Here is a 72089-nt window from a genome sequence, read left to right on the forward strand (position 1 = left end):
TGTGTCAGGATTGCAACTCACTGATGATCCGGTAGAGAACACTCATAGCCTCTTTAGTGTTAGCACTGGAGGGCACATACACTGCAGTGTTGCTAACAACAGTAAACTCCCTGGGCAGGTAGAATTGTCTTCAGTTAACAGTCAGAAGCTCGATGTCCGGGGAGCAGTAACTGGTGACAGTCATGGCATTTTTACACCAGTTGTTGTTGATGTAAATACACAGCCCCCCTCCTCGGGTTTTACCGCTGAGAGCGCTGCTCCTGTCTGCGCGGAATGTAGCGAGCCCCTCCAGGCTAACAACGTTGTCCGATATGGACGAGTTGAGCCATGTCTCCGTCAGAATGAGAGCGCAGCAGTTCCTCAACTCTCTCTTTGAAGACAGTTCTAGTTGCAGATGGTCTATTTTGTTGTCCAGAGAGTGGACGTTGGAGAGGAAGATGGATGGAAGCAGCGATCTGTGGTGGTTAGCGTTTAGCTTAGCTGTTAGTCCACTTCCACAGCCGCGCTTCGGTTTCTCCTCCTCCGACTAGTGCTGCTACGCGAATTCGCTGCGCTGTGGGCCGCTGGGTCTTGCTTCCGTAGCACTCCGAGATCACGTAAACACTCCAGAGTAGTCGTATTTATGAGTCTAAAATCACTTGATGATCGTAATTCCAGCAGACGCTGCCGATCATATGCTAACTTACTGAGTGGATGCAAAGTTTGTAGTGTTTTAGGCGGCGTATTTTGCTCAAATACTCGCAAGTTGTTGAGAGCCCATGCAGCCGCAGTTCATCCTCTGATGGATCCTCTTCATCATCAGCAGATACTGGAGAAGACACAGGAGATTTATTTTTATATCTGGTAGGTATTTCTTCCTCAGGAACAGATTAGTACCCACGTGGCAATAAATGGTCTCGATGCAAAATTTCTCTTAGTGGTTTGTTCTGGCCTTCTGGTGTGACTGTGTACACAGGAAGATTGCTGGCTTTCTTCACAACAATATACACAGATGACTCCCACTTATCTGCAAACTTGTGTTTCCCTCTTATTCGCACATTCCTCACCAAAACTCTTTCTCCAATGTTCAGTTCTGATGCATTAACTTTTCGGTCGAATTGGGTCTTGTTACGTAGCATCACCTTAGCTGAGTTCCTCTGGCCAGTTTGTAATTTTTAACTTCTGCACATTTTAACCTCTGCACATATTGTGTGTGGGAGGTATATCCATCCTTACTTAATGGTAGTCCAAAGGCTAAGTCCACTGGTAGGTGAGTTTGGCGTCCAAACATCAGCTCATATGGTGAGTATCCTGTAACATCATTTTTTGTGCAATTGTAGGCATGCACTAGTGGTTTTACAAAGTCTCTCCAATTAATTTTTTTCGACAACGTTAACTTTTCAGTTAACATTCCCAGCATGTCCAGCAGTGTTTGATTAAAGCGTTCGGCGGGATTTCCTCTTGAATGGTATGGAGTGGTTCTTATTTTTTGGATGTTGGCCATTTTGCAGAACTCTCAAATGGTTTGTGATGCAAAATCTGAACCCTGATCACTGTGCAACTTTTCCGGAATGCCACAAGGAAATTGTTACACAAACACTTTGCAACAGTCCTGGCTTTTTGGTTTGAAGTAGGCACAGCAATGGCATAGTTTGTGAAGTGGTCTTTTATGACAAGAATGTCTTTGACTCTGCGATCCGGTTCTACAGAGAGGAAATCTATACACACCAACTCCAAAGGATGAGTGGATTTAATGTTGACCAAAGGTGCAGCTCACTTAGGTAATGATTTGCATCTCGCACACCTTTCACAGGTTCTGACTTTGTTGACAACATCGATGAACATTCTATGTCAGTAGAAACGGGAACGGACTAAGTCGAGAGTTCTTTCAATTTCCATATGGCCCATTTGGTTATGCAGTTGATGCAGCACAACAACTTCAACATTCTCAGGTAATACTACAGTAGTTGGTATGTTGGTTCACTTCCCACTCATCTCCTCTTAACGAGAAGATTGTTTTGGAGCTCCATTTTGTTTACTTCTCACAGTAGAAGGGGCAGTTCAGGAAGTTCTTCCCTCACCGATGGTGAGGATGACTCTCCTCATTCAAGCTGAGCTGTGACATGACAGATAACCGGGTCGTCATGCTGCCCTGCTGCGATGTCATCTGCTGAGAATTGAGGAAGAAAAGAGGAGCTGAACTGTTCGTCAGTAAAACTGTCAGGTAGACTGTTGACATGGGCAGACATAGACAACACCAGAGTATGGTCAAGATGTACACCTGCCCTGTACACCATGTGACGAGCACAAACTGCTGCGATGGTGTGCTGGTCGATGGAGACATTTTAATAACGTAAAAGTAGACATCTGTAACTCGTAGCGTCGAGTTTTGCTGAGGACAACAGGTAAGTTAGTGGATTGCTGTCTGTGACAAAAGTGAACTGAGCACCGTAGAGATAATCATTATATTTCTTCGTCACTGCCCATTTTAGAGCGAGAAACTAATTCATGAGCAGGGTATTTGGACTCACTTCGCGAGAGACCTCTGCTGGCATATGCCACAACTCTGTTTCCGCCCTGCTCCTGGAGACCGGTGGAACTGGCGTCGGTGTGCAGTGTGTAGGGCTTTTGTAGATCAGCAAATGACAGTACAGGAGCAGAAGTTAGTTTCTCAATGATGGTTTCAAAGGCCTGCTGGCACACTGGTGTCCACCATCCTCCAAATGGTGCTTTGGGGTTCAGGTAATTCTCTGGTTTTACAGTTGATCTCAGTTTCTTCTGGGATGGCAGATAACCAGCAGTCAGGTCATGCAGTGGCTTAACTATGGCTGAATATCCTTGGACAAAACGGAGGTAATATCCAGAGAAACCAAGGAAAGATCTCAATTCTTTCAGGTTCTTGGGCACTGGCCAGGAGGCAAGTGCTTTGATCTTATCGGGATCTGTCTCAACACTATTCTGGGACACCACATGCCCAAGATATTTCACAGATGTTTGGAAAAATACACATTTCTCAACTGACAATTTTAACCCAAAGTCTAAGTTTATTGAGAACTTTCATCAGGTGTTCTTCATATTCCTCCAAGGTAGGTGCAAAAATGATCAAATCATCACTGAAAACCAAAACTTCTTTTAGATATAATTCTCCCATGCATCTTTCCATCAACCGTTGGAATGTGCTTGGTGACCCCTTGTGTCATGTGGTTAAATTCCCAAAACCCCAATAGACCGACAAAGGCAATCTTGGACATACCCTTTTCCTCCATCTCAATCTGGTAATAACCCAACTTGAGGTCTAACACAGTGAACCACTTTGATCCAGAAAGGGCAGAAAATGTGTCTTTGAGCTTTGGTAGAGCATAGGCGTCCTTTATTGTTTGGAGATTTAGTTTTCTGTAGTCAATACAGAGGTGTACACTGAAATTCTTCTTGCGTACAACCACAATTGGAGAAGAAAATGGCAAATCACTCTCGTATGACTCCTGAATCAGAAAGTTCTTGCAAGTGCTTTCTTTCAGTGTTGACATTCTGAGGGTGGATTTTTCTTGGCCTTTGTTTAAAAGGAGTGGGATCAGACAACTTGATTTGATGTTTAACTTTGTCTGTCCGGCCAAAGTCCAGGTCGTGCTTTGCAAATACCTCAGGAATACTGTTGAGTTTCTGGATGATTCGCTGCTTCCATTCTGGAGATCCAAACTCTGAGTGCAGTGGTGCTGGAGGATCTTGTACACTGCTATATAACCAGAGATTATGGGTTGAAATGACTGGTCAGGATGTGTATCAAAATGTTTGCTGTAAGCAACATCTAGGGTGTTGGTGCCAATGAGAATCAGATGTTGAGATGGTTTAATATCAGGCACTACAAGAGCAAGTGTGTCGACCTCAACAGGTAAACCAAAAAATTCAGGTGGGAAAGTTATGTTGACCTCTACATATCCCAGGTAAGGCACAATTTGTAAATTTGCTCCTTCTATTTCCAATAGGTTGTTTATTGGTTCATGATCCGTGAGGTAAGTATTGTAGAAAAAGTAGGGGATAGTAGTAACTTGTGAGCCGGAATCAGGGAGGCAGTTGAACTGGTCTCCTTTTATTTGAACTTGACCTGTGCTCTTTGTGTCAACAAGACTTCGTGGCAGTGTTCTTATCTTGCGTTATTTGGGACTGTCCATATACACAGCTTCTGTGTCCCACAACAGAAGCCGTGTCTAGTTTAATGATTTTGAATTCTTGGCATCCCATGCTTGCTGCTTTTGGTGTAACAGTTTTGTTTTCTGCCCAACAAAACTGGGGTTTACTTGATTTGTGCAGGAGGAGGAAAGATGGCCATCTTCTCCACAATTAAAACAGTACCAAAGCTTGGGCTTAGTTTTTAACTGAGGTGAAGGAGACTACGATTTGTTCTGTCTTGACGTGGACTTGAATTCAGCTGAACTCTTCCTGGACAGAAGTTGAGACATTTGCTGCTGAAGTTGTTTTTTAATTTCTTTCAGCTCTTCATTGGATGTAGAATGTTCACAAGGGCAGGCACTTAGGGACTGGATGTGAACTTTCTGTTTTGATGTGCATAAGTGATTCTTTAGCATGTTGTCTGTCTTCTTCTGTCTTCAGTAGCAACAACATATCAGAAAAAGATGGTGGGTTATCTTTCTTTTGTTCCAGCTGTAACTTGGTTATGACAATGTTGTCCCAACACCCACGACAAAATTTTTTCAGTAAATGTTTATTAATGTCAGCAGGTGAAAATCCTCCTTGCTTCACAACAGTGTTGAGAGTGAGCAGAAGCCTTGTGGAAGGTAAGTGGACGGTCGTTTTCCTGGATTCTGGAGAATGTTTAAGTATTGGGCATACAATTCTTTGCCATCCTGCACTGGTCCAAAGGCAGAATCCAGTATATTTAGCAAAACTTTTGGTAATGTGTTGGGGCTCAAACCTTTGACCAAATCAGCTGCAGGTGATGACAGGCTCTCTGTGATTCATCTGGTGACATGAAGCACTGGAAGGTTGGGGTCAGCAAGCAGAGAAATCTGGAAATGCCAAGACTCAAAATCAGCTTCATTACTCGGCTTAGGAAGCCTTCCAGAAAAAGTACGGAGACAAAGCGAGGTTGAACCAGTCAAATCAGTATTTCTGACTACATGTTCAATAACAACCCGTTCCATTTGAGGTGGATTGAGGTCATTGGTGGACATTGACAGCCTTGGAGCTGGTCCCATTTGCCTTCAACAGGGTTGTGCTCCCTGGTACGTGAAAGAATGAACAGGAGAAAGTGAGGATAATGACCCTGATTTCTGCCCTGTTTGCACTGGCTGTGCAGCAGTGAATTCCTCTTTTACCTTTATTCCATTCTCCTCCTCATCATCGTTATCATCACCTCCAAAATTTTCATCTGCTCCAGCTGCATGCAAATGTTGGCCTATCTGGCTCATTACTGTCTTCAGGACATCTTCAAAATTATGGCCGCTTTGATCGGCAGTTTTCTTAAGTTCAGCAATGTAGTTGAGCTGATGGCTGCTGCTGCTGCTATCCTCTGTGGCTGCGTACTCGAGTGCCAAAGCAGTGACAGGGAATACAAGGTCAGTATTAGTTTGAGAGTAGTAAGTATAAGGTAGAAGCGGTTGTAACTCCGAAAAAGCAGTTAAATTCACAAACTCAATGATCAGGTTTTGTTTTTTTAAATGCTTGAGGAATAAGTTGCATACAAAGTGCGATAAGTTTACCATAGCTATTCAAGCAATCAAGTATTTCTTCATCGGCCTTGGTGCTACTGACTGTGATACATTCATGCCAGATTGCGCAGCAAAATCCATCTTTGATTGTTTTATTTATTTTGAATATTTTACTCAAGATGTTCTTCCCCAAGACTGAAATAAATATTCAAAATGTAAATAAGTAACAAAGAAAATATTCACACCCACAGGCTCCTGGCTAGCTTGCCAGGCTAGGCGCCTGACTACAGCCAAATATGGTAATAGGCAGTCAGAAAGGTTCAGCTGAGGAGACCGTGTGTGTGAATAAAACACCGACAGGTAGTAAGTTTAAGTTATTGTATTTGTAATGTCTTAATAAACAGAGGAGGCTCAGACTATATTTGTATCTCTTTATTGTTGTGCTATCCTACTGGAAACTACAGAGAGAGAGCTTGCACGTCACAGAATACAAGAACTGTACCAACTCGGGTAAATACACCACATCATCCCCCTTTTAGATGAAAATAACAATTTCATCTACATTAACTAAAATAAGCTAAAGGTCACTCATTCCAGCTTAAGTGCATTTTCATGTAGAACCAAACAATGACCCAAATGTATATTTACTTGATACTCAAGACATTTTTCCTTTCCGTTTACCTCTGCATCTAATTCAGATATAACCCTTAATGCAACATGAATAATAACAGAACATAACATGCATAACTGTTATGCCTAGATAAACACAAGGCTATTCAAAATATTGTTAAGGTGTCTTCCGTGGTCGTGTGGAATGCCTCACAACCACTGAAGGATCTGGGGAAACAGGAGGGTGCACCCCAGACTCCAGAGCACTTTGTTCTGGTGTAATGTTTACATCATTTTGCTCTTGTGTTGGTGTTTCAATGTCCTCAATATCTGGTTCAGCTACAGCTTGGGTACGAAGCTGATCCCCTTGTCCTCTGTGCACAGTCTTCGAGTACCGCTCTTTTACTTCATAAGAGACTGGACCAGTTTGTCTTACAACCTGTCCACGTATCCACTTGTGAACTCCTTCCCCTGTGTTGTGAAGATAGACATCATCATCAACAGAAAAGGAACGGTCCACGGCTGTGAAGTCATGTTGAGCCTTTTGTTGATACTGCTTCCTGCGAACAGTCTCCTTGGTGTTAGGTTTGATGAAATCTAGTCTGGTGTGGATGTGTCTGTGCAAGAACAATTCAGCTGGAGACTGGCCTGTCATGCAGTTTGGCGTAACGGCACTGTAGCAAAAACAATGAAAGTTGGTCCTCAATGCTGCCTGATCAGCTGGCAAGCTTTTTCATGCCTACTTTAAATGTCTGCACATATCTTTCAGCCAAACCGTATGTGGGAGGGTGTCCTGGTGCACTTGTGTGCAAAATGCCATTTTGCACAAACGTTTGGAACTCTGCAGATATAAAAGTGGTGGCATTGTCTGTGAATATTTGTTCAGGGAGTCCATAAGAAGAACAGTCTCTTCAACTTTTTAATCGTGGCTTGTGATGTGATGTGTGGCATACGAAATACCTCCAACCACTTCGAATATGGATCAACCACAATCATGAACATGCTTTCGAGGAAAGGTCCAGCAAAGTCGATATGCAGTCTCTTCCAGGATTCACCAGGGAACTCCCAGGGATGCAATGGAACATGCTGCGGCATCTTCTGTTCCAGCTGACATGTTTCACATGTTTTGCAAACCTGTTCCAGGTCATGATCCAGATTTGGCCACCAGACATATTTGCGAGCTAAGGCCTTGGATTTTACGATGCCTTGGTGACCAGAGTGAATCTCATTTAACACAGCCGTTCTCATTTTAGAGGGTATAATCACTCTGGTTCCCCACAAAACACAACCCCTCTCAGTTGAAAGCTCATTTCCTCTTGTTGTGATAAGCCTTTAAACTCTCATCTGTAACAGTAGGCCAACTTTCCGTGACATACTGGTAAACCTTTGACAAGTCCCTGTCTGTGCGTGTGGCCCGAGCGACCTGGGTTGCATTTAGTGGAGCTTCTTCCATATGCGCAATTAACAGTGAGTGTACTGCTGCTGAACTCAATGCTGTTCCAGTGTCGCTTGTTTCCGGCAGAGGACAGCGAGAGAGCCCATCTGCATTGCTGTGTTCTGCTGATTTTTTTAATACAATGTGGTAATCATATGCTGACAATATGATAGCCCACCTTTGAATGCATGCTGCAGCTAGGGTAGGTAGGTTCTTGTGCTCACCAAAAAGAATCAACAGGGGGCAATGGTCTGTTGCTAAGGTGAAATGCCTGCCCCAAAGGCACTGGTGAAACTTTTTTACTCCATAAATCAGACCAAGAGCCTCTTTTTCTATTTAAGAGTACTTTTTTCTGCTGGGGACAGTGTTCGGGAAGCGTATGCTGTTGGTCGCTCCTCCCCACTTGGCATTGTGTGCTGTATTACCGCACCGATGCCATATGCAGAAGCATCATATGCTAAAGTGAGGGGCAGGTTGGAGTCATAATGCGCTAGCAGCCGATCACTTGTCAGCAGACCTTTGCACCTATCAAACGCTGCCTGCTCTGGGTCGGTCCATCTCCAAGTCACACTGTCTTTTAGTAACATGTAAAGTGGAGCCAGGGCCATGCTTTGCATTGGCACAAATCTCCCATAATAGTTAACAAGTCCCAGGAACACTTGAAGTTCTTTCACATTAGTAGGAGCAGGAGCATCCTGTATTGCCCTCACCTTTTCTTCTGAAGGGTGGACTCCGTGTTCATACAGGACGTGTCCCAGATATTCAACTTGTGGCTTGTTAAACTCACACTTGGGATGTTTTACTCACAGACCATTCTCCTGAAGAAATTGCAGGACCTTCTCCAGGTTGCTCAGATGTTCTGCTTTTGAGCATCCAGTGATGAGCAAGTCATCTAGGTAGACCACCACTGGTAACTCTTTCATTATGTTTTCCAAAATGCGCTGAAAAATCGATGGAGCTGTGCTGATTCCAAAAGGGAGCCTGTTGTAAACGAACAGTCCTTTATGAGTATTGATAGTTGTGTACTTCTTGGAATCCTCATTCAACAGTACTTGTTGATAGGCTGCTGCCAGATCTATCTTTGAGAAATACTTCCCCCCTGAGTGTTGCCAATAGTTCCTCCAAACGTGGTAGAGGGTACGCATCTGCTTCAAGGGCTTGGTTCACTGACACTTTGTAATCCCCACATAAGCGAATAGAAGCGTCGCTCTTTAGCACCGGCACTATAGGTGCTGCCCACTCGCTGTGTCTCACAGGTGTAATAATGTTACACTTTTCCAGTCTTTCGAGTTCTTTTTCCACCTTTTCCTTCATTGCGAATGGAAGAGGCCTGTGTTTATTAAATTTGGGCAGCATCTCAGGTTTGACCATGATGGTAGCTTTAATGTCTTTCAATGTGCCTAACTCCTCCTTGAATACATCACCGTAAGTATCCAAAAGCTCATTGAGTGATAGTTGTTTTGGCTCACCCACGTACTTAATCTGCTGCCAGTTAAGCCAAAGTTTTGTCAACCAGTTCCTTCCACACAGTGATGCACCATGTCCCTTAACAACCAACAGTGGCAAATCCGCAGCTTGGTCTTCATACACCACTTTTGCTACAAGCTGTCCCAAAACACAAATGCATCCTCCATTGTAAGCTTTGAGCTTCACTTTAGCTGGCTGCAAAGGTAGGTGAGAAAACTTTTTCAAGTATGCAGGATGTGAAATGACACTTTGTGCTGCGCCTGTGTCAATTTCCATTTCCAAAGCAACATTGTCTATTGCAAATGTTGCTTTATATCGTTCATCATCCTCACCATTAACAGTCAAAATGGCTAACTCCTCTTCTGGGTCTTCCTCAGCTGTCACATGCTGCCCCTGCTTGGCACATTCTTTTCATGACCCTTTGGCACTTTAGTTCAACGTGCTTTTCTAATGTCTCCAATCTTCCCACAATTATGGCATTTAGTCTCTTTGAAATGACATTAATTTGCATTGTGATTTTTTCCTTTGCATCTGTAGTACATATTTGTTTTTACTGGCCTCACCTTGTGAATGTTTGCCTCACTAGTCCCTCCGTGCCTCTAAGCTGTCGAGTGTCTCTGTCTGCAGTCTCCATATTGAGAGCAATCTCAAAAGCTTTGGCGAAAGTCAGTCAGTCCTCTGAAAGTAACCTCCTCTGGCACGCATCGTTTTTAATTCCGCTTACAAAGCGGTACGTCAGTGCAGAATCCAGCGACGCACTAAAATCACAGTTAGCTTCTTGTTGTTTTATCTCTGCGACATACTGGGCAACAGTCTGACTCGTCTTTTGGTTGGATCTATTAACACGGAAACGTTCAGCAACTAATATGAGCTTGGGTTCATAATCTTTCAAAATGTCCACAATCTCACCAAATGTCTTGTCTTTAGGTTTTTCAGCCTATACTAAGTTTCATAAAAGTCTGTATGCTTTAGCACCCATTGCACTTAGCAACACTGAAACGTGCTTTTCTTCGTCAATGTCGTTAGCTTCCAGGTACTGCTCCAGACGCTCGATATAAGCTGTCCATGGCTCAACCTCTGGTCTGAAGTCATCTATTTTGCCAACCTGAGCCATTGTACTCACTAGTACTGATACCTGACGTCTTCTCTCCTCCGAAAAGTATCCTCATCGCCAGTGGTAATGTCTTAATAAACGGAGGAGGCTCAGACTATATTCATATCTCTTTATTGTCGTGCTATCCTACTGGTAACTACAGAGAGAGAGCTTGCACGTCACAGAATACAAGGACTGTACCAACTCAGGTAATCACAGGGGTAAATACACCACAGTATTCAAACTTATACTTTTGCATATATTTAGGGAGGTATTCAATAATAATAATATTTTCCTATAAGTATAAACAATAAACACAACAGGAAGACAACAATAACAAAAATAAATAAATAAATAAACCCTGATAACACCCAAGAGTTTTTTTTTCCTCTTAATCAAGTCTGTTCTTTTGTTTGCAGGGTGATTAATGGTCCATCAATCAATAATCCGACTGTTTTTAGTCTATTATCCAAGGCAATAGGTTCAAAAAATGAAGTAGTTTGGTTCAATTAAGTCCTACTGTAAAGCTGCAGTGATCCTGTAGCTCGCCATCCTGGGTTGAAACAGGGGGTGGAAAAAAAACCTCACCTAAACAAGGCCATAAATAAAAACAAAAATTTGCTTTTAAACAGGGTTAAACTGCTATCCAAAACAACTAAACATTCATAAAAAATAGCTACATTTCATAAAGTATTTGTCAGGAATAATTAAAATGAATTTTAAGTTAAAGATCACATAAATGTTACAAATCCAAGGAAAGTCACAGATCAAAGTAAAGTGCACTTTCAAGCTATATCTAAGTTTACTTGACACTAAAGTCAATTAAACTTAATTGACTTGCATATTGTTTCAATAAACAATAAATTGGTTTTTTGTTTTGTTTTGTTGCGCAACTCCAAAGAAATGAACCAATTCCAGAGTTCTATAGGCCGTCAACAAAATCAATAAAAAGTAACTAAAAGTATCCTTAAAGGACAAATTTAGAAAAATCAAAGGGCTTATTTCATACTTTAAGGATCTTCTATTCGGCCACAAAATCAACAAACAGAAAATGATCTTTTAAGCTAGAAGACCATTTTTAAGACGCCAATACATAGACTTTAAGTGGGCATGTTGCCACAGCATTTCTAGTATAAAAAAAACAAAAGACGTAAAATAAACGACTCACCGTCGAGTGGTTGCCAGAAAACACCCAATGTAATCCTTCGTCTATGTTAATTAGGCTTGACTCAACAATATTCTTCAGCGATTTTGAAAAACGCCAACACAAGCAGCTAGCCACAGCGACAGCAGCAACAACAATGGAGGAGATCAGCGTTCACCTCTGACCAGGAACTTAAAGTGTGCTGTCAGTTTGACCCGCCAAAATAAAATACGGGTTGATTATGTTGTGCAGGTTACGTTATTGGGGCCTGCCATGCAAAGCAATGGCAGGAACCTATTGCTATTCTCCCAACAAAGTGTCTCTTTTTAATATTCTTTATTTTTCTTCCGTAACCGTTAATGCGGCTCATACCGCTGGGTGCACACCTACAAATGAGGTATCAAAACGTGCAGAAAATTCACGCCATTGTTGCTATTACTTTTGGTGGGATTTGGGCTTAACGTGGCGACATAATTCGCAAAAAACTACGAAAAAAACCCCATTATAAGTCAATGGGAAAAATCCTAGAAATACCCTATTTTTGAGGATTTGCTGTGTCGTCACAAATTCACCTAGAAATGCCATTCAAATTTCATTTTGTAGATACGTCTGTGATCTCTTCGAAAGTGAAGACGGCTCGTCGATACCAGTTACGGTTTTTCCACAATTTGCCTCTAAGCGACCCAAAGTTTCTCATTTTTCCTCAAATTAGAGTGAGTGCCGACCTCGGTTCAGATCTGGGCACAACATTTCTTTCTCTCATCGCTGTAAATGCTCTGAGTGAGGTACAGATATGAATCTCGGGACTATCGCAGAAGACCCATAGGCCTCTCATACACTCCAAACGCTTTTCGAATATGTATTACGGTTCCCGAACAGGAAGGATTTGTTTCCAATGCTGTTTTTCAGTAAAACGTGTTTGCTCAAACACACAATTGTGTGTTTGAGAGCTCAGAGCTCAGAGCTCACACCCTGCTGAGACCATTATTTACCATAGCAACGGAACTCAAGAGGCTATTGGCTGCTGATTAGGACTACAAATACGCATCGCTGTAGTTCTATCTATCCTCAGTTGAAACAGATCAGGACTGAACTGGCCTTTAGAACTAATTGCTGCTATGGGCTGTATATAACTGATTTATATTTTTAAATCAGATATTTGCTCTGTTGGGCATTATATAACTGATTTAACCCAACGACTGTTATACATGGGATTAGTTTGGCCCTTTGAAATGAAGTTTAACAAAAATTCCAAAATTAAAGCCTTGAATATTTTTACATCAATTACTTGCGTTTTCAGCATTATATAACTATTTTAACCCAATGACTATTACACATGGGATTAGTTTGGCCCTTTGAAATGAAGTTTAACAAACATTTCAAATTAAAAGCCTTGAATATTTTTACATCAACTACTTGTGTTGTGAGCATTATATAACTGATTTTATCCAATGACTGTTATTCATGGGATTAGGTTAGCCCTTTCAAATGAAGTTTAACAAAAATTCCAAAATAAAAGCCTTGAATATTTTTACATCAACTACTTGCGTTTTCAGCATTATATAACTGATTTAACCCAATGACTATTACACATGGGATTAGTTTGGCCCTTTGAAATGAAGCTTAACATTTCAAAATAAAAGCCTTGAATATTTTTACATCAACTACTTGTGTTTTGCGCATTATATAACTATTTTAACCCAATGACTATTACGCATGGGATTAGTTTGGCCCTTTCAAATGAAGTTTAACAAACATTTCAAATTAAAAGCCTTGAATATTTTTACATCAACTACTTGTGTTTTGCGCATTATATAACTATTTTAACCCAATGACTATTACGCAGGGGATTAGTTTGGCCCTTTGAAATTAAGTTTAACAAACATCTCAAATTAAAAGCCTTTAATATTTTTATATCAACTACTTGCGTTTTCAGCATTATATAACTGATTTAACCCAATGACTGTTATACATGGGATTAGTTCGGAACTTTAAAATGAAGCATACTGAAAATTTCAAAATAAAAGCCTTGAATATTTTTAAATCAGATAATTGCTCTGTTGAGCATTATATAACTGATTTAACCCAACGACTGTTATACATGGGATTAGTTTGGCCCTTTGAAATGAAGTTTAACAAACATTTCAAATTAAAAGCCTTTAATATTTTTACATCAACTACTTGTGTTTTCAGCATTGTATAACTGATTTAACCCAATGACTATTAAACATGGGATTAGTTTGGCCCTTTGAAATGAAGCTTAACATTTCAAAATAAAAGCCTTGAATATTTTTACATCAACTACTTGTGTTTTGCGCATTATATAACTATTTTAACCCAATGACTATTACGCAGGGGATTAGTTTGGCCCTTTGAAATGAAGTTTAACAAAACTTCCAAAATAAAAGCCTTGACAACATTTTAAATCATACTGAATGGTGCACGTCCGCCTCACTTAACGTTCTTGCGGTTCTCCGCGTGCCACTGATTACGTTGCGGCGTTCTTTAGCGTCGTTGCCAATTTGTAGCGTGACGACGCCGGGCCCAAACCGACGGGCGCGCCTTGGCAGGCCCCGGCTAAATTTCTTCCGAAATTTTCTAGTTCACAAATTTGTTCTTTTCTCAATAATCCTTGATAAATTAAAAACTGTGCAGTCAATTCTTTTTTTGAATAATAACTTTGTATATCCTGCCTGGAATTACAAGCTTTAATTTAGATTTCTACAATACAAAGGACAGCTACGTATATTATAAAGGAAAATGTGCATTTGACTTCTAATGTATATTTTTCTATTCCATTCACAATATTTATCCAGTTAGAAATGTGGAATAGTTCTGTATTTGGTATTTTGTTTCACAATATTCTAGTCTTACATTAATAAACAGGCCATTTGTGTCTTGGTTACTTTATATTCATTTTAATCAGTAGATAAATTATTTTTGTTAAATACACCTTATAGTTTGCATACTAATAATATTAGAAGCATTCTGTTATGTCATGCAGTTGCTAAATATGCTGTGCCCACCCGCTGGGTGTATGATGAGGGGAAAAATTAAAGCACATATTCTCCTTCTACCACACATTAATTGGCTGTCCTCATTTCCACTCTCTCAGAGGTAACAATTCTTGTAGCCTCTGTCTTCAAGTTTCCAGATACTAATAGGCTTAGAAGCTACTAGCAGTGGATTTAGAGAAGGAAGAGAGGCGAGTCACCTTGCTGTGTTCTGTTCTCGTTTTTCTCTTGAATAAAGGGAGGCACAGGCTTCATCTGTGGCTTGGCTGGAAGGGGACATGGGCTCCTTGGCTGTTCATTTGAAGAAGGTGACATGCAGTGATCTAGTTCATCTTCTCAAGTCTGTCTAATTACAGGCTTGATCATCAGACTGACCTTTTACATTCAGGCTGGACAGAAAACAGTGCCAGAGCTTGATAACAAGAGTGCGGTGGCTGGGGGCGATGTGAGCCACATAGAAAAATGGAGATGGGGACAAAAAGAGAGGTGATGTGTTTTTTTAAAAATTTCTTTTTATGCATTCTCTTTATTTTCCCCATTTTTCTCACAATCCAATTATTAATACCCCATACCACCTAGATCACACATAGTTACAGACAGATAAACATGTCTTGAAGATTGAAAGAGTTGAATGATGACTCAGATGTGGAAATGAAGTTTAGAGCGTGTACCTGTTGGTCTTTATCTAAGGTAACATGGTTTCTGACAATGTTTCCAGAACAAATTGTGCAGCTGTAAATAAAAACATAAAAAAGAACATATTATATTGTATAATTATTCTGCATTATACCATGTTAACTAAGGTGTACATGGATGAATGAAGCTAAAACGTTAATTAAAAAAATGTACTCAAAAATAAAATTAGGACACAAAATATACATCAGCCCTGAATGCATAAGGCCTAGTTCACAGGGCATGATTTTTGTCCTGATTGTCCTCTTCTGATTATCTTAAAATGCTTCATGTTCTAAGATTATCATTTCAGTTAATCGTAACCGATATTCCTGGCATATGTGATGTGTTAAGACTGATCTTGTTCAGTTGGTAGAACGCCGGACCGCTCCAATCTAAAATCAGGGACATGTTGCATAGTCTTGACCTGATATCGCAGCATGTGTTTGTGATTTCCCCCAACAAGGAACAAAAATGCAGCCTGTTGAATGTGACAGGTATCATAAAAACGTAGCGACGTAAGCACTGAGTGGAATCCCAAACAAAGAATAGCTAACATGATGCAACCAAGAGTCCAGTGGACATCAGACATGGAGGACTGTTTAGTGGAAATGTGGAAAGAATGAGAATATTTATGTAACGTTTGTCAAATAAATATAACAAGAATTACAAGGAGAGGAGTTGGAGCAAAATTGCTACAGCAATTGATGTACCCAGTAACTTCTCAGCTACCCATCATTAATTGACATAAGTTGTTTATAACAGTAAGTTTACTCATTCAGCCAGGGGGTAACACTGTCAGAATTTACTGGTTCACGTGACAAGATTTTAAAATTGGTAAATTTATCAAATTTATAAATGTATTTATTCTGTATATCAACTGAATTTTCTTTCTAGATGCAAGCTTCTAAAACTGAAACTCAGTGCAAGTAGGGAAAAAACGCTCACGGGCAAACAACAATGGCTCATGAAGTCATTGTTGTTTCTTTGGAAACATGTCACACAATGTGCTACAGAAAGCAGTGTTTGTAGCTCTGATTGTTAATTGCCCCTCAGTAATTCAGTTTTATATTAACTAAATCATTCATATAATTTTTGAGCTATTATTGATCCTTTGGATGTGACATCACACTCTTCAGAACTCTGCCATGATGAACGTCTAAACAACCAATGCGCTCCTGTAAAGCCTGTCAAAAAACTGACATCTGGCAGCCTAACATGGCTTGATTTAATTGATTTCACCTTAAAAATAGTCATGGGATGTTCTGCGGTCGGCTGCATAGACTGAATACCAAACTTGTCATTTTATTGTATAACTTTTAAAGAGGACCGCTTCTGCAGTAAGTGCATCTTTAATTGATTGTTGCAGCTATTGACCCTTTGCAGCTACATCACTTAATCATTTGAGGCACACATGATGCATAAATGTGCATCAATTATTTTTATATAATGTTGATATCTATTCAACCTACAACATTTATTACTAATACCTGTTAACCCATAAGGAACAAGAACATAAATGTTTTTATTAAATTGTTTATATCCTCAACTGAATAATAAACTCAGATTTATTTATCCAAAGAGACCCATGTCAGACCTGTTCATTGTCAGTTTCCTGTGTATGTTTCACAATTTTAATACAGACAGGTAAAAAACTATAATATTCACCGAACTATACATTCATCAATGAAGAAAAAAAAGAAATGATGTGAAAATGTAGTTGTCTGCCCAGGGAACCTTGCTAGTAGATGTAACACAGTAACTCTTCAGCTTACCTCTCTCTTGGTTAGCTGTTGCATGGTCTTCCAGGTTAAAGAGGGAGCATGTCTCCCAGACCATCCCTTCTCCATGTCCCCCCCACAACCTTCTGGTCACTGTCTTCTGAATCCATCAGAGCTGACATGTATGTGTCAGATCGGATCTCACACAAATAATTATTTAAACATATACTAGCTACGGTAACCTTTTGTTCCTTCTGCATTAAACATTATGATGGCGAGGAATACACTGCACCTATTGGCAAGTATTCTAAATCCATTTTGCACCACTCATCATCCTTGAAAAAGCCTGTAATTGAACACTCTCTGCTCATAGTTCATCTGACAAAAGGAGTATGGCTTCATAAGATCTGTGTGCAAAGGATAAACATCGCCACCACCGGTGAGTGTTTGTTCGATCATGTAAGGGGTTTTTCTGAAGGTACTTTCAGAAAGCCCCCATCTACTTCTTGCCTGAAATCTGATTCAGTGAACACACCAGCTCTACCCTGTGCCCCAAGCCTGACACACAGAAACTGAAACTCGGCATCAACAAGAGCCATCATCAGCACAGAAAACCACCCCTTTTAATTTCAGAAGATACTACCACTGTGAGCTCAGGGTAGAATGTTAATGTGCTTTCCGTCTACAGCATCAAGAACTGCTACTTCTGATGTAAATCTTGTGCAATTTATAGCCACTCCTCTGTAATTTGGGGTCTGACATGACATTTCATACATAAGTGCAAATACACAGCCTGGCCCAAAAAAAAGTCGCCACCTAGATTTAACTAAGCAAATAGGTACAAGCCTCCTATTGGATAAGTACTGCATAGGCGATTATCTTTCAGCTGGCAACAAGTTATTTAACCCCAGCTGATGCAATGAGTAACTCCTCATTTCTTAAACAACCATAGCAAAAGACACATTCTGTGGTCGTGGAAAAGACTTTAGTCTGTTTAAGAAGGGTCAAATCATTGGCATGCATCAAGCAGAGAAAACATCTAAGGAGATTGCAGAAACTACTAGAATTGGGTTAAGAACTGTCCAACGCATCATTAAAAACTGGAAGGATGGTGGGGAACCATCGTCTTCCAGGAAGAAATGTGGTCAGAAAAAAATCCTGAATGATCGTGATCGGCGATTACTTAAACATTTGGTCAAATCAAATCGAAGAAAAACAACAGCAGAACTCAGGAGTATGTTTAATTGTGAACGCAAAAGCATTTCCACACGCACAATGTGAAGGGAACTCAAGGGGTTGGGATTGAACAGCTGTGTAGCCGTAAGAAAACCTCTAATCAGTAAGGCTAACCAGAAAAAAAGGCTTCAGTTTGCTAGGGAGCATAAAGATTGGACTCTGGAGGAATGGAAGAGGGTCATGTGGTCTGATGAGTCCAGATTTACCCTGTTCCAGAGTGATGGGCACATCAGGGTAAGAAGAGAGGCAGGTGAAGTGATGCACCCATCATGCCTAGTACCTACTGTACAAGCCTGTGGGGGCAGTGCTATGATCTGGGGTTACTGCAGTTGGTCAGGTCTAGGTTCAGCAACATTGTGTGCCCAAAGAATGAGGTCAGCTGACTACCTGAATATACTGAATGACCAGGTTATTCCATCAATGGATTTTGTCTTCCCAAATGGAACGGGCATATTCCAAGATGATAATGCCAGGATTCATCGGGCTCACATTGTGAAAGAGTGGTTCAGGGAGCATGAGACATCTTTTTCACACATGGATTGGCCACCACAGAGTCCAGACCTTAACCCCATTGAGAATCTTTGGGATGTGCTGGAGAAGGCTTTGCGCAGTGGTCAGACTCTCCCATCATCAATACAAGATCTTGGTGAAAGATTAATGCAACACTGGATGGAAATAAATCTTGTGACACTGCAGAAGCTTATTGAAACAATGCCACAGTGAATGCGGGCTGTAATCACAGCTAAAGGCGGGCCAACAAAATATTAGAGAGTGTGACCAGTTTTTGGTGGCGACTTTTTTTTGGCCAGGCAGTGTATCTTAACTGAACTTCCAGTTTAAAGGACAACTTAATTTGTTGTAACATGAAGGATTTGTTAAATATAAATTTAAGATTGCATTGCATTTTATTACAATTCTTCACAAAGAAGACATATAGCAAAAAATAGACTGCATGCATGTATGAAGCAGTTAATTACATTTATTAAACAAGAAATACTTTACACCTGCTATAATTAACCCACTCAGAACACTGAATGTTAAACTATAGATACCAATGGTTGTGATTAGGACATTGTGGGTGGATATTGACAAAAGATATATTTATGGAATCTGTGATATTTCCACTTCCAGCAGACATGCTGATCATGTTGCCGTGGTGTTCAGCTGAGATTTGAGGCGATGTGATTTTGTGACATTTGATTGCTTTCTAATTCAACTGCTTGGATTTTTATCTAAATTTGGTATTGGATGGAAATGCGGTTTATCAGCTTTAATCCAAGATTCTGATGTTTATGTGAATAGCAAATGTTTATCTTTCTCTAAGTGCAACTACCATAATTAATGTAAAGGGAAGTGATCTGGTAAGGTCGGATTACAGGAGGATTTATTTTAGACACTTTTTGGAGGGACTACTGCATGAGCAGATACATGTTGTTATTGTTTTAACATTTTGGGGTGTGTATTTTGCATTGGCAGTGTGTGTGTGCTACCACAATATCCACACATACTAGTAACAAGAAAAAGCCTCCCAAGACTATTTGCTTTCTTTAATAACAGGTTCAAATGTAAGTGCTGTGATTCCTTTGTAGCTTTTCAGAAAATCCCTTTGAAAGTCATACTTGTGTTTCTGGAAATTTGGATGCAGATAAAGAGAAGACATCGAAATGGGAAGATGGGGAAGAAACCAGTTTGAGCAGGTTAAGTTGTCGTTTAATAGGCGAAACTCTCTGTGTTTGCCTATTAAATAAATAAACCCCCTTAATAACACCACCAGCTCCACCCTGAGCCATTGATAAAAGGCAGGATGGGTCCAGGTTTAAGAAATGACAAATCCACTGCCCTTTCTAAACCATGGAGTTTCCTCTGCCTTAAGGTACAAAGGATAGGATTGCTCAAAGTTTTCATGCAAATAAAAAATGATTGAATATGTCAGTTTTATTAAAGAGATGGAAAGCTAACCCATGAATGCTGCAAACAAATTATCTTTGTCTCAGTATTCAATTCAACATTTTTCTTAAATATGGCAGTTATATCTAATATCAGATGAAGCGATGTTAACTGAATTGCTCCTTATGTGAATGATAATGAGTTTCCTACTTAAATCCAATTTTAAGAGCCTCTAATGGCTCCGTAATGTTGGCTCACTCGGCAAATTAACAGTCACACAAGGCACTGTGGTGCAAATAGAGACACTTTTCTCACTAAACTTGATGATTTTCTTCTCTCAAGAAATATTAAAAGCCAAAGGGTTTGAAGATAATGGAAAATGGAGCAAAAATACTACAGAAAAGTGCTATTATGGTTCCTATTTTTCCACATGCTTTTAGGTTTACTACAACTGGCAATAGATATTTGTCACACCCTTAGGAGTGGTGTCGGGTATAAATCATTACTACCAGACCGGCTCTATACTACTCAGGGATTTAAAAATTTCTTGCAGTTTCCATTTACTTTAATCTATTGCATTTCTTAACATGGCCAGCACACTGAGACCTTGTAATAATTCACTATCTTTAGCGATGCTGCATGATATGTCTAAAGAAAAAAAACACTAATGGCAATACAGAACTGATGGAGGTGGCATATTGGTTACCACTAACAGTCCAATATAATGAGATGAATTGGGTGAAGCAAGAAGGCTAGCTAATTAGATATTCATGCTCAGACAAAATGAATGAGCTCCTTTGTAATGAGACAGCAGGAGGAGTGTGTTGGTGTGTAATGGAACAGAGGTAATGGTGGGATGAGGAATGGAACTAAGTATGGAATTTTAAGAGAAAAACCCTGTATAACCTTTTGGGTTCCCAGGAATAAATATGTGTAGTTATTTTCAAAAATAACAAATTAAATGTATGGGAGTTATTGCTATGCAAATAGGAGGTAATAATTTGCAATTTCTTTTGGGAAGAATTTAATTGAATTAAAGCTGCAAGCAGCATTGCAGACCCATCGTTACACATCAGATTGTTGATAATGTTTCATTGATTATCTCTCAAGAACAACTCTTAACAGGTGGATTTTAGTCTAGATTTAAAGGAAGTCAGTGTTTCAGCTGTTGTTCGCGTTTCTGGAAGTTTATTACAGATTTGTGGTGCATAGAAGCTGAAAGCTGCTTCTCCATGTTTGGTTCCGGTTCTGTTGATGCAGAGCAGAACCAGAACTAAAAGACCTGAAAGTTCCAGAAGGTTGATACAACAGTAACAGATCTTTAATATATAGTGGTGCGAAGCTGTTCAGTGATTTATAAACTAACAGATATTTTAAAATCTATTCACAATTTCAAATAGGATGTGTGTTTATTTAATTTGGTATTCCAAATTATTACGTTATCAATGCAGATACATTAAGAATCTATTTTCAAAGAGTTTTGGATTCTTTTTTAGTCAGAATTTAATAAACTTCCCAAACATAATTTCTAGATTTTTAATTAGAACATACACAACAGACCATTGTCGTGGAAAAAAATACTATTTCCAAGCACTGTTCAGGTGAAATCACTCAATCTGGTTTATTCATATATTGTGCACAATAAAGAGAGCTTGTAGGACAATCAGTAATGAAGCAGGTCTGGATGAAAAGCTCTGTCAGGCAGAGACAACACATGAGTTTTATACCAAAGATAAAGAATTAACAACAAAGGGTGAGACAGTCTGGTTCTGATGCAGCTGTAGAAAACAACTTCCAATCTTCTACATGTAACCCAAATAGTTCTTTTGGTGAGAGTTCACAATCATTCATATAACATGACTAGCAGATGTGACCTTAATGTAATTTTTCCATCACACCATCACAAAGCAAAACTAAATTACTATGGTCATTATTTTGTAACCTGCACTAGAATAATATTGTTTGGCTTAGTGATTTTGATCTAAGCTGCTAGTTTTATTACTGATCTTTTATGCATAAGCTGTATAACTTTGCTTTCACTAGTTCTAATTTTGAGAAGGAATGCTCCACAGTATCACATATACATTTTTATTAATACTGTCATGAAGTTTTGTCTGGAATTTTTCTTGGCCAACAATTTTGTAACAGGCAAAGTTTTTGGGGGAATTGACCTAATTATCGGGGACAGAAAGGCAGTAAAGGACATTTGAAATGTCCCTTGTAGCATTATCTCTTCTCTAAATATGCTTGTAGAAATCATGTCATGGAGCCTAGAAAAATATACTGTACTGTAGCATGGCAGAACTCCTGCAAGGTGTGGAAAACAGTCATTTCTGTACTGAAAGCTTAAACCTTTGCTGGCACTTTCCTCTTCTGTGATTTCTGATGAGGGTTTCAACTACACAGATGCAGCCTTCTCTGTTGCTTTCCTATATTTTTTTTTGTGATCTGCAGTGGACCAGCTTTTGTAAATTTCTGTCACAAATGTGGCAAGTAATATTTTTTTCTACTGCCATGCATCTGAAGCAACAGCAATTACTTGAAAGATGGGGCAAGTAACTTCCAGACAAAAAGAATTCAGAATTAATGTTCTTCAGAAGGATGGCTGCATCACTAGCTGAGAGGTCGGGGGGACTTTACTGGGTCATATCCCCCAAAAGCGTCATGACAACTATAAGAACTTTATTGAGAGACTTGAAAGCAGTTTCTCTGCAGGCCCATTGAGCTTTTGCAGCTCAACTGGGTGCAGGTGGTTTCTGGTTTCTGTCTTAGTTTCCTTTGATAGAATTTTTTTTACTTAATTTTTAAATTACATTAATTAATTACTGTACTGATTGATAAGTAGGATAAATTATAACGTATGTGATTTGTTAGAGATTTTTTGGTATTATCATTAAATTTTCTTACTCTAGTTCACCTTAAGTCTATAGATCTTTGTGAGTTTCTGTTTAAAGTGTTCTCTTCTTTAAATGACCTGGAGGTCACTACTGTCTGTTCAACTTTACGAGAAATAGATAACACTGAGTTTCTCAGACTTTAAACCCTTTTGCAAGAACACCTCCTAATTTAGTAACTACCTGTGAACAGTCGTATTTTGTTTTCTTGACAGTACTGACCGAGATTTGAACCGGGCTCAGACCTTTGATCAGATATCACATCTGGACCTGGGTTGTTAGATGTTTGGGTTAGAAGCTTTACGACCTCTGCTGTTTTTCCTGACTGCCCCCTTGCCTGTCCTTCTTTGACAATAAAAACAGGAGCCGTTGTGACGGCAGTCCAGAATGCTCTGTGGATTCCTCGGAGGAAGGGTTCTCAGAGCCTTCTCCCAGGAGTTCTCAAAGCCTTCTCCTTTTGCAAAAGCTCCACGTAAAATTCATATACGTTGTCTGTGGTTCTTTCTTTTATTTAGGTTCGAAAGGAAAATACCTATCATTATTTGGTGCCGAAACCCGGGATCTCTCACCTCCCCCGCTGTCAGGCAGAGGAAGACGCGCTGAATCCGTGCACGGCCAGAGTCAATTGGACCTGGAAAGGAAAACCCAGGAAGCAAATTCTTCGCTGGGCCAGCGACGTATCCGACTTTGTCTGCTAATGGTGGAGTGACGAGATCCGACTGGACAACCCGAAAACTACAGAAACGTAGGTGAATTTTAAGTAATATAGGTTTGAGTCCTTGTCAAATATTAATTTGACTAAAGAAATACAGGTTTGAGTCCTTGTCAAATATTAATTTGACTAAAGAAATACAGGTTTGAGTCCTTGTCAAATATTAATTTGACTAAAGAAATACAGGTTTGAGTCCTTGTCAAATATTAATTTGACTAAAGAAATATAGGTTTGAGTCCTTGTCAAATATTAACATTTTAATTTGACTAAAGAATAATGAAGGGTTAGAGTCCCAGTTGACAGAGAGTTTCAACTAAAGGCAAAAGGATAGGCTCTTAGAGCTTCCTTAATTAGAGGACGCCTCTTAAGGGAAAGTCCTCACTTAGATAGAAAGTTTGTTATTTGCTGTGCTGATATTGGTTTTGTTTGCTGTTTTGTTGCTGTGTGTGCATGAAGGAGTGAATGGTGTTTCTCTCTCTGGGAGTAAAACTCTCTGCCTTCGGAATTAGAATCCAAAGTGAAGAACCGCTTGGAGCTCGGCTCCAAGTAGAAGCCTGTTCTTCAGGAGGCACTGAGCACTGACTTACAGCACTTTCTCTGAGAGAGCACGCGATACTAGTATTTTTAAGCAAGAGATTTAAACAATGGGAAACACAAATTCCTGTAATTCCTCACTTATTGAGGGCCCCGAAGGGGATGAAAAGTACATGATGTCCAGATTTCCTGGCAGCATTGTACATATAAAAAAATGGAAAAAGAAATATAAAATAGATGGGAAGCTAAAAATTGATCAATGGCAAGCAATTGTGGGAATTTTGGAGAGTAGTGTAGCAAAAAAAAAAAAAAGAACAAATTAAAAAGGTTAAAGACAAAAGGCTCGTAGAATCAAATAACTTATTTGTAAGACCAGCAGATATTGACAGGCGGAATGCCTCGGTGGGACGGGGGGAGCAGGTACGGCCGACTGCTCCTCCCCCAACCGCTGCGGCAGTTTTGTCTGCCCTTGTCTCAGTATCACCAAGCTCGGTGGATAGGCAGCCGAGTGCACCTTTTAACACCAGTGAGGAAGCCACTATTTTGTTTGTAAGACCAAAAAGTGTATGTCAGCAACAGCTAAAAACAAAAACAAACAAACAAAAAAAAAACGCTTTAATGTCAAGTTTCCGCCCTGAAATTGAGGGCTGGATTAAAAAACACCTAGTTGAATATGATGCTGCCTCAGTCCCACAGCTGATGACATGGGCACGTCATGCAGAAAAAGTAGTTAAAAAACCAAAAACAGGATCAGATGTTTTTCATCTGGAGGATTTTGGAGAAGTAGACACTTCTGTCTTTTTCCGCGGCTCCTCAAGAGGCCGAGGGAAAAACAGCAGCAGAGGAGGTCGCTATGAGCAGCCACCCCGAAACTATACCCCTCAAAAACCACAACGTCCAGATGGATGTTGGACTTGTGGTCATCCTGGCCACTGGGCAAGACATTGCCCAGAAAACAAAATAAATCACCGGAAGGGTGGCAGATGGAAAAAAAAAACAAACAAAAAAAAACAAAAGTATAACTCCTCAGCATGACTAGACTTTTCCACAACCAAACAAAACTTAACACCAGATCAAATTGATGAAATAGTGGATGTATGTGTAGCTTGGGATATGTTAAATGCATTAAAAGAAAAACCTTATATCACACTGATTGTTTGCGGGAAAAAAGTTGAATTTTTATGTGACACCGGCGCATGCAAAACAGTTTTAAAAACTAAAATAGAAGGTGTAAACCCCACAATGAGTCCATTTGGGTGAAATCTGCCGATGGACAAACACATAGAGAACATATGTCAAAAGGCACATCTTTTAAAGATCCTGAGACAGGAATTAAAATAAAAGCTTCTGTTGTAATGTCACTTAAATGTCCGACAAATCTATTAGGTAGAGACCTAATGACAAAATTAGGGATAGCAGTAGTCCCTGTACAAGATGGCATGAGAGCTGTCAGACTAAAACATTCTGATCTGTACACAGTTCACAAGGATGAAAAAAATCTACTGTTCATATGATCTAAAGCCAGCTGACAATCCTCATGTCCCAGGAAAGCTTCTTAGAGAAGCTCGAGGACAGCTGGACTCATCTGAAACAGAAATGAACTATAATCAGTTGCATGTAAAAATGAACATCCTAAATGATCCACAGGATGATTATGTGCAAACGTTTTTAGAAACAAATCCTGTGACACTTGCTGTGACTGAAATGTTCACAGACCGGAGGTCTTATGCAGCTGTGACTGTGCTCCTTCCGACTAGTCAAACAAAGCTGTATAAGTTACCTGCAAACCCATACATTCCACTTTATAAGCCGCATAATATTACATGGGCAGATGTGGGTAACAGAACCAAAATGGCTGTTGAAGCCACTGATTTCAAAGAAGGGGAAGATGGCTGGAGCTACAGTCCTAGCTGTGATGTCTGGAAACAATCACTTTGTGAAGTTGTTACAGGGACAGCTCAAGTTCATGCATTTGAGTGACACATGAACATATTTCTGACAGAAAAAGAAGAAGCTGAATTAGCTAAGCTTCCAGAACACATGTGGACAAAAGGTCCCTCTGATGTTGGGTTACTTGGTTCAATTCCTCCAGTGCAAATTAAAGCAAAATCTAGTTGGAGACCTAGAGTAAGACAGTACCCTATAAAGACGGAAGCACTGGATGGGATTGAACCAGTAATCGAAGGTTTGTTAAAAGGAGGAATCATTAAAAAGTGTTCAGATTCTCCTTGTAACACACCTATTTTTCCTGTTCAAAAGGCAAACAAAAAAGACTGGCGCATGATTCAAGATTTACGATCAGTCAATGAAGCAGTACAAACAAGAGCACCAAATGTTCCAGACCCACACACGTTGTTAAACTCGCTAAGACCAAGCAATAAATTCTTCACAGTAATTGACCTCAGCAATGCTTTTTTCTCTGTACCCATTCATCCAGACTCCCAGTTTTGGTTCGCATTTACCTACAGAGGTCAGGGGTATACTTATACTAGATTACCCCAAGGTTTTGCGGACAGTCCAAGCATATTTTGCGAAGCAATTATGGCCTGCTTGTCTGATTTTCAAATATCGGAAAAAAGTCAACTTTTGATTTATGTTGATGACCTGTTAATAGCATCTGAAAGCGAGGAAGCATGCAGAGCAGATTCACTCGCTCTGCTGCACCATCTCTGTCAGACAGGGAACAAAGTAAACAAGGATAAACTACAGTGGGTCAGAGCAGAAGTAAATTATTTGGGACACACACTTTCTGCTGAGGGGAAGCAGATACAAAAAGCGAGAAAAGAGACAGTTTCTGAAGCTCCTAAACCAGTAATTAAGAAGCAAATGATGTCATTTCTCGGACTTTGCAATTACTGCAGAGCCTGGATTCCACACAATGCTGAAAAAACACAGGCTTTACAGGATTTGATTCATGGCACCCCAATGGCCATGACTGACAAAATAACTTGGAATCCTGAAGCTGAAAAAAGATTTGCTGAACTTAAACAAGCATTAATGCAGGCAACAACTTTGATTCTTCCAAATTATAAAAAAACTTTTGTTCAAACTGTAGACTGCAGGAATGGATTTATGACTTCCGTGTTACTACAGAATCATGGTGATAAGCTAAAACCATTGGCTTTCTACTCAAAAAGGCTGGATCCAGTAGCACAGTCTCTGCCAGGCTGTGTGCAAGCTATTTGTGCTGCAGCGTTAGCTGTAAACATGTCGGCTGACATAGTTTTGTTTCACAAAATGGAGCTGTTAGTTCCACATGCTGTAGATGTTCTACTTTTGCAGAGCAAAATGAATTTGCTCTCACCAGCACGACACCTTTTGTACACGGCGACACTTTTGTCACAACCACACATTGTAATAAAACGGTGTACGATCCTGAATCCAGCTATTTTGCTTCCATTACCATGTGATGGAACACCGCACAGCTGCCTAGAAGCTACAGAGCATTTGCAGCTTCCTAGGCCAGACCTACAGGACACCCCATTAGCAATAGGAGAAGTCTGGTTTGTTGATGGGTCATGTTCAAAGGACCCTACGGGTAAAAACCAGACAGGTTATTCTGTTGTTGCTTTGCCAAACAAAATAATAGAAGCAGAGAGAATTTCTAACACTCATTCTGCACAAGCAGCAGAATTGATTGCTTTGACTAGGGCATGCGAACTGGCTAAGGACAAGCACCTGACAGTGTACACAGATAGCCAGTATGTTTTCTCTACACTGTTTTATTTTGCGAAACAATGGGAGCGTAGAGGAATGACAACCTCTACTGGGAGACCAATAACACATGCATCTTTGCTTAAAGATCTTTTACAAGCAATACAACTCCCAACTAAACTAGCTGTATGTAAATGCGCAGCTCATACAAAAAGCAAAGATGAAGTTTCAAATGGAAACAGACTAGCTGATAAAATCGCTAAAGAAGCTGCAGCAGGGAAGCATGGGAAAGGTATTTTCTCAGCACAGACTGAAGGGGAACAACAAATGATAGACAAAACAGTACTAAAAGACATGCAGGACAATGCACCACAGGCTGAGAAAAGGCTGTGAATAACTAAAGGTGCAAAAATGAATGTCGGGAACATTTTTGAGGTTAATGACAAACCAGTGCTTCCTAAGTCTTTATTTAAAGCAGCAGCAATTGTGTCACATGGGCGTTGCCATGTGTCAACTGGGGGGATGGAATCCATAATAAAACAGCATTTCACAACGTATGGTTTAAATTCTTACTTAAAATCTTTTTGTACTGCATGTCCAGTCTGTGTGAAATACAATCCTAAGGGAAACATAAGGCCAAAATGAGGCAGGTTCCCAAAATCATCTTATCCCTTTCAAACTATGCACATGGATTTTATTGAACTTTCACAAAGTGGGCCATATAAATATTGTCTGGTGATGATTGATGCTTTTTCTAAATGGGTTGAAATAGTTCCAGCAAAGCATGCAGATGCTTTGACAGTAGCTAAGGCTATTTGTAAAACTATCATCCCAACACATGGCATCCCACAGACTGTTTATAGTGACAATGGACCACATTTTGTAAACCGAGTGATACAAAACATGGCTACACACTTGGGAATGACATTAAAAAATCACTGTGCCTATCGGCCACAGAGTGCAGGGCTGGTGGAAAGAACAAATGCTACTGTGAAAAGTAGATTAAGAAAGTGCATGGCAGACACTGGCCGATCCTGGCCAGAATGTTTAGACTTGGTGAAGCTCTATATGAGAATCACAGCAACAGCTGATGGTCTAACACCTTTTGAAATAATTCATGGGAGAGCTTACAGATTGCCTCTGTTTGCTCCAGACATACAAAAAGCTGATGAAGAACAGACATTAGCAGATTATATGATCAGGACTCTTAAACTGAAGGAAGTGTCCAGTGCGAATTTACTGCCTTCTGATTCTCCTCCTATACAGGAAGCCATTCCACTTGAGCCAGGTGACTGGGTCTACATAAAAGTCATCAAACAAAAGAACTGGACGAGTCCACGGTGGGAAGGACCGTTCCAAGTGCTGATGACCACACCAACAGCTGTAAAGATCGCTGAAAGACCCAGCTGGATACATCTTAGTCACTGTAAGCGGCAGAGAGTGTTGGACCCCTAATTCGGAGTAGAGAGGAAGGTGGGCTTTTAGCCTCTGGGCTACACAGGCATTCTAATTTTTAGTATTATTTTGTCTCAAACCCAGCGAAGAACTGCTAAGATTCTAACTCTTTTAGTTTGGGGGTTCTGACATCTCTGCACGCCGAGCAGTAATGGGGACTCCATATGCAAGATGGATCTTCTACTGTGCTGTGACTGCTGTATGTTTGATGTTTGGAGAAGGAAGTGAGCCTGAGTTCCACCCACACGACTACAGCACCAACCTGTGGTGGAAACTGATGAATAGAACTGCTTATGAAGGACATGCTGTGACGTGTGTGCGCAGCTGCCGGTTTCCATACACAACTCAGGTCTCCGACCAGGTAACATTACAGACGACAAACAGATGTGTCTCTATGTTCTAAGCACCAGACCACGGCGCGTCCCGCCCCTAAGGGGAGACAGACCACGTGAGAAGGATTATTCAGCTGACCTCCGGATGGGTGAGGCTGTGCAAGGACTGTTTCAATTTTTGAATTGTTCACTTGCAGATGATGTACTTCCTTTTTCGTCATCTCAACAAACTGTATGGAAAATACCAGATATCATTTCGTTAGCAGGAGCTAAACCAGGATCTCTGGGGAACTGTGTTTATAATAATGGAAATGTTTTTCTAGGGACATTGCCCTGGAACTTGTGTAACAGAGTTTACACCTACTGCGAACCGACACAGGATTACATCACCTGCGTAGCCTGCAGGGGTCAAAGGATGGCTCCACACTGCAAAGGCTGGAAGGAAAACCCAGACTGTGACAACTTGCTTCAGGAGAGGAGTTTCAACATCACGCATAAGATAAAGAGGAGACAGGAGACAACACTGTGCAGCGCCATAGTGCCAGGAGATTATGGCTCAAGGATGTTAACAGATTGGTACTTTCTTTGCGGGAATGAAGCGTACATGTTCTTGCCGAAAAATTGGGGAGGACTGTGTGCTGTGGTTCCTTTGATCAACCCGATTGCATTCATCAGGAAAGCACAGGATGATTCACACACCCGCTCCAAACGAACAGTTATGTCAGAGGTCAAAAGATGGGGAGGCCTCACAACACATACTGGAGTTCCATGGGAATTCAGGATTTGGAACGGCGGAGAAAAATTTATGCAAAGCCTGTTTCCATGGGTTGGAATAGGTGAGATTCGGGACCACGTTGAGATAAACAGGTACGGAATACTGCGATTAATCAACATCACATACCAGCTGGCCAATGGCACCATGGAAAAACTGACTGAACTGAGAAACATGGTTATGCAAAATCGTGTTGTCCTGGATTTCCTCACGGCCCCTCAGGGAGGGGTCTGTAAAATCATTGGCCCAACGTGCTGTACTTTTGTACCTGATGAAACAGGTACTGGAGGAACTATTTCTGATGCTCTATATGAGCTGGAAGATCTAAAACAATATGTAGAAAGTGGAACACGCGGCTCAACTTCTTTTGATTTGTTTTCATGGCTTACATCTGGACCATGGTGGAATTTGCCGTTAAAGCTCGTGACACCTATTCTGGTTGTTTTAGTTCTGTTCTGCCTTTTTACGGGTTGCATTATTCCTTGTCTACGAAAAATGATGTTTAAAACAATTAACACAACTGTTATCAACTATCAGTTGGCAAAGGCATCATATGAGACAACTGAAGATGACTTGTTTCAAGTTTCTGACGATTTTCTGACCAATGATGAAGTCCTGTAATAAATAAACAGAAAAATTCATTTGCTGAATGATTCCTACACTAAAAATGTTAAACAAGTGGTGTTAAGGATGAGAAAACTGCTTTTGATTTTTTGCTGTTTCTTTTATTTTATATTCCAATTATTCATTGTGTATTTTCTGTGTTTAGCTTAGAAAAAAAAATAAAAAATTCTTGCATTTATTGGTTCTTTTCTTTTCTTTTCTATGCTTAGCTTTTGCATAAGGTTTAAGCGTATAATGAAATGATAAAAAGGGGGAATATTAGAGATTTTTTGGTATTATCATTAAATTTTCTTACTCTAGTTCACCTTAAGTCTATAGATCTTTGTGAGTTTCTGTTTAAAGTGTTCTCTTCTTTAAATGACCTGGAGGTCACTACTGTCTGTTCAACTTTACGAGAAATAGGTAACACTGAGTTTCTCAGACTTTAAACCCTTTTGCAAGAACACCTCCTAATTTAGTAACCACCTGTGAACAGTCGTATTTTGTTTTATTGACAGTATTGACCGAGATTTGAACCGGGCTCAGACCTTTAATCAGATATCACATCTGGACCTGGGTTGTTAGATGTTTGGGTTAGAAGCTTTACGACCTCTGCTGTTTTTCCTGACTGCCCCCTTGCCTGTCCTTCTTTGACAATAAAAACAGGAGCCGTTGTGACGGCAGTCCAGAATGCTGTCATGATGGGTGCGTTTTTCAAGCCCACATGCAGAACACCACACCGGAGAGCAATGTGAAATAAAAGATACATTTATTGAAAAAACACTGCTGGCAGGAATAGTTGTCTCGGGTTGGGTCCAGGGAGAGAGGCTGGTTCAGGGAATCAAAACAGTTCACTAGAGAAGCAGAGGGAGGTGATGAGTTCAGGTTTGTAGGAAATGACAACGTTAAAGTGAAGGGGCTGATCTTACTTGTGATCGGCAGGTTAGAGAAGTGGGAGGGTAACTGCAGCGTCCGGGGGTTTGTTCTCAGAGGTTCCAGGTGGTAGTCTTGTCTGACAGCGGGGATCCAGGAGGCAACGGGAGTACGTCGGAGGGCGGACAGGTAGGCTCAGGATCAGCGGAAGAAGAGGAGCCAGGAGGAAAACACCTGGAGGCAGGAGAAGCAACGAAGAAAAACTTTCACTAAGAGTGGGTCAACAAGGCAAAAACAGAAGCAAGCTTCTAGGGGCTCAGAGGTACCGTGACTGGCTAACACTCAGGCGCCGAAGGACTGGCAGTCAGCTCCTCTTGAACCTCACACTGATGAGCCAAACCCGCATCAGGTGTGGGATGACGTCATCCACGCCCGCCGACGGATGGTAAAGGCGCCATCTAGTGGTGGAGAAAAAGGAGTGCAGGCACAAAACTCCACAAAGGAGCTAAAAGACCCCGGAACATGACAAATGCTCTGTGGATTCCTCGGAGGAAGGGTTCTCAGAGCCTTCTCCTTTTGCAAAAGCTCCACGTAAAATTCATATACGTTGTCTGTGGTTCTTTCTTTTATTTAGGTTCGAAAGGAAAATACCTATCAGATTGTATAGAAATGATTTTTGTGAAGTGTTCTGAGACAACATTTGCTTTGAAACATTAAAACAATGTCATAATCAACTGTGTTATTTTCTCTCACTTCATTGTCCTGACCACAGCCCCTTGATCTCCTCTCAGCTACTCAGCCCGCCCATAAATGTGGAGCTTAACTCCAAGAATAATGAGACTGCCACTGCTACAGCATAATTGGTCAAAAGCAGAAAACAATATAATCTAAATGTCAAACAACAAGGGATCATGACAGTATCTGGAGTTTTAACATGAATATGTGTTTTGTTGCACCCCTAAAGTCCATTTCCAGTGTGCATTTCCACTGTGGGCTCCACACAGCTTCACTGGTCGGTCTTGCCTTGTCTCAGTAGAGTAACTCAAAGGGTTTGTGTGGAGGAACACTCTTCTTAAACCGATCAGGTGTGGACGAGATTATTTTATGAAATAAATGTTTTAAATGGACCCGGCTACAAGTGAACAAGGCCTTAGACCACAGGTGTCAAACTCCAGTCCTCCAGGGCCGCTGTCCTGCAGTTTTTAGATGTGCCACAGGTACAAAACACTGGAATGAAATGGCTTAATCACCTCCTCCTTGTGTAGATCAGTTCTCCAGAGTCTTAATGACCTAATTATTCTATCCAGGTGTGGTGCAGCAGAGGCACATCTAAAAGTTGCCGGACACCGGCCCTTGAGGACTGGAGTTCAACACCTCTGCCTTAGACTCTCTGGAACTGTAGCCCTGTTCCATTTTAGTTCCCTAGAGGGCCTTTCATCATACTGCTGGACGCAGACAGAAAGGACAAGAAGAAAAGAGGACTTACAGTTACCATAAGACAGCCAGAGGTTAGCTTTTTTAAGGCTGTATAATGGCCTACAGCTGAGGTCAAAGGTGAGACTGTGGAGCTGTAGCTGCTCTAAGGTCATGGTGGGTATGCTGAGCCTTGAAGCAAACACCATTCTGCCATTTTGCTCTATCCACTCTTCAATCAGTCTGACTCTTGCGGTTCCTAACAGGAAATTGAAGTTTAAAAATATGTATAATGGATTGTTTAAAGAAAACTGTCAGCAACCCTGAAAGACATTTTAAAAAGAGCAATGTCAAATTGTTTTCAAAATGTTCCAACAGTCCTACGAAGGTTATTCAAATAACAAAGCTTATGAAAGCTAAAGCAAATCAGTGCCAGTATACTGGGGTATTTTCTTCTTTTTTGTAGTTTCTGAAACGCCTGCCATCTCTCCAGGTTCATTTTTATTAACTTCATGTCTTGTTGATAATCTTGCAAGTTTTTACTGACAATATGGATTACTTTCTGTGCTTATAGCAAGTATGTTACTGTATACAGTGCTATTCAAAATAATGGAAGTAGTTTTTGTTTCATGAAAGTTTAATGTTTCAAATCATACAGATAGTTGAGTAAAAATAAAAGCACTTCTAAAATTATTCATTTATTAAGGGAACAACACTGTGCCAACCAACCTGGGTCTTTGTAAAAACATTACTTCCCCTAAATCTAGTTGCCATCTATATTAAGCATGAAAACAGCACTAAACAGATGAGATGGTCTACGGTTACCATCAGTAAGTTACCATTAGTTACCATCAGTAAGTATGTCAACTTTGATCAGTGTCTCTGATCAAAGTCACTAATCAAAAGCAGAAAACATTTCTGCACTAATTAATTGTGAAGCAAACTAACGATGGTGTTGAGGGCCACACTACAAAGCTTATGGTTGAACCTGATGTTAGGACTCTGGGTCTTTGGAGTTTGGATTTGTTTTTTCTGTTTGTCAGTACTCTGGCGTTGTTTGAGTTGGCTTTTTGGATTTTTGTCATTTTGGGTGTTCCTTTGATTTTTTTTTCTATTTACTTCTGTTTGTTCTTGATTATTGATTCTAGTTAGTTTATCTAGTCTTTTTTAGTTATTATTGTTCGAATATTCTGTGTTCCTTAGTCCTTATTATACCGTTTTAGTTTCTGTTCACATTCTCCTTATGTCTTTGTTTCTCTAGTTTATTGTTTCTTTAGTGTTAGAATTATTTTCTGCTCCCTTGTGTTCACTTCTGTGTATTCCAGCTTCCCTGTGCCACCTTCTCCTCTCCACTCAGCTGGCCCCTGCTCCAACTATTAAGCTTATAAGCTTGTAATTATTGAGCTTACAATTAGCTCATCTACCCTGGTCCATTGTTGTCACACACTACCTCCTCAGTATTTAAGCCTCTCTGTCTCAGCCACTAATTGCTAGTTCATGTTGTTACTTTCATTACCAGTTACCTAAATCTCTCCTCCCAGGGTTTCTCCTCATGTCTTCTGTCAGTTTATTTGAATTTTTGTTCCATGAACTTAGTTTTGTAAGTTGACTTTTTCCTTATGAAAACATCAACTCCACTCATCATATGTCCTCTGCCTGCTGCATTTAGGTCCGGATTCCTACATACCAATCATCACATTTAGGGAATCTTATCTGTCTGACGAGTGTTTCCAAACCAATTCAAGGACACTTCTTTATGCAATGATTGGTTTATTCTGTTTCAAATTTCCATGCTTTAACATTAAACAGATTAACTAGGTCCAAACAATGCATGGGTGCTTGGCTTAATTCTCTATGGCACCATAAGATACAGTTAACAGAAAATATGACAACCCAGCTGTACCCAACTGCCTCATCCATACAAAAGCTAGAACGTTAGTAAAGCTTGCCATTCATACCTGATGTGGGTCAGTCAGCCCACATCAACACGCCACCCACATATTAAAGCTGCGCACTCACATGTCACGTCATCAGAATCAGTTGCTTACTTCATTCATATGTTTCTTACAATAATGCTTCTGCTGCCATGTTTTACTATGATTTGGTTATTTTTTGGCATTTTGTGTGTCTAAGGGTTCAAGTATTGCATTTCACTGTATTACTTTGTGTCATGATGTGTTTAGATGAGGACCCAAATGCAGCAGGCAAGAGACGGAGTGAAGATGTGGAAATTTCATTTAGAAAGATGCCAACTTACAAAACATATTAAAATCCATAGAAACTCAAAAGTAATACAAAAAAGCTAACCAGGAGACACCAGGAGATCACAGGGAAGAGACTTGAGTTAACGAGATGAACCGCCAAGTAGTGATGGGCCATCTGAAGTCAGGCTTTGAGGCGTGTACAGTAAAAAGGGGGCGTGTCAGATGAAGTCCCGCTTCGATGCTTGTGTCGTCTTGCTGAAAACCACGTGACTGACAACAAACGATACCTCGCATAGCATGGGTCACGTGACTGCTTCATTTTGCGTGTCGGTTTTCAAAATAAAAGCGTGATGAGCCGTGCCGCTTCATGGGTTAATGTATTTGATCACGCATCAGAGGAATATTTGTTTTCAGCAGTGGCCAAAATAAAAGGAACCTTGACCATAGTTCATGTGTATTAATGATTTTGATGATGGGATTCATCAAAATATAATGTTTGTTACCGGTTTTCTCAATTGTTGATTATGGTGTATTTTATGACTTTTTATTTGTGTGTTTTTATTGTGTAAAGCACTCTGAAACTGCATTGTTGCTGAAATGTGCTACACAAATAAACTTGATTGAAATGGAGCCAGCAAGAAGAAAAAATCTGACATGTGGGAAGACTTCGAGATGATCACTCACAAGATTCTTAAATAAAAATAAGTCTTGCACAGCAGAAACAGACTTAATGCTGTTGGAAGAGTAAAATGTTGGCCTGATGAGTAAAAATATAAGGGATCAGAGAGCCAATAGAAATCCAAGAAAAAGAGAATATTTGAGGAATTTTAGTTTTTCAGGAGGCAAATCAAATCTCAACGAATACTGTCTGCCCCAACAAACACTGCACTCTGAATACACTAAAACAAATGTCTATTGTCAAATCAGTCAATGACAAAAGAAAACAGCCACTGACAGTCAACATATACCAGGATTGACTACAAATAATTTTAATAACTAAAGATTAGTTAAATAGGATTTAACTGACTCTCCTGTTACTAAACATGAGTTTGACAAAAACTTTGTGACAAAATTGCATTCACAATTTTTTTAAGTATATCTGAGTGCCAAAGCTGCCACAGTTTCAACAGCAGATGTCACTAGTGAGATATGAATGGACCACCGAGTGATGAACCTTTGGGTGAAGCAATCGGCTGGGACGCTTCATTGCTTCACGAGGCTTCATTTGGCCATCACTACTGGCAAGTAGTGCTGATGTATTGATGTATTTAATAAATGTTTCTTTCTGATCGGCCATAAATGTGGAGTGAAAATGCACAGGGTGAAACAGAAAGTACCATGCCTTACTGATAGGGGACAGTGCTAAGCCCCATAGACACAACTATGGCACAAGGAACAACAGATTTTAGGTTGCTGCTATCAACAGATCTTACTGAAAGCAGCCAGGGTTTTGGATGCCAGATTTTTGAAAATGAAAAGAAAATGAGAAACAAGATTTTTTTTTTACAACAAAATAGAAGCTTTAATTGGCTATGATCAAAATTAAAATATATTGTGTAATGTAAAACAAAGTTTGCTAATGATTATTTACCATTATTTTGGCATTTCACTAGTACAAATATTTTTTGTTAACCCAACAAAAAGATGGAAATCTGAGTAGGATTTATTATCAGACAGTGGGAACACTAAAGAAGTATTATACAACTGAAGTCGTTGTATAATACTGCTAATGTCCTTGGGGTCGGCCGGAGGCATTTTGTCCTGGTTCAACTTGGAGATGAGGAAATGTAAGGTAAAAATAAAAGTAAGAAAATCCCCCAGTCCTTAGGTTTGTAGTAATCCAGTTATGATGTTGAAAATGTGAATATAACTATAAAAACTGTCACTTTAAAAATAGCTCAGGCAAAGTTATCAGTAAAAACGGGAGAGAGCAGGACAAGCTGTTCCTCCTTCAGCTGCCACACAACAACATCTGGGTCATATTAGACAGCAAATATCTTGTTTCAACTGTATGTGTGAATCATGGTCAAGATAGCTTGCCTTATTTAAACTTGTATAGCAACTAGTTCCCATTTTCTTTTAAATATACCTCGTCTCTCCATTTAAATTTGCCCTTTGTTATAGCACTTCTTTATCTCAGTAGTTAGTATGGGAACATTGAAAGTGGTTTAACAATGTAAATTCTAGCAGTGCTGGTTATAGAAGCCATTTACAGTGCAGCCCTGTTGGAGGTTGTCCTTGTAACTATGATTATAGTGCAGGAAAATAATCTCTCTATTGAAACAATGAGGGCCACATTTTTACTCTCCACATGAGACCTACCTTAGTAATTCTGAAGAAAAAGAAAAAGCATTGGGAGCTTTTATAAAGATTGGCACAAAAAATAGAATTTAGATTAGAACTGAGATTTTTCCCAGAAAATGTCTTTAAGTAGTAGGGGAAGGTTTTCACCTGGACAATAAGCTGGACTGGACTCAACAATGATGCTCTTTACAAGGAGGGTCGGAGCTGATTCTACCTGCTGAGGAGGCAGAGATCCTCTGGACAGCAGGGGTCTGAAGAACTTATTTGGCTATGGCAGCCAGCCATCTACTATGGTATTGTCTGTTAGAGAAGCAGATTCTCTATAGCAGAGAGAGAGAAGCTAGATCAGCTCATCAGGAAGGCAAGTTCTGTGTTAGGATGACCTTTGACCCAGTGCAGGTGGTGGGAGACAAAAAGGCTCTCTCTTGTAAAATAACATCACTGGTGGATAGTGTCTCCCACCATGCATGAAGCTGTTACCAAACTGTAGAGTTCCTTGGTGCACAAAGGAGTGTTGCAGGAGATCCTTCCTCCCAGCAGCTGTTAGACTCCAGAACCATCACTGCTCCCAACAAAAGTGTTTACATTCCTACTGGTGTTTGGCACAATCTACTCTGTTCTTACTCACTTTTAAATAACATTTCTGCTGTTATTGCACATCTGTTTTTCTGTACTGATATACCTTATTTTGTGTTCTCTGCTGTATTTACACGTAAAGCCGTCTGCTCCTGGAGAATCCCCCCACCTCCCTTGACCTATTTCCTAGTAGCGCTACTTAGTCAAAATAAGCTGCTTCTATATTTCAACAATATTTATTTCATCTATTTCTTCAATTCTATATGAATGTTTATTTTGTAAAGTGCCTTAAGACAAAAATTGTTTGTGAATTAAAAACTAATCAAACACATTTACTCAATTTTTGTGCTGTCAAATTCATATAGACTACAATATACATAATCTTAACTGCTATACAGCAGTTAAGATTACTAAAAGTGGTATTACAATGTCAAAGCAGAAATCAGCAAAACAAATCCCAATTGATGTATTTCTTCTGGTAGGATAAAGTTGTTATAAAACTCAGAATTAACCATTACCACACTATGACACATTCCAACTTTTTGACCAAAAGTAGAATATATGAGGTTTTTTAAAGTTTTAATTATAAGTCAGTCTAGTTTGACTAGGGGGGTTCTACTTGTTCCTCAATTTTTTCACTATTTCATCTGAAACAGAGGTTGTTCAAGCTTTACCTCTCCAGTTCTCCACAACTTGAAGCAGCACTCCGCCACATCACCATTAGAGGTGTCTCTCTACAGTAGCTCTGCTATGTACTGACACATGGTGTAGAACTTTCACTGATCCAGACTGAGTATGGAATCAAAGGACTCATTACAAAGTCCTTTGATTGTGGGCAGAGGTCATCTGTTTTTTCAAACAACACTACTCTCCAGCACTGGTGACCAAGATTGTATCTGTTTGTTGCTATACAGCTGTATACAATATACCCATGGAAATCACACACACCACACCTAAAATCCTATATGGTGTTTATCTGAGCAGGTCTCTAAGTACATGTGTGAAGTCTCTTTGCATTGCTCCACACACACCGACATTCACAGATTAGCTGGAGTCACACACAGCCCTGAGCACTGAGAAGAGGTTAATGAGGCCTGTCAGCACCTCGCTCTGTCCCAGGTTTACATGCTGCCACCAGCAGTGTTGTGCTGATACTCGTACTATGACACACATTGACATTCATTTTGAGATTTGGTAATTAGACTGCTCTGATACACACAAACACTCAGCTCCATTGCCATGTATCAATTAAGGCATCTAGCAGTTTGGTAATTGGATACAACATCAGGAGGAATATACTTGTCAGTGGAAAAGAGAACATTAAGAAGCTGTAGGAATGAGGATGTATTGAGACCCAATAAAAATGTGTGTGCGGGCGAGGGTGTGTGTATGTGTGTGTGTGGTGGGGGGGTGGGTGCCCCAAAGACCATTAGCTCTAATTAACAACCAGACTTGTTTAGAGGTTGTTCTGCTTCTCTACAAAGCTTCTGTAAAATAATGAACAATCAAATGCTAATTACCCCATTTCTCCTCAAGGAATCTGTTCTAACAGTGTTCTTATAGGTAGAGCAAAAACAATGCATTGCCTATATACTGTATGTATGTATATATATATATATATATATATATATATATATATATATATAACTTTACCAATATAAACGTTGACCAAATAAAATACATAGATCATCCTAGAACAGATACCTTAGATAACAGCTGACTCCAGCCAGCCATTTTGATGCTATCAGATATATTGTGAACATGCTCTCCATACAAAATACACAAATGCCCTTACATTGACGGGAATATAACAAATACTAACAAGAGCAGCTCTGTTTTTCACTAGCAGTGAAGTTATGCTCCAATAATTTAAACTGCACTACTTAATATTAAAGAAAAAAAACTCATAATTCTTTCATAGGTTTATTATCATATTCTGCTAATACTGAAAGCTCCCACATACTCTGGTGTAGTGTGTGAGCCACGCATGCTGTGAGCACTGTCTGTGGATGGTTGAGACTCCAGCCAGACTATCAGATTTCATAGTCGAGTGAACTCACTTTCTGCACTTCTGAAAAATGTTTAATCTCCCACAATTAGCTCGACCTTGAGTCATCTTTACCCATGGTCTGAGCTATGTCCTCTCATGTTTGTTTGTTCGTTTGGTTGGATGGTTGGGTCGGTTAATGTCTTTGGTTGCAGAAAATTTTAGTCTCTTGTTTTTTGTTTCAGTTAGGTATCCAACCAGTGTAATAAATGGCCTCAGCATGTTTGAAAAAATGTGTTAAACATAACTATTTGCTTTCTTACTTCAAAATCAGCGTAAGAAAGCAAAGACACCTTGTGTCAAGTCTGATAGTTCCCAAACAACTGGTATAGACTACCTTTTAAAGAAGTCTTTCAGTGTAGTTTAAAAAATATCCATCCATCCATCCATCCATTTTCTGTTCACCCTTTGTCCCTAATGGGGTCGGGAGGGTTGCTGGTGCCCATCTCCAGCTACGTTCCAGGCGGGAGGCGGGGTACACCCTGGACAGGTCGCCAGTTTAAAAAATATATTTCAAATAAATATTTTCAAGTTTTAGGTTATTTTTTGTTTTTTTTATGAGATAGATTTAGTTAACATATCTATTTAGAAAAGATGTTTCAACACATTTTACCTGCAGAGAAAGCCAAACTAACCTTTTAAAAGAAACCCCAAAAGTTTAAAACCCATGCACAATATGCAATATTAAAAAAGATGGACGTTTCTGGAGTTTAAAAAAAGAGTATGTGTGTCTAGTGTCAGGGTATACTGCCTCCTTCCTGTTGACATTAGTAAGTTTACCTTCATCTCGCCTTCCAAATATGAAGAAAGAGCTTGCAAAAATCTGAAGAAGCAGCGCTCCCTGCACACAATAAAGAATAATATGGCTTCTGTTTACTCAGATATAAGCTAGAATTCACACCCCCATCTTCACTCATCTCAACTGCATAAGCCAAAGGCTGCAAGAGTAATATGCAACAGTATATTAGACGGATGCCTGGCACTTACAAATGTCATGAGATAAGGAACGACTGGTTTCAGATGAGATGGGGAAGAAGAAGAAAAAGAAAGACTAAATAAAAGGAAATGTTTTACTGGCAAGACAGACATGCAAGCTCTGCAAGTAAACTGCTATTTCATAGGTTGAAATAGATGGAAATATTTTGAAATAAACTGAAAACTATTTGGATTTGTGTTTTCCTATTTATTTGATTTTGCAATTCTATACTCATAAAGGTGTTAACATTATTGTAGAATTAGAACACTGGAATCATATGACTTACTTTGTCATATTTTCCAAATATTTATCAAAGTAATACAAGACAAAGTGGTATGACTAAAGCTCGGCAATATGGTTTCAATAAACCTAAACCACTGTAAAATAAGGACAGATAAACCCAACTAGGCCTGTCATGATAGCAAATTTTGCTCAGCGATTAATTGTCTCAAAAAATTATTGCGATAAACGATAATATTGTTTGAAGACCTTTTAACACTGATGTAATGGAAATGACGTAATAATGCATGCGATTTCCTGCCACAGATAGATACACTTTATTTTCAAAAGAACATTTAACACTTGAGCTGATAAACAAAATAAACAAAACAACCAAAAACAGAAATAAAATGGATTCTCAGTCTCTATTAACAAAAAACGCACTTGAAAAAAAACTAAACAACATAAAGCCAAAGTGGAAATAAATACTGCATTCAACCAAAAGATTATGAAGTCTGTATATTATGTTGCCCTTCAGTAATAATTAGATTTAAATAGAGAAAATGGGCACATCCGACTACCTGATGCAATAGTTCACACTACGGGATTTTTTGCTCCTATTTTCCCCTTACAACAATCTTAGACCTTTGGTCTTTCTAAGATTGTGTGGTGTGTTACGGTAGATCGTCGTTGCCGCTCTGATCTAAATCAGGGGTTTTCCCCACTGGGAGCTTTAACTCCACCTGTTGAATGTGACAGGTAGCCAATCAAAAAGCACGATTCTCCTCCATGTTTTCTGAGGGGAAATTACAGAGGGAAATCCCAAACAGCTGACACTGCACCACCCGAAGTGGACATTGGAGATGATATGTGGAAACAACATTAATGTTTATTCAACATGCAAAGAATATAGAAATGACAAGAGGAGGAGTTGGAGCAAAATTGCTACCGCAGTTGATAAACCCGGTAACTTTTCAGCTGTTCTTCATTAACGTGACATGAATAGGTTGTAATAATTTTCATTCAGTCAGGACTTTACGCTGACACTAGCAACATGCATTGCAGGTAGATTGTAGTAAAGCATTGATTAATGCCTGGTTTTAAAATTAGTTCACTGAACTTGTAGCCATTATTTTGTGCCCATTGTTGGACACCACACGGCAGGAACGAACCCGATCGAACCGATATAGCTAGGATTTCTGTTGGCTAATGGGTGGTCTCAGGTTTTGAAAATGGGCCGACAATCGGCCGACAGATCTAAGATCGTGTAGTGTGCGCTGGGCATTACACTAAGGAAATGAGGAAGGGGGCGTCAGTGGAGAGCACCGGAGTTGAGCCTTTTTTCATTCACTGTCATCAACAGAAAGAGAAAAAGGTCAGAAGAGACGATAATGCCGATACTTAAAATGAAGTCGGAAGTTTTAATTTATTGTACGATTAATTGATTTATCGTTTATCGCGACAGGCCTAAACCCAACCCTGTTTGCTCTGGTGCTAGAATGCTCACCTTCATCTCTTTTTGAAAGTCAACTGTAGCTGATAACTTTTGATGACAAATCTGTCTGCCTCTACAGATTATGAGAGTATGCCTGCCTAAAGCATGAAGTGCATCAAGCATTTCATACTTTACTGGAGTAACTAAATAAACTCAGTCAAAAGCAGTGTCAGTGGACAAAAAATGTGGTTGAGGTGGGTGGGGGAAGGTCCCCTACCACAAGGACTAGGAAGATTACCAATAGCCCCAACACAACTGACCCACCTGCCCCTAATTTATGTTAACAGGTGGCAGTTGACTAAAATTGGTTTTCACGTGGACGCTTTCTCAGTCTGTCTGCTCATTGAACCTGTTATCAAGCTAGTGACATCTGTAGAAGCATAAAGCAACTGAAAACTGTAACAGTATTTTGGAGAACATCTTAATCACTTTTGAAATGTTATTTGTTGTCTTTCTGAAATGTGATGTGAAGTTTGTGTTTCATCATTGCTGTTGTGAAATTGCTGTTGTCATTTCGTTTTAAAAATGTTCTATAAATTGTTTTACAAATGTTTAAAAAAGTGACAAATCAAAACATTTCAAACATGACATAATTCTTGTGTGGAATAAAATATAGCAGAAAGTTTTACACAAAACATTATTTTGAAACAAAATGACAAAAGTAGCATAAGAACACTTTGATTCTAATACGTCTCCACTTACTAAAGACTGTATAGTCAGTCACTCATGCATTAGAGGGTTAATGATGTGATTTGTACTGAACCTTTTACCAGCTCTGACAAACTGAGGTCTGTGTGTTTTTAAATCCAGCAGGTAGGTCAACAATATTGTTGTATAAGCTAAATTATTGGAAAAGAAGTGTTTGAATAGCTAAATAACATCCTAAAGATTAGCAACCACTTTGATGTCTTTCAGTCTGGTTTCCGTGGTTACCACAGAACTGAGTATGTTCAGTTACATCCACATAAGTACAGACTGTGGAAGAACCACAGTGCTGGTTCTATTGGACCTCAGTGTTGACAATGATATTGTAGTGGCGATTGTTTGTCAAACCAAACATCCAATAAAAGTTCCATCAGCCACTATGAGGCACTGGGGTCAAGATTCTTCACGCAGGCAAAAGAAGTTTAATGTAAGTAAGTAAGTAAGTAAACTTTATTTCTATAGCGCTTTTCACAGACCAGGGTCACAAAGTGCTGCACAAAGTGTATAAAAAAAATAAAATAATTAAAAGCAACATACAAAACAATAAAACACAGTATTAAGCTAAAAAGCAAGTTTAAAAAAGTGGGTCTTAAGTTGTTTCCTAAAAGTGTCTATACAATCCAGAGATCGAATGGTACAAGGTAGCTCATTCCAAAGGCGAGGCGCCACAGCTTTAAAAGATCTGTCTCCTCGAGTCTTAAAAAGGGTCGAGGAACCATCAGCAAGTTCAGATTGGACGACCTGAAGCTCCTAGTCGAAACATAAGGCTGGATGAGGTTCTTAATATAGTCTGGCGCCTGTCCATGAAGAGATCTAAAAGTCGGTACCAGGATTTAGTCCAATCTTGTTGACTGTCTTGGTTGCTTTTATTTTCCTTTCCAGCAAAAAATTACAACATTCAAACTTTCCTTTGTTCTCCTGTCTACTTTTCTTGCTCTGGTAAAAACCATAGGCACCAAACCCAAATGCCTGCTGGTCCTTTACCAGGCCCCTACACTTATAGAAAGTGGACTGACCCACATTACTGCCTGTCTATTTAGAAAAAATAAATAAGAAAAATAATAAAACAAAAAATAAATAGAATTAATAATTATTAACCTGCAAATAAACTCTGTAAATAATACAAAACATATAAATTTAAGAATTAACTAACAAAATTCAAATGGATAAAGAAATAAAGAATAAATAGCTCCAACAGACATATTACAGGAACAACTGTCCTCAGTTGATTTGAATTTCACATAACCAACAGGGATTTCTTTGTTTTAATGGGTAACTTTTATCCAAAGTGGACGGAAGTCACATGTGGTGTACCCCAAGGTTCAATCCTAGGACCCCTCTAAGTCTATATCTATTTGCTCCTACTGGCTCAGGTTATAACAGAAAATAAGTTTAGCTACAATAACTATTAGTGATGTTACGTGATGTGGCGAGGCTTCGAGGCGTGTGTCGAGTAATGGAGGGGGCGTTTCCGTAAAGCGCGTATCGAAGCTTGCTTCATTTAGGGGAGGAGCTGAAAACGATGACGTCCGAAGCCTCGCTGCCCGGCTGTACCACGTGACTGCTTCGGGAAGTGGCTCAGATTTTGGCGCGGGGTTTGACAGCTTTAGAAATCCCACAGGCTCCATTCAAAATGTGGGTTGTTGTAGGCGAGTTGCGGTCAGTTGAGAGAGTGGATAGAGTTTTGATAGTTTGGATAGCAGAGTTTGGATAGTGGTTATTTAGTTTGAGACAGTTAGTTTGGTGTTTGGAGAGTTTAGGGGAGAGAGAGAGAGAGAGAGAGAGAGATAGAGATAGATAGGAGATTTAGGAGCGCGAGGACAGGATAGGAGTAGGATGGAGCCGGCGAGAAAGAGGAGGATTTCCCCTATGTGGGAACATTTCGATTTGATAAGCCCTAACAAGGTAAAGTGAACTGAACATTTGCAGATGCATTAGGTTTGCTTATGAGGAACTGTATTTTTCACTGTTTCTTATTTTCTGTAAAGGTGAGGTGTTTATTGTGCTCCAAGGAGTTGGGGTACAATAATAACACCTCATCCATGTAGTGTCAAAAAAGAGAAATCGTTTGAAACCAAAAACTGTGGAGAAATTGTTGTTTCTTAATAAAAATGCATGAAATCATCCAAGTTACACAAGCATTAGCCTATTCACTACCCCCTCCCTAGTTCCACAAGCACTTTCACTGTCCTCTGCCCATGCCATTTTTCTAGAGTCACAGAAAAACATTATTACACAACATGCCATATCACATGACACTACTATTTGGGGAATAATTACACACAGAGAATACATTCAAACAATATTTTATTATACACATATGTGTATACATAATTTATGTAGACAAATGATTTCGTCCTACATCTTTTGTGAAGTCATTCCCAAGAGCCATAATAGACAAAAATTCAATGCATCACACGTGTTAAGATACAGCTGGCTGTGATTATACACCTGGCCAGTAGGTGGTTTCGTGTGCACATGAAGCTTCAAGAAATGAACCCTTTCTCGAACCAGTTGGCTCAAGTGGTTCAATGTCTCATGAGGCTTCATCTCACCATCACTACAGGTGACATTAACTCAGTCTTTTGCATTAATACAGTTGTAGGCTTGTTAAGACACGTTTACATCAGCTTAGTTTAGTCCTTACCGCAGGTTTATTCTTTGATGACGTGCTAGGACGTTAATCATTCTTTCTTCCCCATGCCGAAACGGACGAAGCTCTCCAAGCACTTCTCCCCAACTTCTTCACACGTGACTCAGATTGAAAATATGACATCATTTCCTTTCAGTATGTTGTGAGAGTAACCAAAATATTTGCTTTCTTTCCTTCAGAAGTGTTATTAATTCAGTCTGAATCAAAGTTGACACCTCAGAATGCAAAAAAATTGACTTTCACAACCAAGTCAATTATATTACAATGTATTCAATGGTAGTTATTAGCTTGAATGAACAACTCTGTGCTTCACTTTTTCCACTATGTCTAGTCAAAACGTCACAGATTTACGTAGCATTTTGGCGTAAATGCTACCATTCACGCCAAATGGTATTTCAGCCTTAGCAGTGATGGGATTTTCGGCTCCTTTTCGAGATGCGGCTCTAATCGCTCTTCTTACTGTGGAGAGCCGGCTCTTTCGGCTCCCAAATGGCTCCCCATATATATTTTTGACATTATTAATTAATTAATAGCTTAAACCTAATTTTATAATATTTTGTTTCATTATTGACATTGTTAAGCACTTATGATGAGTAAAAATGCCGCATAACAATGCTTTATAAATAAACCTTTTATTATAACCAATTAAATTATCACAAAATAGCACCACTTCCACAAAAATAACTTAAAATAAATTAAACAGTTAAATATAAATACAAACACCCACCACAATACGAAAAAGTATCAAAGCAGCTTCATAACAGAAAAGGTGCCACAATACAAATATCAAATAATATTCAGTGTTATGTGTGATTGGTCAGATGTGTGGAGCACACGCTTGACATGAGGGCAGTGGACCGACCGAGGGAAAAAAAGGGGAAAAAAACTCTCCGCTCTAGCACTGACAGAAGAGCAAAACGCGCAAGGAGAGGGAGAAGGGGGGGAGAGACAGCGAGGCACCGCAGGACAAAAAAAAAAACGATGTGGGGAAAAACTATCGGCTCTGGCACTTGCAGAGCACAAGCACAACGACAGGGAGGCGGAGAGACAGCGATATACTGTAGAAAAAAACCCGGCTCCCAAATAGGATCCTAAAACGGCTCCCATTGTGGAGCCGGTTCCAATGCTCTTAGAGCCGGATCGTTAGCGACCGACACATCACTAAGCCTTAGGCTACTTTATTGTGCTAGTCCGTGGTCCACAATGAGAGGTCAGTCCAGCTCAAATGCTCGTGTTTTTAATACAATATTCAGCGCTGCAGCTCGTGCTCGACATAAATTAAGAAATACAGATAATTTATTCTCTGCCACAAGAAGACTTTTTCAACGTCAAGTGAAGGTAAGTGGATGTTCAGATGTCAGTTCGTATAACTGTAGCTTACCAGGCTACGTTAGCTTCGTGCTAGTGGAATAAAGAAATATTAATTGGGAAAATTTAAGTAGCCTATTTAGTTAGCACTGGAGTTGCTATTCGCCCTATAAAATACAAAATAGTCCAGTATTTTGCGTCCCGTATTGAAGCGATATGGGAAGCGATTTGTTGTGTATATGATTTGTTCCCATCTCGCACCAGCAGCGGGCGAGAGGTGGGTACACCTGGACAGGTAGCCAGTCCATCACAGTCTTTGTTCATTATGAGAAATGAAATTATTGGCTTTCACATTTTCATTTCACAATTTTCATAATCTACATGAGAAGCCGTGGTAGGTGTTCCTTATTGAAACTTATGAAAGGTGGCAACCCCTTTTTTAATTTAGACATTAATTCAGTAATGGAAAATACTAAAACATTGAGTCGCTGCGAATCCTCATATTTGGTTCAGAAGTAAAGCCAAGTTATCAAATAATTTAAAACTATAGAGGCTTTTCAAACCTCAGGAATGACAAACTGGCCGGCGATCAGCAGCGCTCCCAGCAAGTTGTCTCTAATCAGCTAGAAAATAAGAAACAAAATACAAATAAACTAAATAATCTAAATTCTAAGATTTAACTGAAAATGGAGAAATAGCTCCTACAATGTCTTTAAGAGTACCTGCTGGATACCTTATAACAAAGGTAATAATTGCAACATTTTGTCTTTCAGAAGGAGAATGCCCTTGAAATGATACTGGAGTTTGCTGGAGCATCCACGGTGCCTCCACTGGGCTTTCCCCATCGTCCACAAATTGAATTCCTCCATGAGGCTAACAAAATCTTCCCAGAAGCAAATACTTGCCTTATAGTACTCCACCTTCTTGTACACCCAGATTATGAGTCTTTCACAAAGTACATGACAGACGGGATGCTGCAGGCACCTACCTTTGGTGTTGCAAAATCAGCTAATAAGTGTAATAAGCAGTTCTTTTAAAAAAGAGTTGGAATGTTTTGAAAAGTTATGTGTTTTAAAGCAAGTTATAGTAAAGGTAATGTAGTGGCCTAACTTGGAAAATATTGAATTGTAAATGCAATATTTGCTGTCTTTTTAACCACTTTTTTGTTTCACGATTTAAAGGTGGATGTTTGAGCCACACTGCAAAAACAAAAGGTCTTATCAAGTATTTTTGGACTACTTTCTAGTGCAAATTTCTTAGTACATTAGAGATAAAACTAATATACATGTAACTTTTCATCAAGATATGAGCTTGTTTTAAGTCTAATTATTTAGCATTGTTGAAAAAATAGTTACATTGGCATATTAATTTCACTTATAACTGAACATCTTTCCCTTGCTATAAGTGAACTAATCTGACAATGTAATAAGTTCTTCTTCATCAATATTAAGGAAAAAAATGACTTAAAACAAGCTCATATCTTGATGAAAAGTTACTTATATCTTACTTGTGTCTTATTTGAAGTGTACAAAGATTTTTGCACTGGAAAATCTTAGGTAAGATTTTTTTTGTTTTTTCTGTGTAAATGGGCATTGTAGTTTAATCTTTTGTAATGATTGTTCTAGTTCATGTAATGAACTCGGCTCATTTGGATTAAAAACAAAATCCAATTCTAAAGATGCTCATAGGTTCCAAAAGATGCATTTGAAAAGGGGGTTAGGATATACTTGTTATTTCTACATGAACATTTTCAAAAGTAGAATTTTTATTGTTCTTTCCCTCTCCAGAATGTATATTTAATTTGTCATGTCTTTAAACACCTTAACATTTTATAATTAAATTTGTAAGGTTACCGACTCATATCAGTTCCAAGTTTTATTTGTAGTAATTGTATCTTTATAACAATGCATTTGATCAAATGTTCTTGATGTTTGTCACTCCTCAAACATAGCGACATGTACTTAAATCAATAAAACATTTGGAATTTCTGCACAACAGGCCTGGTATTTCTCCTTTAGATCTGAAATATGATTGACCGCAAGTTTTACTGACTGAAGTTGCTGCTGACTGAGCCTGGATTGGTTGGTTCTACAACTACACTAAGAACCTCTTCAGCATCAGTGGTTGGTAGTGGCCAGAGGCCATGCTGTTGCAGAAGTTCTTGAAGAGTCTCTTGTGCGTTGGAATTTTCCCCAAACACATTGTTAGTTGCTCTGCTGTTGGCACCCATGTTTGCCAACATCCGTTCAGTCCAGATTTGTGTTGGTGTTTTATTGTTTTCTGTACGCAAGGAATGGTGGTTCCATGCCTTTCTGAATTGTTCTAGTCGGCTTTGAATCTCAGGAAGAAAAACTATGTGAAGAGAAAGTTTGTGCACATCATTGCTGGGATCCAAGAGGGCTGAATCTTCAAGATTATAAAACGTGCTATAAAATGGTTCCAGAACATGTAAAAACACATCCCTCCAAAGATGCTCAATTCTCTGATTATGGATGGATTCCCCAGTTAGATGACTCCGATGTTCATCCACCAGTGCCACTTGCACATTCTCGCCACCATAGTCTGACCTCACTAGAAGGTAAGCCATAGAGGCCTGTTGCCTTGAGAAAATGAAATGGCACTGTTGAGGTGTGATTTTCTGTGCTGCAGCTCAAGTAAGTAACTAAGCGAGAACATCCATTGATGCCACCATGGACCACAAAGCCCCACCTTGGGCCAAAAGAAAGTCGATCTGCTCTCTTATAGCTAATATGAATAGCTGGTCTACCTCGACCACCTAAAATAGAATCATATTCAAATGCCTTAGCATAATGTTTACTTTATACATCTGTTTTTCTCTGTCTGTCTTGTCAAGAAAATCCGAGCTCATCCCACTTCCCCATGCTGGAGATTTTAGTTTAACAGTAATAATAAATAAAGTTATCTTTAAAATGAATCACTCAAGTAACATCAGGGCCCAACAGTAGACTTAAGTGTCAATAAAGTTAGTTTAACAGTAATAATAAATAAAGTTATCTTTAAAATGAATCACTCAAGTGACATCAAGGCCCAACAGTAGACTTAGGTGTCAATAAAATAAATCTGGTTGTGTGTGTTGTTTTTGTCTCATGCAAACTTTGCTTTAATTCTACTTTTTTCTATCTAATCATAAGAAATCATAGTCAGTCAGAGAGAGTCATTAAACAGGAAAAGCAGGTTTCCTGGAAAAAGAGGAAGTTTCCAGCCTGCAGATTTATAAAAATAGCTGAGACTATTTCTTAGTTTAAAGGTAAAGTTTTAAAGAATGAAATCTAAACATTATTAGTAATTGGATAAGATTCAAAGTAAAATACTTATATTAATATTGGTTTACTTGTAATAATACTTACACTTATATTTGTGAGAACACTTATAAGAAAAACAAGCAAATGTAACTTTGGTATCAAATAATTAGAATAATAGATTATTCTTGGTTTCTTTTCAGAAAACATCTGTAATAACTCACATTAAGATTATAATAAGAATAATTAATAAGTTATGGTTATAAAATTATAAATGAATGATAGATCAGAGAAGCTAAAGAAAATAAATGTGATATAAATGTGATTTTGACATTGAACTTGAAATGGTGTAAAAGGTTATAAAACTGCAATTAAACATCACTGATATGTTGGAGGTAGATGGTAGGTGAAAGGTGACAGGAAGGGAAAAAGGGGAACTAACAGGAGAGCAGAGATGATCAGCACCTTATATGGAAACAGGAGGTTGAGCAGCCCTGAGACATTGGCACAGACATCATGACATGATGTCTCTTAAGACAGTGATGGATATGAGATCATCTGTCTAAGCAGACAGCCAATGAAAACGCACCAAAAGGGTGGATAAACCCTATAAAAGGTGGGTGCAAAAGAGGAACCTTTTGTTGGATCCTCCGGGCAGCTTCGAGCCAAGATCGAGATGGACAAAGAACTCTGCAGCTGAAGAAGAGCCGGGGCCACGGAGCCGGAGACTGTCCTGCACATGGAGACCAACCCGTCTGGCCCACAATCTGTGGCTTCGAATCGCACTTCTCTCATCGGCTGGGTTCTGACCCCAAAGACAAAGATGAAGACAAAGACAAGGAAGAAGAACTGGTGCCTTTTTTCCTGCCAGCACCAAGTCCTGTGTGACCTCAGCATCCATGCGGAGAAGAAGCTCATCGGACCTGCGGAGATCCTGGCCTTCGTCGATCAACTTCCTCCTCCTGCTGCCGCACCTTCTTCGTCGTCGTGCCAGGTCTGGGGTTCGAGGCGCCAAACTCCGTCCGTCTCTCTCAAAGGTTCCCTTTTTTAGTTCTCAGTGTCAGCAGTAGGGAAAGATAGACTAGATGATTGATTTTACTTATTTGATTATTTCTGCTACTGAATTAAGCTGTACTGACCCTTGCAAAAATGCCTTACTAATAAAATATTTAGCATAAAGAAAATCTAAAGATGTTGTGGACATTCAGTTAATGAGTCACCTTAAAGTTCTTTGATGGTTGTAAAATAGCTATGATGTTTGATTCTGGAGAGGAAGAGGTGGAAAATGTTTTTAGGTTGCTGGTAGCCCAAATTTAAAACCTCATCCTTGGGACTCGCCCGAGTCACTAAAACCTACCTGGTTCAATAACAAATGCAAGTTGCAAAATAGAGAACGAGCGACCGTTAACAGGTGTGCTCTGTGAAACTAGTTGGCTGTAGGCTGCTCAGTCTGGCTAATTCACAGGGGGAAGAAGGGTGGGACACCTGGATGTAGGCCGTCAGATAACCAGGCGAATCGTTTCTCGAAACCAGCTTAAACAGAGTTTACTTCAGTTCTGGACAGGGTAAATCCCAGCAGATTTAGGAAACTCAACGTACCCGTTAGACGGAGAGCTGGTAGCACATCTCCCCTCTCAGAAGAGGAAGTACGAGAGTGAGAGAGTAGAGACAGAAAGGAGGGGGGGGGTGTTGCGCAACAACAGTCTATATCTGTCTATCCTCTACAGGTGTCCCTGTGTCTCCTAAGGGTGACACTATGCACTTCACACAATGTATACATTTATTTTGATATACATCATTTCCTATTGCAAATGCATGAAGACAAAGCTTTAAACTTTTATAGACACTGGAAAGCAACTTAAAGTGTGAATCAGACATGAACCGGGGCTGCGCTTTGTTAAGGAAAATGATTATTTTAGTGCTAAAAATACACTTAATCTTACAACATGTGTAAAGCTATATTAAGCACTCTTACGTGAAAAACAGGTTTTGTGTGACCCTTCAGAGAGGCCCAAGGAGACAAGCAGACGCCTTCCACTGTCTGCTTAAGAGCACACAAGGGCCATAAAATTAGCATCTCCATGGAAACAGCAGCTGGAATGTGGGAGGAAGAAACTTCAGGGGAGTCGGCGAGATTATATCAGGACTTCGGTGTTGGGAACGTTCCCCTGTTTGGCGTGACAGAGAACAGATCACATTTGAGTTGAACTGTAAGGAGGGGATTTTCGCGGGTTTCTCTGGGGCCGAAAACAGGTCTCTGATTGGTTGAACAACGGAACGCCTTCGTTGCATAAATTAAAATACGGAAACACCCCTTTTGTTTAAGACGAAGTGTAAAGAGAAAGAGAGAGAGTTTTGTTCCATCTTTTTCTCCACGTGGGCGCCTTTGTCTGTCTGTGTGTTTCGTGTTTGTTTTTGTCTCTCCTTGTGTGTTGTTATTTTGTGAGAAAATGCATATCTCTGTATCTCTGCAGCTTTGTTGTTCATTGCTTTGTTTATGAATTAAACTCTGTGATCTGTGACGTCAACACGCCTTGTTAGTTTCGTTTTACAGCTGGCCGCTGCTCGCCGAGAAGAACCCGGCTGTGTTAAGGAAGAGACGAGCCAAACGTTTTGTTCAAAGTTTAACAATAATTCTTCCTTAATAGCTTTTATTTTCAGAGGAGCTAAAGGAGGGAGCTGTAGTGCCGTGTAGCATGTCAAAATCAAGAGCTGGCTGGCTTTACTATCATTTCCGAAGAGGCAGATAGCTTTACCACAGTATAAAAACTACATCTGGTTATTACTTGAACTGGCCCGGGCTGCGGAATATTAATATTAATATAATAAAATCGCGCTCTCCGCATATCCCATTCTGAAGAACTCTTTCTATATTGTAGCAATTTCTTACAATTTTGTCCAAAACTGCCAGGGCCATTGAATGTTCAGGCAATTGTTTTGGACAGCTCAGTACAGCCAAAGAGGGGCTTACACGCAATTTCTTACTTCAGATATCTAAAATTGTAATTCTGACTAGTCATTATTACGTTCGAGATATCTTAAATTATAATTACGGACGTGTGACCCTTCCGATGACGAATCCGGTGACGTTATTTGAGATATCTTGAAAGGAATTTTGACTAGTCAAAATGTAATTGAAGATATCTTGAATTATTATTATTCCTAGTCAGAATGTAAATACAGTGTAAAAAAAAAGAGGTAAATTTAACGTTAACTTTAGACAAAGCGTTTGGCTCTTTCCTCTTTTAATCTTCCCGAGATCCTCGGCGAGTGACGTTCTCCGTGGGCGACGTGCAGCGACAAGGAAACCACAACAAAGCGTGTTGACGTCACAGATCACAGAGTTTAATCTCATACAAAGCAATCAACAACAAAGCTGCAGAGGAACAGAGATATGCATTTTCTCATAAAAATAAAGACAGACAAAGGGGAAGACAGACAAACACAAAACAAAGACAAACAAAAAGCAAAGACGTCTTTGGAGAGAGAGCCAATGCAAAAAGGCAAAATGGTGGCCGCTCTCTGACAATTTAGTGGTGACACTAAATTTTATACTGAGTGGGTGTTTTCCTATTTAATTTATGCATTCTAGGCGTTCCTCTTGTTGACCAACTGGAAACTCCCTTAGCACTCAGAGAAACTTGGAAACTCCCCCTGATCTACGCAAAGATCAAAGGACCATCTGCCTTCTACCGAGACAAAGAAGCGGATTGCTGGCCCTGACCCCCCCGTGGCTCCCACGGTCATTCTGAGTACAGAACGATCCTGAGATAAGACCTCACAGATACCTGAGAAATCTAAAGTCTCTGTCTCCCAAGGAAAATGCTAATTTTATGGCTTCGCCTGTGGCCCGGCCTCACAGTGGGGATCCCATTGAGAGATCTCCCTTAATCTGCATTTGGTTCCTGTGTCTCTGAATGCTTACCCATCTGGTTTAGTTTTAAATGCTTAACACAAACCTGTTCAAAATAAGAGTGTTCCATATATCTTTTAAGATTAACTGTATTAAGCATTAAAAATAATCATTTTTCCTTAACAACAGATATCTTAAATTACCATTCCGGATAGTCAAAATGTAGTTTTGTCTAGTCAAAATCCAATTTTAGATATCTGGAATGTAATTACGGATAGTCAGACGAAACCGAATTTATGTTAAAACGGCTTGCCATAAGTCCCCTGTTTGCGCTGCTTCCAGACGTGTATTTTCATATTTAAGCATTTAACCAATCACATTTCAGCCACTATTTGTTGCCAGGGTCAAAGAAGTCTGCCTGGAGGCCTTCACAATCAGTTCTACGGGCCCTGTAGCATAAAATAAATGTCGATCAAACTGTTGCTTCAACCAATCAGATTTTGAGTTGGCGACACCAAGGCCCTCTAGCAGGCGTACGGAAACGTCAGCGTATTCACACGCTCTGATTGGATAGTCAAAGCGTGTACTAGCCAGAGCTAGCAAACTACATCTGTAGCTAGCTGCACAAGCAAAGATATTGTTGTATTGATTTAATAGCAGTTTTGTCAACCCACAATGGGTGAAGCAGGAGAAGAAATGGATTTGGTTGGAGATTTACTGTCAAAGCTATTTTCAAGACGGACTTTTCAAGAAAAGCTGGACATTGTTAAGCAAGGTCGGGCAACTCCTGAGCTAGCGAGCCTGTCACAACCGGGAAAAGGATTTGTCCACCACTTTCAGTCTACCAACTACGAGCGGTACTCCTGGCTCACAGGCTCCGAGGAACGCTGCAAATTGTATTGCTGGGAGTGCTTGTTATTTGCCACTGATCGACATGGTGTTTGGAGCCACATTGGATTTGTAAATTTGACTTGCCTAACGAAGGCAGCAACGAGGCATCAAAGCACTGCTGGACACTTACAAGCAACGGTGCTTTCCAAAACTTTTGGAGAAACCAGAGTGGACCTACAGCTGAGCGAGCAAGTGCGCAGGGAAACGGAGCTCCACAACGAAAGGTGAAGAAAAATAGGGAAATCTTAAAAAGACTGATAGACTGTGTCATTTTTTTTGGGCAAGCAGTAACTTTAATAGAAAGGAGGATGGATTTTGTGTACAATCAGGATTTTTGGTGAGTAAAATGTTGCTATATTCCTAAGTAATGCAATTTTATCAGGTTATTTTTGATGCTTTTCTTATGTGTGTCGCAGCTGTACCAGCAGTAGATTTTTTATAGCCATAAAATAGTTATTGAGGGTTGGATTGATTCTGACGGAGCACTACTGAAGGCCTAGGTGTGAAATGCACGGCCGCCACTGGATCTCAGAGATCTGGAAGGTTGTATCAATCCTCCAGATCAACAGTAAATCTTGAATGTATTGTGGTGCTAAGCCGTTCAGTGATTTATAAACTAACAACAGTATTTTAAAGTCTATTCTTTGAGCTACAGGGAGCCAGTGGAGGGACTTTAAAACGTGTGATGTGCTCTATCTTCCTGGTTTTAGTGTGAATATGAGCAGCAGCATTCTGGATCAGCTGCAGCTGTTTGATTTTTTTAGGCAGACCTGTGAAGACATCAATACAACTAAAGATAAATGTATGGAAGAGTTTCTCTAGATATTGCTGAGACATTAGTCCTCTAATCCTGGAAATGTTCTTGAGGTGACAGAAGACTGACTTTGTAACTGTCTTCATGTGGCTCTTAAGGTTCAGGTCAGAGTTCATCAATACTCCAAGGTTTCGGGCCTGATCACTAGTAGCTGTAATAACCGAAGCTGTGCGTTGACTGAAGATCATTCCTCTTTATGTCCAAAAATAATAACTTCAGTTTTGTTTCTGTTCAGCTGAAGAAAGTTTTGGCATATCCACACATTTATCTGTTCTAAGCATCTGTTCAGTGTCAGAGTTTTGCAAATAGTTATGTCATGAATAAGTTTGTCTCTTTGCTCTAAGCTGGAAACAGAGTGAGGTGGACCATGCTGTTCTTGGAGAAATCAGTTTCAGCTAGTTCAGAGAGACCCCTCGACCTCTTATCTTTAAGTTTCTGTTTTATGACCGACCTCCACCCCACTTTGAATAAAACCAGGCTGGTGCAGGGGGACAAGTTGGAGTTGTCTTGAGGCACCACTGAGACGCTCCCTCTTTGCAAAGGCTGAAGTGATACTACTCTCTGTGTGGTTCTTTGTATGTACAGGTTAGAATACCCAACACAGTGATTGGATGGGTTCAGAATCACCTGGTGATGTCATAATGTAGAGCTGTGTATCATCTGAGTAGTTATTGTAGCTAATCTTATTTCCTGATATAACCTGAGCTAGTGGGTGCAAATAATATTGAATTAAAGGGGTGCTTGGGTGTACCCCATGGATCGAGCCTTGGGGAATCCCACATGTGACTTCTGCCCCCTTTGATGAGACATTTCCTGTTGAAACAAAGAAATCCCTGTTCTTTATGTAAAATTCAAACCAACTGAGTACTGGACCGGGGAGTCTCAACCAACTCTCCAGTTGATTCAATAAAATGTCATGATCAACACTAAGGCTCAGCAGAACCAGCACTGTTGGTTCTGTTGAACCAACAGTTTAGTGTTTAGAAGAAGAAGAAGAATTACTTTATTCATCCCAGCAGGGAAATTATTTTATTATTGTTTATATGGATATCATTTAACAATTTTAAGAGGGCAGTCTCCATGCTGTGGTGAGACCAGAAACCAAATTGGAAGGAGTCAAAGCGGTTGATTATAGTTAGAAAGCTATTTAACTGTTTAAGCACTGCAGTAAGACTGCTAGTTCGCATGATACTAGGCTGGGTCCAAACCTTGATCTTGATAACCTTGGGTGAAAGAACATGGATCAAATAGTATTCGCGAAACAGATTCAAACAATCTCTGAAGGCTTTGAGTTACCACGAGGGTCAACACTCTAGTGTTGAAGTGCAGACCGCCGGCTCCTCTTATGCTCTCATGGTGAGCTGCGGGCACCCTCTGGTGGAAGACTGGCAGCAGAACTGTGACAGAAGATCCCAACAGCATCCTTATGCATGGTGGGCCACCAGAAGCTACATGAGATGAGGGAGATCGCTCTGCTGACACCAGGGTGGGTGGAGAATTTGGAGGAGTGGAACCAATGGATCAGACACAAACGTGCCTGAGACGGAGAATATGTTCTGTTCAGAGGTCTATTCCATGGGTCGGGTGATCCAGAAGCGCCCGTTTCACCACATCCATTATATCCCACGTAAGCGCACCTACAGTACAACTGGGTGGGGTTTCTCTCCGAGTCTTCAGGTGAGTGCTGGCGGGACAACACATCTGGTTTCATGTTCTTGGACCCTGGGCAGTAAGAGATGGAAAGGTTAAAACAGGAGAAGAAAAGAGACCAACGGGACTGGCGAATGTCTAGATGCTTAGTGGTCTGTTGGTGGGAGAGGTTTCTATGGTCGGTCCAAACCAACACCAGGTACTCTGCGCCCTCCAGCCAGTGGTGCCACTCCTCGAGGGCTAGATTAATCGCCAGGAGTTCACGATCTCCCACATCGTAATTCCTCTCTGCAGGAGTAAGCATAGGGGTGCAGTTTCTCACCTGGTGCAGAGCGCTAAGAGAGAACTGCCCCGACTCCAGTATCAGAATAAACTGCTTGTGAGAGTCTGGTTGTACCAGAATGGGAGCCTGGGCGAACTTCTTCATCGGCTTGTTAAAGGCCTGGTCCGCTCCATCAGTCCAGGTGAAGGTGACCTTAGTAGAAGTGAGTGCGGTTAGCGGAGCGGCAGTCTGGCTCTAGTTCCTGATAAAGCGTCTATAGAAGTTTGCAAATCCAAGAAACCTCTGAAGCTGCTTTCGTGAGTTAGGTGTGGGCCAGTCTATTACAGCTCTGATCCTTTCTGGGTCTGATCTAACCTGCCCACCTTCAAGGATGTAACCTAGGAAGCTGATTGATGATTTATGAAACTCGCATTTTTCGGCCTTGCTCTCGGGTGGAGCAGGCCAGGTGAGCTGCAGGCACCCTGTGGTGGAAGACTGGCAGCAGAACGGTGACAGAAGATCCCAACAGTCTGGGAGAAAACACCTGATGAGAATGATGAGTTTACTATTAGGATCAGATCATTTGCAATGATAGGCAGGATTTTTTTTTTTTAAATGTGTGGGTACAATATCCAGACAGCAGGAAGTTGAACTTTGCAGTAAGACAAAGGATCGATGGATGAATACCAATTCTGTTGACCTTTCCCCTCTTTCACAGCCCACTTATATGTATGACCACTGTCACATAAAGGCCACTGGAGCTGCTGGAAAAATCCAGAAAAATAAATAAATATGTAGAATGTTGTGTTTTTGTCCACATTGTTAAATTCAAACAATGTTAGAGAAATTTCTATGTCTTTTAGTCAGATCTAACTTCAAAATGAAGAGCATTGCAGCTGCTGCATGTGACTTTTATTTTAAAAAATGTTTTTTTTACATATTTATTAAAATTGTCACTATGTTGTGACAGTATTGTGTGAGACAGATAAACAGTAAATATATATATATATATATATATTTTAAAATTTAATGTTGCTACTATTGCCATTTCTAGAAATGAAATGCTCCCAGTCGGAAACAACCAATCAGAGTTACAAGGAGCATCTTAATGATGTCAATCATCCGTCTGCACATGCTCTTAAATGTAGTAATGACTGAGCACTCACCATTCCAGGAAAATTGTTTATCTGCCATCATCGATGGCCATGCTAACTAGTCTGAGCATTCAAGGCTTCAGATATATGAAGCCATGAATGCTCTGTAGCATAGCAGAGAGCAAGGGGGAGGCTGTGAACAGCATGTACACAAGAAAGATCGACAGCACTCAGACCCTCCTCCTGGCTCTTATTGGTTGTTACTGACTGAGCGGTGTATTTCTGTAGTTAGCACAGGGAGAAGACAAAGGAGCTCATTCTGTCTCAAACAAAACTGCCATTCCATAGTGACAGTTTTAGCAAATATGTGAAAAACATTTTTTTCAATGTTTTTAAAAAAATAAATAAATAAAAGTTACATACTGCAGCTTTAAAAACCATAAAATTTAAAGAGGATTTGCACATTCCATGATATGTACCTACAGCTGGGTTATTAGATGATGCCCTTTTCAGAGACCTAACAAGAGTGTGTATAAAGTCCCACAGCTCATATTCTGGTCTTTTATGTCTCTGGTACAACTCTCCCTGTTTCATATTGATTAGATTAGACAAGGTATTCCTGAGAGATCCTTTAATACCCACACACCTAAAGACAACAACAGCAAAAGATGCTTAAAAGGTCAAAAGACTCAGGGAGTTATGAGAACTTAAATCTTGTAAATTTTAATATCCTTTCTTCCAACTCATGAAGCACAGTGTTCATTAGTGAAACAATGGATTTAAATTTCTGTGCTACTCCTTAAAACACTGCTGCTAATGATCCTTACTTAATTGCACATAATGGCATCTGTCTTTAATTAGCACAGAGCAAGATTGCTTTTCAAACAAATTTGCTAACTCATATATGCAAACAGCTGGACTGGTCATCTTCAGACAAAAGCTAAAATGATACAAATAAAGTGTTTCCGTAGAGACTGTGAAATCACCAATGTTGCAGGTCCCAGGTTTGCGAAAAACAGGACATCTTGCTCAAAAAAAATCACTTATCAAATAATGCAATCAGTCAAGTTTATTTGTACAGCATATTTCTGCAATGAGGGAGTTCAAAGTGCTTTACATCATAAAAATACAAAGTCATAGAGCACACCTTAAGTCAACAATTGAGAAAACCACAAACAAACATTACATTTTGATGAGTACCATAATCAAAATCATCAATTGGTCAATGTTCCTTTTATTATGTTTTGAATGTAACTCTAAACAGCTGGGTTTTTATTCTAGATTTAAATGAACTAAGTGTTTCAGCTGTGTTGCAGTTTTCTGGAGGCTTACTCCAGATTTGTGGTGCATAGAAGCTGAATGCTATTTCTCCATGTTTAGTATCCGGGGATGCACAGCAGACCAGAACCAGAAGAGAGATCTAGAAGGTTGATACAACAGTAGATCTTTAATGCATCGTGGTGCTAAGCTGTTAAGTGATCTTTGATATTTTATGTATAAAAACACGCGGATGAGTTTCTCTAGATCCTGCTGAGACATAAGTTCTCTAATTCTGGAAATGTGATAGAAGGATGACTTTGTAACTGTCTTTATGTGTCTCTGAAGGTTCAGATCAAAGTCCATCACTACACCCAGATTTAACAGCTGGGTGTAGCTAGGAACTGAGGGGTCTCAACCTACAGTTTTTAGATGTGCCACAGGTACAAAACACTGGAATGAAATGGCTTAATTACCTCCTTCTCATGTAGATCAGTTCTCCAGAGTCTTGCTAATGACCTAATTATTCTATTCAGGTGTTGTGCAGCAGATGCACATCTATAAGTTGCAGGGCAGTGGCCCTCCCGAACTGGAGTTTGACCCCTGTGCTCTAGATCGTTCCTCTTTATGTCCAGAGGTCATAACTTCAGTTTTGTTTCTGTTCAACTGGAGAAAGTTATAGCACATCTACACATTTATCTGTTCTGGTGACGTCATAACATAGAGCTGTGTATCATCTGAATAGTTATTAGTGATGGTGAGATGAAGCCTCATGAGGCATTGAACCACTTGAGCCAACTGGTTCGAGAAAGGGTTCATTTCTTGAAGCTTCATGTGCACACGAAACCACCTACTGGCCAGGTGTATAATCACAGCCAGCTGTATCTTAACACGTGTGATGCATTGAATTTTTGTCTATTATGGCTCTTGGGAATGACTTCACAAAAGGTGTAGGACGAAATCATTTGTCTACATAAATTATGTATACACATATGTGTATAATAAAATATTGTTTGAATGTATTCTCTGTGTGTAATTATTCCCCAAATAGTAGTGTCATGTGATATGGCATGTTGTGTAATAATGTTTTTCTGTGACTCTAGAAAAATGGCATGGGCAGAGGACAGTGAAAGTGCTTGTGGAACTAGGGAGGGGGTGGTGAATAGGCTAATGCTTGTGTAACTTGGATGATTTCATGCATTTTTATTAAGAAACAACAATTTCTCCACAGTTTTTGGTTTCAAACAATTTCTCTTTTTTGACACTACATGGATGAGGTGTTATTATTGTACCCCAACTCCTTGGAGCACAATAAACACCTCACCTTTACAGAAAATAAGAAACAGTGAAAAATACAGTTCCTCATAAGCAAACCTAATGCATCTGCAAATGTTCAGTTCACTTTACCTTGTTAGGGCTTATCAAATCAAAATGTTCCCACATAGGGGAAATCCTCCTCTTTCTCGCCGGCTCCATCCTACTCCTATCCTGTCCTCACGCTCCTAAATCTTGTCAAGAAAACTGGTATGGAGTTTGAGATCTATCCAGGTACACGCAGAAAAAGGTGCATGAAGGCCTGAAGGAAATAAAGCAATCTTGTGTTTTGATTTATAATGATTGAGTGTTTTGATAATGATTAAGTTGGACATGTATGAATATAATAGGTAAAATGACTGTGTGTAAGTAATCACTGAATGATTCTGAAGTGTACGAATCATGATCTGTAATGACATAACAACAATGAAATGATTAAGGTTTGATGATTTATAATAAGTGAAAGAGGTGATTAATGCTTATGATTAATGCTTAATGGAAATCAGCACATAGTTTTTAATATTTGACTGTGTTTAAAAGTTAATCAGAGAAAAGCATATAGTTTTTAATGTTAAAAGGAAAAGGGGAAAAAGGAGAAGGGGAACTTGTGAGTTCCTGCTGTCGCAAGCAGTTCTGAACAGATGGCCAGACGCACAGGATGGGTGGAGCGGTATGGTTGGCTAAGATCAACACGCTGAGGAAAGGACGGGACTTTCCATCCCAGCCAGCAGACAGGAGGGGCTGACGGGGGTTTCCGTGAAATCAGCAGATGTTCAGGAAACCACGTAAACTAACACTCCCCATACACATACATGGCGGAGAACTGTATAAAAGCAGACGGAAAAGGAGAAGTTCTTGTTCTTTGTCTGCGGCACCGAAGTAGAGCTAACACGAAGAAGCAGATCGAGGAAACAACAGCGGACCACACCCTGGAGCCACGGGAAAAGCTGAAGCTTCGTGCCGCCAAAGGGAGACAAGTTCCAATCGTCCAACCCGGGTTCCTGATTCGATCGTCGGTCTTACCTCAACTCAAACATTGCAACAGACTTGGAGAAAAGACAAAGGTCCCGGAGGGATAAAGAGTTGGGTTTTCAAAAGCAATTGAGCCCTCTCTACTTTGCTTCTATTCTAAAGAGGATTTTTCCACACAAAGGATAAAGACTCAGACCAAGGTTTTCGGACGTTCCTGTTGCTAAAGATCCACCACCAACTGGGTATGAGTTGAACTCGCTTCCTAAAAAGCTATCTCAGAATCTGCGACATAGGTTAGGGAAAGAGACAGGAGGGTATGATTGTACATGTTGATCTTATTACACTGCTCTTGAATTATATACAATTGATTATTGATTTGTATGTCACATATCCCTACTTAAGCTTGCTTAATAAATTCTTACTCTAAAATTCTAATGAGGTTGGTGGACATTGGAATTAATTGAGTCATTTAATCATTTTTCAGTTCTTTTAATAAAGGTAAAACTAAGGTACATGGTTCTAGTAAGAAGGAGGCTTCATAATTTCCTTTGGCGAGAGTAAAATAATGACCCAGGGACTTACATCCAAGTCACTAAATTTAATCTAGCCGGTTCCAAGAGCAAGTTATATTTTAGAAAGCGAGCTACCGTTAACAGGAGTGGTTATTGGAATTATGCAGCTGTGAGGGCTACTCAGCTGACTGTTTCTTAACTGAAAAGGGTTGTAACTTCTGGATTGGAGGTAGTTAGAGCTAGACGAATCGCTTTCGATACCAGTTTGAATAGATTATCTCTTATAGATCTCATTTAGGGTAATACCCAGGTCTTAGAGATTTTCCGGACCTGTTAGACAGAGAACTGGTCAGTAGTCAGTCCCGGAGGGTTGTGAAGAAGGGGGCGGGGCTAGCTATTGCAGGATAATGGACAATCTCCTATCTATCTATCTATCTATCTATCTATCTATCTATCTATCTATCTATCTATCTATCTCCTAAACTCTCCAAACACCAAACTAACTGTCTCAAACTAAATAATCACTATCCAAACTCTGCTATCCAAACTATCAAAACTCTATCCACTCTCTCAACTGACCGCAACTCGCCTACAACAACCCACATTTTGAATGGAGCCTGTGGGGTTTCTAAAGCTGTCAAACCCCGCGCCAAAATCGGAGCCACTTCCCGAAGCAGTCACGTGGTACAGCCGGGCAGCGAGGCTTCGGACGTCATCGTTTTCGGCTCCTCCCCTAAATGAAGCAAGCTTCGATACGCGCTTTATGGAAACGCCCCCTCCATTACTCGACACACGCCTCGAAGCCTCGCCACATCACGTAACATCACTAGTCACCTGGTTAGCAAGCTGAAGGTCCCGCCTAAATGTGGGTATCCCAGTAAACGCTTTCTTTTTTCGCCGGGTTAAATGTGGTGTAATTTCTGAACTTACACTTATTTCACGAGAAATATAACTATGTGTACATTGTTCGGTTGTAGCTGGAATTAATCAAGGTAGGCATAATTCGTTACCAATCAATAGCTTCCACCACGGTTAGCTCGGCTACACCGTGAATTTGACTAGCTCAACACATGTTAAGCCATGTTAGCAATTAGTTAGTCTAGTGTGTTTATACCACTATGATTGTAAAGTCCCAGTTTGTTAATGGTAGCGAGGCCCGTTGAAAATTAATGGTGTTTTGTGCATGCATTATACTTGTATGGTATGGTAGGTGATGTTTCCCAGTGTTCGCCATGCTGGTTTGTCCAACTGTTGAAACGGTAGCACAGGATATGCTCTCGGTAAGTGAATCTCCTTGTTAAGCCTTAAACTTTTTGTTCGGCTCTACAACTGGTTTTCAGGCATTTTGTTCACGACACTGCCCCATTTCCTGTAGGTTAAGAACTGCACTTTCCGAATGCATTGTGTTTTCAGAGATATGTCATGGCATGCTGGCAGGTATCTTATGAAGTGTGACTTCACACGCGCCCATTGTTAAAATGTCTTTGAGCCAGTAAAACTGTTGGGTTGCTACGTTCAGAAAAACCAAATGAATGTGGAGACGAGATTAAGTGGACCAAACAATTTAATTAATTAATTTATTTATTTTATTTCTGTCGAAGTGGTCTGCAAGATCAGTGTGTCAGGCAGAGTGCTTCAAAAAGTGAACATGCCAACTTCAACCAAGCTTACTCTATTAAAGCAAATCTCTAATGAAGAGGAGAGGGGGCCAAGTACAGTGTTGCATTTGCCTGCAGTCATTTTTACAGTAGGGTGGCTCTGATTGTAAGAGCGCAGTAGTAGCTATAATGATGTTGAATGAATGAATTTCTGTGTATATCTTAGTTCATACAAAACATGCAGCTCAATGTTCTTTACTACCGCTAGACTCAACATTGTATTTAGGTATATAGATTATCAGACTGTCATTAAAACTAAACAAACTAAGATTTCTGTTCATTGCATTTACTAAATATTTACTGGTCTGTTTTCCTTTTTTCAGGTTGGATGTGGAAATGCAAAGAATGCAGCGAGTATTTTTCAAGAAGATCTGAGATACTGAAACACTTGAGAATTTACCATCGGTTTCACGGTAGGCGGCGTCCCTATCCATGCATCCACGCACAATGTCCCTGTTCGTCCAAGACATGGAACGGTCTTCAGAAACATCTCTCTAGAAATCATCCTTCTCTGGAGTCCCAACAAAGACACTCTTCTTTCAAGTGTTACATTTGTGGAAACGATCAGCTTTCTACTGAGCACTTTTTTTCCAACATATCTATGGATCTGAGAAAATATGAAGTAGTCCCATGTATGTTTGATGGTTGCTCATACAAAACCAACATATACAGCAGTTTCCGGAGCCATAAATAGAGAAAACATCAGTCATGCACCATTAATGACTTTAAAAGTGGAATAGTTGTCATCCTGGTTGTCTCAGGCAGGAAACATCCCTGCCTGAGACAACCAGACTCCTTCAATGAGAGTTATGGATGGAATCTGAAGCTCAAGAGCAAGATGAACAACTACCGCACTCAGCTGAGGTCACATGGACTTTCGTCTGAGCTCATGGTGAATACACTGAAATCCAAATCACTCCCTTCCCAGCAAAGAATGTGAAAAAGGCAAGAAGAGGTGAGACCAATTACTATCCTCAACCCAGCGGAGACAGTCCAGAAAACCTTGAGAAAGAAAGAGCATCTCTTCTGACTGAAATAAAGATAAGAAACAATGAGAGAACCATACGGGAGAAGATGGCCAGGACTTTTCAGTTCAGGAGGCAAGAGATTGTGGATCAGAAGCCAACCATCGAGAACCTCATGGAAAGATGGCCAGCTTTATTTCAGATGGAAGAGGTACACTTTTTACAACTTTTTGTATACTTAAGCCCATAGATGAGAAAATGTTTTGTTTTTTTAATTTTTTATTTCACGTTATTCTTAAATTTTAAGTGTATTTCACAATGTTTTCTTGTGTACAGGATGATGCAGAGTTTCTGCGGGTTACTGCAGTTCCCCTCCTGACCAGATTTATGGCGCACCTGGACAAGCACTCCCCGCAGCTGCTGAAGATCTTCAGAAAGAAAGGAGGGACCACTAAAGCAAAAACTGCCACGATTCTTGAGTTTCTTGACCAGGTATGATGTGCAGTATATAATTAGCCACTAACGACAGCCCTCAATACTTCTACATGAAGAAGATGTGCAGATGATGTGCAATTGATGTACATGGCATTGTTATTGTGTGCCAAGTTGTTTTGCACCATAGTCACTATCAACCATTTAAAAAAGAAAAACATGTGCCACTTATGAGTACATTAATGTGTAGTAGCGCATAGAAAATAATTTGTGCACCTATCACTGCACCAGAGATACTTTGAGACTATAGGAACCCAAACAGGAGCCATCCAGTCTGTCTTCATATTTAAAGAGGGACTACCAGTGGCCTCTGACAGATGTACTAGAATGGCTTTACATTTTCACTGCTTTCAATTAGTCTGCCATGGATTCAATATTGACCAGGCGCACACTGTAAAAGCACTGTTTATGGTAGAGCTGGGAATGAAGTTGCTAGACTAGTCTACACATCGCATAATAACCATTTTGATTGTCCCTAAATGGTGCTGATGCAGATTTCAGAAGGGAGTGTATCCTCAAAGCTCTCATCATCTACCTGGGAGAACGTGTTGAGGACCTTATAAAGGAATACATGGTATGTCCAGATATTTTCTGTCACAATGATGATTCAACTTTATTCATCACAGGAGACCACCTATGCCATTATACAGTATATAGTGATTAATGAGGTGTGCCAGACTGCAGTTGTTCAGTTGCATATTTCGTATATTTTGCCTCAGGTCTCCCAGAAAGATCAAGCCGAGCAGGAGCTGGAGAGGACCATCATGGCAGTCTTCGTCTTCAGAGAGAATTCAAGCCTTCTACAGCAGCCCCAAGACGTTGGGATTGTCATTGATGGTGCGGAAGCCCTCAATGAGTTACCTTCTCTTGCAGCCAGAGTGGCAATGCTCTTTGGACTTTGCTATGCTGTTAACATGGACTATCCACAGGGTTTCAGGTTCACCTTTGAGGCCCTTCAGAAAATCCTGATGGAGCTTGGTTCCAACAAAATGACTTCCAACATTCGTAAACTCAGTGGTGAACTCAAAACTGCACAGTAGTGTATATTTGTGTGTGCTTAATGTGTGCCTGTAGTTGCCACTGGCTTCTATTTAAGAGGTAGCCCACCTCAGCAGCACTTTGTTATACAGGCTCACGGGGTCACTTTCATGGAGTGCTTTTGTTGGAATTTTAGTTCTTTGATGATGTTTAGAGATGCAACATTCCTTCAAGTTCAGATGTGTTTGAACAGTACAACAGTGGATGCTTTCCGTCCATTTAATTTAGCTTGGTAAGCCATATTGTCTTTATTTCATTGCTCTGATATAGAGCAACAATGACATGTATTTGTTTGTCTGAACATGCAACTTTTTTTTGTCCTTTTTTACTTGTGAGGAATAAATGACTTTGGAAAAAAACTGTTGCTGGAGTGTGTTAAGTGTGATGTGAGTGATGCAAATTGTTTTTGAAACCAAGTTTATGAAATATAAAAAAAAGACTTTCATGGTGCCAATGAATTAACTGGTGTTAATGCCTGAATATTAGTTTGGTGCAATGTATATATATTTGATTGGTTCAATTTCAATATTTTAGTTTGGTTCCAAAACTGAAATGTAAATAATTTAACTTGGATAAAGGTAAAGAATTAATATTGGGTCAAGTAAAGTAATATGCTTTGAGTCCAAATTAAATAGTCATGTTGTACCGAACCACTTTATTTAGATTCTGTGAAGTCAAATATTTTAGATGCAACAAATGGACATAATGTTTTTTAATTTAAGCCAGGCCAAACTTTTTACAGTGCACAGTGCTAATTCAAGATATCAATAATGTCATTTTGACTAGTCAGAATGTCAATTTAAGATATCTTAAATAGAAAAGCTGAATATTTCAAGATATCTCTAATTCATTTAGAGATAACTTAAAAGGAATTTTGACTAGTCAAAATTACAATTCAAGATATCTTTAGTTTTGTCTAGTCATTATTTGCTTTTGAGATATCTATAATTTAGTTTTCACTAGTCAAAACTACAATTCTCCTATCCAAAAATACATTTAAGATATCTTGAATTATGGTGTCATTTGAGATATCTTTAATTACAATTATGACTAGTCAAAACTAAAATTGCGATATCTTGAATTTACTTTATGACTAGTCATAATTTAATTGTAGATATCTGAAATGCGTATTTCAGACAGTCAGTAATTCATTGTAGATATCTTGAATTGAAGTCTCCATACAAGTCAATGGTAAATCTGACGTCATTTCGACTAGTCAGAATGTAGTTAGAGATATCTTAAATCGCTAAAACGTCTAGTCATAAAACAATGAGATATCTGGAATGTAAGGGCGGTACAACAGAATTTATGTTAAAACGGCTTGCCATAGGGGACTAGCAATGAAAGGAAGCGGACAAACCATTTGGATTTATTTAATACGTATTCATGGACAAAATATAATTAACATCAGTCTGTGATTCAGATATTTTTAGGCTAGCAGAGAAGGCCTTGCAGGCCCTGACGGCCCACCACTGCTGAGATCTTCTGGTTCTGGTACAGGTTCTGCTCTGCATCAACAGAATCAGAACCAAACAGGGAGAAGCAAAATTCAGCTTCTATGCACCACAAATCTGGAACAAACTTCCAGAAAACTGTAAAACAGCTGAAACACTGAGTTCCTTTAAATCTAGTCTAAAATCCGAGCTGTTTCGGGTTGGTTTTGAAACCTAATCATGAAACATTAATCAATAATCTGATGTGCAAAATGTAATGTTGTTGACTGTGTGTTCTATAACTTTGTATATTTTTGTTTTTGTGATGTGAAGCACTTTGAAATGTCTTGTTGCTGAAAGGCGCTATACAACTAAAATTTGATTGATTGATTTGATATCATTGCATGGTCACATGGTTGCTGCTGCCAGTCTGTGGCTGTCTTTAGGCAAGAACTTAGGGTAGGTTAACAGTCTATCACATGGTAACACAGAGACAGCTAACCATGTGCATGTGCACAGGCACACACACCCCAACGCACTTTATAAACACATCCTAAATCTGTGTTTTCATACATCTCTAAGTTTCAAATAACCAGTGAACTTAACATGCACGTTTGTGGACTGCCAGAGTACTCAGAGAGAACCCATGCATGCACATGCATGCTCTATGATTCATAACCAGGACTTTCTTGCTGCAGGCTAACAATGCAAACTGTGTCACTGTGCAGCCCACTCAAAGGTCAGACAGCTCAAAACCCTTGGAATATTTTTATAAACCCTAGAACTTCATTTCATACACTCCAGGCCACACTTAAAAAGCTAGATATGAAATGTTATCACAGCATAACTGGAATTGCAAGGTTTGCAAAGCTGCATTTGTAATACTCAATATTTCTGAACAGTGCCCCAACACAATATCAGTTCAACCCCTTCTTAATAGCTACAAGGCCTGATGGTTTGGTTTGAGGCTGTTTTATGACAACAACAAATGGACACATTTTAAATCAATCACAAACTGACCTCCCTAGTTTAATATTCTAGATTTAAATGTAAGGCCAAATATTTGACAGAGATTGCTTAGAATTTTATCTTAAAAGGCAACAGCCCAGAGTTCAACAGTATGGCTAATGTTCAATGCCAATCTCATTGAAATATTTGCAGTCCAGATTCAGATATTGACATATTTACAGAAATCACATAAGGAGAACTATACTTTCAAATTATCCTTACAGGCTTCAAAATTAGAGAAGCCTCTGACTGAGGGAAGTTAATTCGTAGTTGTTAATATTGGTAAAAACATTTACATATCTCTACTGTGCTGGCAGAGAGAGCTGTACTGATAACTTCTACTCCCCACTCGTCCTACAACTGCAAAATTGTTTTTAACTACAAGTCTTATCAAATTGACAAGTTTTAAACCTAGTGTGATGTTGCTACAAAGCATTTCTCTCACTAAGGTACCTGGTGAAAAATAAATATACTAAGTATGTTAAAATTTAGCATACTTGAGCATCCTTGAAGCCAGAATAATCATCAGTATACTTCAAGTGTGTTAATTTGGAACAACTAATTTTGTACTGAGTGTATTTTACTAGTAATTTAATTGTAGATAATCACAATTTAAAGTGTACTAAGTGCACTATCATATGCTGTTTTAGAACAACTAAAGTTATACTTTGTATACTTTAAGTATACGGCTTTTTATGTAATGTAAATGTGCTTGATTAGGATATATTAAGTGTACTATTTTTGTGATCAAATTACATTTAAAATATATTTAGAATGTCTTCCAAGTATATAAGCATTACATATTTTAAAGACTGTATTCTCCAATTACACTTTTGGTTTATTATAATTGCTAATGAAGTACACTTTTCAGTTACTTAACGTCTTTTATTATTTTGTTTTCCCACGTTGTACATTGCATGCTTTTTACACACTACGCTACTGTAAAAATATCAGGCTACCAGAACAAAGAAGGATCAATTACAACACACTTTCCAGGAGAAACAAATTATATTGTGTATTCAAGAGTATGTTGCCAATATATTATCACAGAACTGTACAAATTATTAATATATTTAAAGTTGCTTAAAATTAGACAACATGTTTAAAATTAGCACAATGCAACAATAGGTACACTTTAGAGGAAATGCGAAAAATATTTCACCAAGGACAGAGTGTTGTTTTAATACAATGTCTTAGTATTCCAGTATTCCTCCAGACCACATGTGTCAAACTCAAGGCCCGCGGGCCACATGTGGCCCGCTACGTCATTTTATGTGGCCCTCTCCCCCCTACCAACGTTTTACAGCCCCATTGATTGACTTCAAATAAGTTTTGAGTACGAATTGACTACAAACTACATCTCCCATAATGCCTTCCGATTCTTACCAGCCAACATTACGGCTTCTCGCCACTAGAGTGCAGCAGAGTCACCTCAAGCTGATTATTAATTTTCCCAGCGAATAAAAGTGAAACGTCGACAAGCTAACAAGCTAAAGAGCGAAGTCCCGTGATGTTTCAATCGAGAATTTTTACCGTCTACTGCCCCCTGATTTGATGCCACAGCTTCGACTCCACGCAGCTCGTGTTTTGTCCACGTTTAGAAGCACCTATCTGTGCGAACAGATGTTTTCAAAAATTAATTTAAACAAGACCAAGACCAGATCGCGCATTACTGACGAAAACCTACACGCCGTTTTGCGGATTTCCTCAGCACAAGAACTAAAACCGGACATGGACGAACTGACCAGGGGAAAACATTGGTAAGCACGAACAAACTAAATTTAAATAGAATGAATGTCAAACCAAAGCTCAGTATACTGGAATATGAATATAGTTTATTGATTTTGCTTGTTTTGTGTTTATTTACAGAACACAACACAATGAGGATGTGTGTGAGTTGGTGACAGGGTGAAGAGGGATCAGCTTTGTGTTCAATTACAGGAAACATCACCTCATTGTTTGGT

At 39.7% G+C, this 72089-nt stretch overlaps 1 protein-coding gene and 2 long non-coding RNA genes across 4 annotated transcripts in view; 2 read left to right on the forward strand and 1 right to left on the reverse strand.

Moving 5' to 3' along the window:
- The first annotated feature begins 23259 nt into the window (after nucleotides 1-23259).
- On the forward strand, nucleotides 23260-31161 carry LOC114150198 (uncharacterized). 2 transcript variants are annotated; one of them, XM_028026502.1, is made up of 3 exons: nucleotides 23260-23562; nucleotides 28984-29190; nucleotides 29288-31161. In XM_028026502.1, exon 3 carries the CDS (start codon nucleotides 29557-29559, stop codon nucleotides 30895-30897), a length of 1341 nt encoding a protein of 446 aa, XP_027882303.1. In that variant the 5' UTR covers nucleotides 23260-23562; nucleotides 28984-29190; nucleotides 29288-29556; the 3' UTR covers nucleotides 30898-31161. The 2 variants fall into 2 exon arrangements, with proteins under 2 accessions (XP_027882303.1, XP_027882302.1); XM_028026501.1 differs by lacking the exon at nucleotides 23260-23562 and having other exon boundaries at nucleotides 27678-29190.
- Nucleotides 31162-31679: 518 nt separating this feature from the next.
- Nucleotides 31680-42422, reverse strand: LOC114150199 (uncharacterized). Its single transcript, XR_003596684.1, has 4 exons — nucleotides 42412-42422; nucleotides 32079-32284; nucleotides 31809-31986; nucleotides 31680-31733 (listed from the first exon to the last, which is right to left on the reverse strand). It is a non-coding gene; the product is annotated as an uncharacterized LOC114150199 (long non-coding RNA).
- Nucleotides 42423-71585: 29163 nt separating this feature from the next.
- LOC114149950 (uncharacterized) overlaps nucleotides 71586-72089 on the forward strand; it is a 562-nt gene continuing 58 nt past the window's right edge. Inside the window, exons 1-2 of the long non-coding RNA XR_003596637.1 lie at nucleotides 71586-71885; nucleotides 71995-72089. The exon at nucleotides 71995-72089 is cut by the window's right edge and continues 58 nt beyond it. This is a non-coding gene — a long non-coding RNA (uncharacterized LOC114149950). The remainder of the gene's footprint in view (nucleotides 71886-71994) is intronic.

The sequence above is a fragment of the Xiphophorus couchianus genome, chromosome 8 (genome assembly GCF_001444195.1).
Source record: "Xiphophorus couchianus chromosome 8, X_couchianus-1.0, whole genome shotgun sequence".
NCBI classification, from domain to species: domain Eukaryota; kingdom Metazoa; phylum Chordata; class Actinopteri; order Cyprinodontiformes; family Poeciliidae; genus Xiphophorus; species Xiphophorus couchianus.

Excerpts from the sequence above, each read along its gene's own strand:
- LOC114150198 (XM_028026502.1), top strand. The coding sequence starts at position 29,557 with ATGTGTCTCTATGTTCTAAGCACCAGACCACGGCGCGTCCCGCCCCTA.